We start from the raw sequence: 72,089 nt of genomic DNA, 5'->3' as shown, positions 1-72,089 counted from the left end.
TTTTTTTGTTTAGACTTTAATCCCTCAAGAAAACTGTCTAGGAGATCAATCGTCGGGAAAAGTCCAATTTTTCTACTTTTTTCGTTTTTTTTCACAAAAGCTACTACACTTAAGAATGAGTACTACAACTAAGCTAAAATAGCACAGAAACTCATCCAAACGATCTCCTCACCCCACATTTAAAATTTTGCAATGTCCTCAATGCACACTATAAATAATAAGAGGGTAAACGAGACTCCCTGGTAGGCCAAAGGCCGAAGCAATAGCGGCTCGCGAGGTACTCAGACTTCCCCCAGGTATCGTCCTTTGTGTGGGAACTCCACACTTAGTCCTCACCATCTAGCTCGCTTTTGCACTCTTCTAATGGCTTTGCTTCCTATGCTCATAATCCTACAAAACAAAAATAAATACTACAAAATAATAAAAATAAAATAAAATAAAAAGTAAACAAAAATAAAAGAAAGCAGTAAAGCTGGGTTGCCTCCCAACAAGCATCTGATTTAACGTAGCGGCACGACGTGAACCACTTTTTGCCTCCACCTCGAACTTATGAATTGAGCCCCTAACATGGCATCCAGTTTGCGGCTATGCTCCAGTGGTGGGGCTACAAAGATAACCAGGCCAAGTAATAAATTTTTCACTCTACACTTCTCGGCCTTTAGATGAGGAATGTATTTTTTGCTTTTTGGCATGACAAATTCAAAAATATAGGCATCATGTTCCTCTTCCATTGACTCCTCCAAAGGCTTAGATGACTCGATTTCCATGTCATCATCCAAATACAATGTCGAAAAATGTTTAGAATGAGGACCAACACGCCCCAACTTTAGAATTGTATTACTATTTATATCCTCATATGTGCACACATTAGAGTCTTCAAATATAACATTATCTGCTACCTCGCATGGCTCTAGTGTACTTTTCTCAACATGGGCATCATCAACAGAAATATGCTCGAATGATTGGCTCTCCACTTTTAGCTCCTCAATTTGGCGTATAAGCTCCTTTTCAGCTTCTGACAACTCATTACTATTTTGTTGGGCGATAGACGCAACAACCTTTGCATTTAATTTATCTTGCAAGTCGTGAATAGTAGTGACAAATTTATAGATCCCTTGTCCCAGTTTAGATCTTCCCTTCTATAAAGTATCTCATCTCATTTGTAATTTTCTCACGTTGAGCCTCATATATTTCTAATCTTTCGGATTGTTCCACCAGCGACATATGGCTCAAAATCTCCATTTTTTCAAAATTATCTTCTTGCTGATACTCGCTCTCTTCATTCAATTCTTCCATATTGGCCTTCATTCTTGTGATTGCTGCCTTCATTCTTTTCATATCTTTTTTGAGTTCATCCTGTTGCTCTGCTACTTGCCTCAGAATATCTCTAATATATGCATCAGGTTCCATATCCTACACGTCATTGCCCCTATCAAACTCAAAAATATCATTAGAAAGATCGTAATAAGGGCTCAGAGAAGGATGAACAGGATTAGGACAACCATCCCAATGGCCATCTTGACCACCACACATATTACAAATATTTCACTCAAAGGATTGAGATTGTGCGCACAAATCGGTCCCGGGAATATTCTGACAATTTTTCCACCAGTGGGGTCCTCCACAATATGGACAAGGATCATCAAAATAAGAATAACCATCATTCGAATAATTTTCATTCCAAGATGCCATGTTAAAATAAATAACAAATACTAACTAAACTAAAAAAAATGAATAGATAAAAAAAATGTCTAATCTAGAAAAATAGCTAATTTCTAAGTCCCCGGTAACGGCGCCAAAAACTTGTTGCGACCAAACACACTCACGCAAGTATACGCGGTCGTCAAGTAATAAAGTGACTAAAAGTCGGATGTCGAACCCACGAGGACTTATGATTAACTATTAACTAAATTAGACTATCCTAATTATCTAAACAAGAATTAAACCTAAAAATATTTTATTCTAAACTAATTAAATAAAAAAATATAAATAATAAACTTTGAACAGAGAAAGAGCAGATTTTTATGATATCAATGTAATGAAAACGATCTAGGGTTATGGGCTATCTAACAATCCTATTGTATTCTTCAATTGAATTGACCGACTAATTTATCTAGCTTATTGGTTGACAGGGTTAATATTGCTCATAAGAATCTGTCGAGTTCTTACTCGCCTATTCAAGCTAACCTAACGCCTATATATCTATGGAGTTAGAATCAACAAGAACGCATGTATAATTTCTGTAAATCAACCAAGCAAGGCAATTAGGTATATGTCTATCCTAACCACGAATCCGTTCCCCGATGCCCGAGTTCAAGAACTTGCCCTACTCAATCCTATATGCAATATAGAATTTCCACTTTCGAGTTCAATTCTAGATTCGTAGATAATATTCAATTGGTGATCAAGCAATTAAATAATTAAGTGCAAGATTGAATAAATAAACTAATATGATAAATCAAGAAGTCAAAATCAATATCCGAATAACAATAGTCATGAAAGAACCACAACCCTAGAATGTGAAGTTTAGCTCCATATAGACATGGTAGCCAAACAACAAATCATACAAAGAAACATAAAAATTACTAAGTTTGGTGGGAGAAAGATGGAACTTGATGAATTCCGGCCTCCACAGCTTTGTCGTGGCTTTTTCCCCCTTCCCAATATGTTAGATGACCTAAAAGAGGCATTTTTGGCTTATATATTGCGTACAAAAGTCGTGGGCCAAAGTTCTCCTATTTCTAATCCAAATCAGCTTCAGGGATTGATGCTAGGGTGGATGCGTCGCATCCACCTCGTCCTCCACTTCTCAGCTTCGCATGCTAGGGTGGATGCTTCGCATCCACCCTTTGTTCCTCCATCTCAGCTTTGCCCATGTGCGGATGCTATGGGCCGACTTCACTGCTAAGGGTGCACAAAATCTAATTTTTTTCTAGATTGGATGCGACACATCCAACCCCTCTTCCTCTAGCTAGAGCACCTTTTCTTCATATATTTGCACTCCAAACACCCTAAATCATCACACACAACTCAATTAGTCATAAAACCAATAATTAAACCATGTTGGGCATTTTAAAGATCAAATAGCATCAAAAAGCGGTTAAAATATGGGTAAAGTAACATCAACACATATCGAAATATGCCCAACATCAAAGGGCTCTGCCAGTTACTTGGGAGAGCAAAATTACTGCCATTCAGGAATCAAAGAACATTGCCACTCTTAGGTTGGATGAGCTAATTGGAAATCTCACTGCTTATGAACTTAGAAGGCAAACCATGAAGATGGATGCACCCAAGAAGGAAAGGAGCCTGGCACTCAGAATCACTGAAGGTTCTGATCTAGAAGATGATTAAATGGCTATGATCACAAAGGACTTCAAGAAATACCTAATGAGAGGAAAGGGTTCTTTAAGAATTGGAGGCTACAGCAAACCAAGGGTTCCTGAAAAATAGACCAATGAGGGCTGCTACAAGTGTGGGAAGACTGATCACCACATTACAAACTGTCGTCAATGGGAAATTGAATGGAAGAAGGAAAGAGCTGAACGAAGAAACAGAAAGAAGGAACAAGTTCATCCCAAGAAGTACAAAGGATCAATAAAGGCTATGGTTGCTGCTTGGGGAGAAAGCTCAGATGAGGACTCAAATGATGAAGATGAAGATGAACAAGCACTTATGGCAATTGGAGAATCCGATGAGGAATCTGAAGTAAGTATAATCCATCTAAAAGACAAGATTAAATTTTTTTCTTAAGAAAGGCTATCTGAGTTACTTCTAAATTTCATTGATGAATCCGAGGATATAAACAATGAAAAGAATCAGATGTCTAAGAAGTGTGTGATTTTAAAAGCAAAGTGTAAGAACCTGGAACTAAGAGTTAGTAAGATTGTAAGTGAAAATACTGCACTAAAGAACCAGGTTCATGTATTTGAATCAAATGTCCTAGAACTTAGATCTGAAAACCTAAAACTGAAATTAGGAACAAGTAAGAAGACAGCTTATTGCACACAACTCACTCTAGAAGAAAATGCAGGTAAACTAAAAGATGTGTTGTATAAGAAAGATGATCGGGTAAGTATTTTGACAAAGGATCTAGGCAAGGTCAAGCATGAACTAGACAGAACTTGCAAAATGGAACAGGTCCTCCGATGCACTGTCATGGCTACAGGAACATCACAATAGCAATAGAAGAGGAATTGGCTTTGGTAATTTTCCACCTAAATGGGATCCCAAAAGCAAGTATCTCACACTTCCTGAGAACAAAATCTGCATACACCGTGGTAAGACTGGTCACTATAAAAGTAAATGCACTGCAAAAGAAAAGGCTAGTCAAAAGAATAAAAAGTTTGTTCAAGGAAAACATAGGCTGCCAGGTTGGGCTAAAAAGAATTTGATTCATCCATTTGCCTATAGAAAGGGACCCAAACTAGTTTGGGTTCCTAAGACTAACCCTTGATTTCCTTTTGCAGGTCCAAGTGAAGGGGAGCAGCCAAATATGGTACATGGATAGTGGCCGCTCAAAGCACATAACAGGAAGCAAGAACCAATTCCTTTCATTTGAGGACTTCAAAGGAGGTAATGTCTCCTTTGAAAATGGGAAGAAAGGTAAGATCATTGGGGTTGGTAATGTAGGTAAGGATGACTCTCATTCCATTGAGAATGTCTACATGATAGATGGATTGAAGTATAGCCTAATCAGTATGTCACAATTGTGTGATAGAGGTAACTTGGTAGCATTCACCTTTACTAAATATTTTGTGATAAATCTTATCACTGACAAGACTGTTTTGCAGGGTAAAAGAGTGAATAATATATATATTATAGATCTGTCCACACTCTCAGAGAATGAACTAACTTACTTAAGTGTGTTGGATAGTGATCCCCTCCTTTGGCACAAGAGACTTGGACATGCAAGTTTGAGTCAACTCAATAAATTAATCTCCAAGGACCTGGTGATAGGGATGCCTAACATCAAGTTCAAGAAATACAAAGTTTGTGAGGCTTGTGCAAGGGGGAAGCAGGTAAGATCCTCTTTTAAGTGCAAGAAAGTGGTAAGCACTACCAGGACGATGGAACTGGTTCATATGGATCTCTATGATCCAATGAGAACATTAAGCAAAGGTGGTAAGAGATATGTGATTGTGCTTGTTGATGATTATTCTAGGTTTACCTGGACACTGTTTTAAACATCTAAAGATAAAGAATTTGACATGTTCACTTCCTTTGTTAGAAAAACTCATAAATAATTAGGAAATCAACTTGCATCAATTAGGTCTGATCATGGTACTGAATTTGAAAATGCTAAATTTGTTGAATTTTGCGATGTTCATGGCATAGATCATAATTTTTCTGCCCCTAGAACTCCACAACAAAATGGAGTAGTTGAAAGAAAGAATAGGACTCTTGAAGATATGGCTAGGACTTCGCTTCTTTCTAGTAAGTTGCCCCATAGCTTCCAGGCAGAAGCTGTAAATACTGCATGCTATATCATAAATAGGTGCATGACAAGATCTCTAGTAGAGAAGACTCCCTATGAGTTACTTAAAGGGAGAAAACTAAACATATCCCATCTTAGGGCATTTGGATGCAAGTGCTTTGTGCACAATAATGGTAAGGACTCCTTAGGTAAGTTTGATCCCAGAAGTGATGAGGGAGTATTCTTGGAATATTCTTCACATAGTAAAGCTTATAAAGTTTATAACAAAAGAACTATGTGTGTTGAAGAAAGTGTACATGTGGTTTTTAATGAAACTAACATTCTTTCTGAGAGACAGGAACATGATGATGAAGAAATTGGGCTGGTTAAACACTTAAATGAAACCATAGCCCAAACTGAAGTTGCACTGGAAGAAGGAATAGGTGATGGAATAGGTTCTTTCACCCAGAGCAACATGACAAAGGGAACAGAATAAAGAGGAAATGATCCTAAAATCTCAATGGAACCTGTCCATGAACTTGTTCCACAGCAACAAAACACTGAAGGAACATCAAGGGGAAACCAGTTGGTTGTGAAACCTTACAAGTATCAAAGTTCTCATCCCAATGAGAACATAATTACTGATCCAACCTCTGGAATCAAAACCAGATCTTCATTAAATAATCTTTGTGCTTTTTATGCTTTCTTATCTCTTATTGAACCTAAAAATGTTGCTGAAGCTTTGCAGAATGCAGACTGGGTAAATGCAATGCAAGATGAACTCAACCAATTTGAAAGGAGTCAAGTTTGGCATCTGGTACCAAGACCCTTGGACAGATCAGTAATTGGCACAAAATGGGTCTTCAGAAATAAACTTGATGAAGATGGAACTGTTACAAGGAACAAGACAAGATTGGTTGTTCAAGGATATAGCCAGGAGGAGGGCATAGACTATGATAAAACCTTTGCTCCAGTTGCAAGGTTGGAAGCAATAAGACTCCTTATAGCCTTTGCTGCTTATATGGAATTTACCCTCCACTAGATGGATGTCAAGGGTGCCTTCCTCAATGGCTATATAAAGGAAGAAGTGTTTGTCAAGCAACTTCCGGGGTTTGAAATCAAGGAGAGTCCTCATCATGTGTACAAACTTGACAAAGCACTTTATAGGCTAAAGCAGGCGCCAAGAGCATGGTATGAAAGATTATCAAAGTTTTTGCTTGAGCATGATTACAAGAGAGGTAAAATTGATAATACTTTATTCTTGAAAGAAAAAGGATAAGATCTCTTGGTAATTCAGATATATGTTGATGATATAATCTTTGGAGCAAGTACTGATAAGTTTAGTAAAGAGTTTGCTAAACTAATGGGGAGTGAATTTGAAATGAGCATGATGGGTGAGCTTAATTTCTTTTTAGGCTTACAAATTAAATAAAATTCAAATGGAACTATGATTCATCAGCAGAAGTATGTAAAAGAGTTGCTTAAAAGGTTTAAAATGGAAGATTCCAAAGAAATTGACACTCATATTGCAACAGCTACAAAGTTGGATATAGATGAACCTGGTTCATCTGTCGATCAGAAGTTGTATAGGGAAATGATTGGCTAATTGTTGTATCTCACTGCTAGTAGACCTGACATTGTTTTCAGTGTAGGCCTTTATGCAAGATTTCATGCAAATCCAAAGGAGTCTCACTTGACTGTTGTCAAGAGAATTTTGAGATATCTAAAAGGCACCACTGATCTTTGTCTTTGGTATCCAAAAGGTAGTAATTTTAATTTTGTGGGATATGCTGATGCTGATTATGCAGGTTTCTTGTGGATAGAAAGAGCACCTCAGGTATGAGACACTTTCTTGGCTCATGTCTTGTGTCTTGGGCCACCAAAAAGTAAAATTCAGTGGCCTTATCTACTGCTGAAGCTGAGTTTTCTTGGCTCATGTCTTGTGTCTTGGGCCACCAAAAAGTAAAATTCAGTGGCCTTATCTACTGCTGAAGCTGAGTATGTTGCTGCTGCTTCATGTTGTGCTCAATTATTATGGATCAAATAGCAATTAATGGACTTTAGAATTGATGTTGGTTGTATCCCTATTTTTTGTGATAATACTAGTGCAAATAGTATGACCAAGAACCCAGTTCATCACAAGAGAACTAAGCACATAGATGTTAGACATCACCTTTTGAGGGATAACTATGAAAAAGGGTTGATCACTGTGGAATTTTGTGCTACTGACAAGCAAATAGCTGTCATCTTCACAAAAGCCCTAAGTAGAGATCACTTTGAAAGGAACATGTTAGAATTAGGGATGATTAAGATCGCCTAAAAGGATCAGTTCAGAATTCACAACGAAAATAAATTGTTGTGTTTGGTTAGAAAATCTGAAAATATGTATATAATTAGATTAATTTTTGCTCATACTCATACTTTCAATAGTATACTCTTGTGCCATGTGTTAAAATGATTCATTAATCTCTAATGATATTTTCTCTATTTTGGCAAATTCAGTCTTACACAAGAGAATTATCAGTGAAGAACCTGGTTCATCAAGATTACACGGTATATTTTCTACACCCTGCATAATTTGAAATAATCATGTTTGGATCATGAGCAGAGTCCTACTTAATTCCAAACTCCTTTTGGACTTATCCGTTACAAGTGAACCAGATCTGTTCAAAAGAGTCACAATCGAATTGAAGTACCTAGATTCTAGGGATACACTCTAAAGTATTTTCAAAACTGAAATTCAGTTTGATTAGACTTTCACACCCACTATCATCCCTTCCACCACCCCAACCTCTAAGAAAAGAGTAAAGATGTTTGCTCGCTAGATTGTTGTGGGGAGAGAACAAATTTGGAGAATAGGTTTGTACTAGTAGGGTCTAAAGCAGGTGTTAAAACTACAGAGTCTGGAAGAATTGGTGGTAAAAATAAAATAAAAAAAGAAAAAAAGAGCAAGGGTGTTCGAAATATTGTGAGGGGAAAGGGTAAAAGAGTGGTTGATTCTTCACCCACTCCTGTGAGTTTAACTAAAGACACAGGTGCAATGGTTGTTTAGGGAGAAAAATCTGCTGGAGTAGAGGAGATTGTAAAGAAAATAGGGGAAAGTGGGTCTGGCGAAGCCGCTGAAGGGCTAGTTCAACTTGGGAAAAATATAGATGAACCTATTTCATTTGAACAGGAAATCCTCGCAGACCTACTGAAGAGAGTAACTGAAAGTTATAATCCAAAGAAGAAAGGGAGGTTGGTACAAGCAAGGATCATTTTGGGGCAAATACGCTGCCTGCTTGTGACTATGAAGTCCATGTCACTCCTAAAGAACCAGGTTCATCTAAGAAGGTATCGGTGAATAGCAAGGTGCGAGCCTTGGTGTAAGAAAGTGGGGCTAAGAATGTTGATATTGAGAGGCTGAAGAAAAGGTTGGCTGAGGTGGAGACTAAGAGAGATGCTCTCAGAACTGAGCTGGCAAGTGAAAAGGAGAAGAATGATGGCATTCTTCGGGATATGCTGAAACTCCTCCAAACCAAAAACCAAGCACCCAGTTCTTCCCAGCCTTAAGCATTCTAGCCTAGTGTAGATCAACCAGTGACCCAGTTCGGATTTTTCTTGTTGGTTTTGCTCATGTTTTCAGTATGTTTATTTCTTTTTATGCTTTGTGGAAGAATCGCATTAATCATCATTGAAATTCACTGTCTTTTTCTCTAACTGTTTGTTTATATTTTTTTGATGGTTAAAATTCTTACCTTGATCTATGATGATTAATCTATAATTGCATTTGAAGTAGCCTTAGTGGCCATGAGTAAGTTTTAAAATCTAGTTATCTCACATTTTTTATGCAACATTTCGATGATGCCAAAAGGGGAAAAAATATTGTGCTTTGTATTCTGAACAGTGATATTTATAACCTGATGAACCTGGTCCTTGATGATAAGTGATAAAAAGGAAAACTATTTCTAACATTGTGTTGATGTTGAGCTAAGTTGAAAAAGTGCCTAAGCTTATGGAAGCACAGAGTTTGTCATCATCAAAAAGGGGGAATTTGTTGGCCTAAGTGAAGGTTAGTTTTGAAGATTGACAAAGGAAGCTCGGGCATGAACCAGGTCCATCCCTCAGGTCCATCCCTTGTGTGCATAGACACGGGCAGAATCGAGTATGTGTGATGCACGTGAAGGAGATAAGCTTAACTTGGTCGAATTAATATCTTCTGATCGAAAAGGGTTGCATAATTGATAAGGAGAAGGACTCCTTAATCAAAGAGAACACTATCCAAGATAAGGGAGGAGTTAGAGGTCGAGATCAACTAGAACTTTTCTACCAAGGAAGAGTAGCATTAGAACTCTAGTTGCTTTCTACTCTACTAACTCTATAAATCGCAGGAAGTTCTCATTCTACAGGTAACGCACAAAAGCAGAAGTTAAACGTGAATTGAGAGCAAAATAGCAAGGTATTTTGCAAGCAGTTCGTGTGTGATTCAAGTGTGCAAACCTGAAGCTACATGAACCAGATAGAAGAACCAGCTCCAAGTGTCTGTCTTTTATTCTAGTTCAATTGTAGTAGTGTTTTCTTATTGTACCTTTCAGCTTTATCTAGAGGCAATTGTAATAGGTACTCAGAGTATTCAAGTTAGAGTTAACTTGAAGTTGTCGCAGCAGTTAGAGGCTAGTTGCCACAACGGGATTAGAGTTAATCCTAGATTTACAAAGGTGTTTTGTAAATGCAGTTTTTGGCTCAGTGATTTAGTGAAGAGTTTTGGAAAAATCCTATTGGGAAGTAGGTCGTGGTTTTTTCACCTTTTGAGCCAGGTGATTTCCACGTAAAAATCCTTATGTTCTTTAATTTCTGCATTTATTATTCCGCAACAGTAGGATAAGGAACACATAGAAGAACCAAATCCTTCTATAATATGTGCACGTGAAAAATTGGACACCACACAAATCACCCCTGTTGTGTGGTATTGAAGTTAAAACATCACAAGAAAGCTAGAATAATTGAAACAAACAATGAAATCTAGGTGTTGTCCAGCTGGTGAAACTAGCTAGTATTTCAAATAAAGCTACTTCTTTGAAATTATGAATGGAAGAAAACTCACAAAAAGAGAGGAGATGGATCCAAAGGCGACAGCCCTGAAACGACCCAAGTAAGAATCAGAAACAATGGCCCCTACAATAGCCAAACCACTTGAAAGTTAATAACTATGATTAAGTATTAGTAATCATAGCCAAACCACAAAGATTACAGTATTAAAATTAATAATTATGATTAAGTATTAGTAGGAACAATAATATGAAGTTAAGAGTTGAGATAGTTGTGGAGGAAAATAACGTCTATCCAAAAATATGGAAGTTATTATTGCTCCAACTAATATTTAAACCATTATTTTGGGGTAAATTAACAAAAATATAGAGGCCTAAACATATAAAGATAGTTAATTGGCTAACTTAGTAGTTCATTATTCAGCAGTACTGTACAACATAAAATCAAGATTCCGTTAAAAGCCTGTAATCACATTGTTGCTCCTCTGACTCATGAGGTAACCTACAGCTCCTATCATTGCCAGGTTCATAATACCGGCAGACGACCAGAAAATAGAGGAAGTTGAGCAAACTTAAAAAAGCAAGTAGCCAGAAATAGTAATCCAGGTGACCCCTGTTAATGTTGCTCGAAAGCCAGCTCGTTTTACCTCGGGTTGATGTTAGCCAATCCACCCCACTCACCAGAAGACTTCCAACCAAACTCGACATAGCAGTCCCGATTGTGTACATAGCTGATGCAATGCTGGACATGCTTTTGGGTAACAAAGAGTAGAAGAACTCAATTTGTCCAACTGCATGGGCAGCCTCAGCCACTCCGAGTAGTGCATACTGTGGCACGAACCACATAGCTGACATGTTCACTAAAGCACTTGGGTCGTCGTCATGCCCTTCCTCTATTGCCCTTTGTCGTCTTATACTTTCTGTTATTGCTGACAATGCCATAGACACACAGGAGACAATTAAGCCAATCCCCATTCGTATGATAGGACTTAGCCCTCTTGCCAATCCAATATATTTTGATAGTAAAGGCACCAAAACACGATCATAGAAGGTAATCCAGATTGTTAGTGCGATAATCATGAACATGCTGAATGATGCCGCTGGTATTTCAAATTGAGGGAACATATGTCTATCCATGGTCTTCGTTTGGAGTACGGAAAATGAGAATTGGCTCGTGGTCACAAAAATCATAATACCACTGGTCCACATGGGAAGTACTCTGAGAAGAGCTTTCAATGACTCCACTTGTTCCACACTGCAGAGACTCCACGGATTTGAAGCTGATCCATCAGGATTTAAGTCTCTTTGAGGATCTTGAATCATACAAGCTCTATTTAAACACCTATAACATGCAATGAAATCTTACGTCAAGGAATATCATTTAGCACTGAAAAAATTGTGACAAAATTATAGCTGCAGTTTTGTGATTAATAGACCATAAGGTCTTCGAATCACATTTGATTGTTTACACAGAGTGATGGAAAATTCGAGGAATATTGACAATGGAGCTACTGAGGAAAAGATGGAGGCACTGACCTGAAGTCATTTAGTGGTTCCAAGACCGCTGATTCAAGTGGCCGATGATAGCAGTCATCACAATCAGTCAACGGAAGACTGGTATGTCTTTTCTTAGAAGCTGCCACAGCTGCTTGAAGCAATCCTATGAGCAAGCTTTCTTTAGCTTTCACTTTGATATAAAGAGGATAACCGATTAGGAACATCGATACAGAAAAAAACATGAGGATAACAGGGATACCAAATCCAACTTGCCATCCATAACGATCTTGAATGTAAACAATAATGGTGACGGCAAAAATTGTTGAAATCCCTATGCTAGCATAGTACCAGTTGAAGTAGCTATCAACAAGCCTCTGGTTCTCGGTGTTCTCCTTTTTTTCAAATTGATCGGCTCCAAATATTATAGAACAAGGCCTAACAAAACCAGCTCCAACGGACATAAACCCAAAAGATGAAAATAGGATCACAAGTTGGACTGCTGTTGCTCCATTACAAATGTGTTGAAACTGAGGGCAGGGTAAAGGTTTGAGTTGTGGAATCATTGCAGTTAGCCAAAGAATAATCATACCCTGTTGAAGAGGAACATTAAACTCTCTAGCCATGTAAGTCTAGTACGAGAAGGAGACCAAAGGTATGCTATTAGTCAAACACCAAAATAGTTGACTTTTATGAGAATTCAAGCAGCTGTTACTCGCAGCAGAAAGAGAAGGATACAATGCACAAGAAATGCCAAAGAGATGAACTCAGAAACAAATTACATTATTTTGAATGCTGACTGAAAGATTACATCAATGCACATTGAGGTTAACGAAGAGAAGAAACAGGAATGAAAATTTTCACAAAGGAATCTTCACTTGTCAGCTAAGGGGAACAAGAGTCCTATTTATTATTTAACAACAGCTAATGATACTGGACGATTCTTTTTATTCTAATCAGTATAAGCAGGAAATGACAGAACGATTAAAAAAATCAGATGTTTTTTAACCAAGAGGTCAACTCCTGAAATGAAAATAGTCCCTGGAGTTTAAAATGAACATGGTCAAGTAAACGTTAGCTAAACTGACATAATTTAGAAACCGACAGTTAAAAGAACTTCAAAAGAAACTAGAAACAGTTGCAGCTCGATTGATACTTGGAAAACTAAGCTGCTCATGCATCTGTCGCATTTCTTGCATTAATGTTAGTAAGATCTTTTGCTCAAGGCAACCAGTATAAGGATTAAGTAAGACCTTCAGTTTTGTTAATAATCCTTCTACAACAAATAGCTCATCCTATTGTTAAGAGATCGAAGTCATCTCCGCTTCAGTCTAATCCTTTTGGCCGAGGCTCTCTTGGACTAACTTTGTAGTTTTAATGATCTGCTAAAACGATACTCCTTCGCAATAGCACAATAGTACCAATTGCAGTATATGGTAAAGGTAAAAGCTTTTTATTCTGATGAGCAATCTGCAAGGTCTCCTTCAATGGTATGATGGAATTACTAGCAGAACAAAGCCGGCACACCCAACCATGCTACCGAGGTATATAATCTTTAATTCTCATAAATTGGTTCTATATAACGGAGAAATCCTCGATGGGCAATGGCCCACGGTTCGGTTCGAAACTCGTTGGATAATGGGCCCGTCCATGTACCCTTTTCCACCTAAATGCTAGACTTTTTTGTTTCCAGCAAGGTTTGGACCCATGATGTGCGCCTACCAACAAACTTCACCATTTCTCTTAGAGTCAAATCATGAGAGTGCACCAAATATAACATAAACGAAGTGGTGAGAGCTGTGGATGTAGGGTGGAGACTACAACTAGAAGAGATGAACTCATACTAGACAAATGGGAAATTCCCAACGCTTGAGAGCACGGAATACTGAGTGCTACTCAAGTACAACTTTTTTGAACTTTGGTTGGTTGTTGACCAACGGAAAGCGTTTGAATATTCGCTCAGTACTTGAACCTTCGATCACTCGGATTCGTCGTTCACCTTCTCAAACCGACGAAGCCTACTCGACCTTCGTATTCCCTGCCCCAACCGTCAACATTTGACATTGACAAAGAGTTCGATTAGAGACGCTAATTCATTTACCCTGCGACTTTAGATTGTGAAGTTTGTTCTAAGTCATAAATCCATCTCTTTCACCTATTAGATGCTAATTCATTTACCCTGCGACTTTAGATGGATACCAAGGATGTTGCCTAAATGGACTTAGTTTTGGTGGGAGAGTTACATATTATGTGTTCTAGTTAGAGGTAGCAGGTACCGGTGAAATAGTCGAAGTGAACATAACTTGGTCCAAACATCACCGTTGGTAACATGCATTGACATGACAATAAAGCAACCAAAACCTATAAGAATTTATTCCCCGTTTGAGAAACTCAAACCAACTAGAATAACTAAAGCAAACAATGAAATCCAGATTGACTCCAACTGATGAAACAATTAGCATTGCAAAAAGAGTATCTCCCTGAAATTATGAAATGGCACAACTCACAACAAGAGTGAAGATGGATCCAATAGCAACAGCCCTGAACCGACCCAAGTAAGAATCAGAAATAATGGCCCCTACAATGGCCAAACCATTTGAAAGTGCAGTCCATATTCCAAGAATGCTAGCTCCAGTGGCAGCACTCATTTGATAAAATGTCATTAAGTAGATTATCATGTTTGTTTGTAAACCATAACTTGCCACCCTCTCAAATGATTCATTCACTGGAAAAAATCATTAATTGAGCATTATTAACAATTTAAAAGAAAATAAAGAAGAAGAAAATGAAAGACAAGTACCAATGATAAAAGGCATGGTTCTAAGACCACCCTTTCTTGGGTTCTCCTCAAGTTCTATGTCTCTCCCCATTTTCATTATCAGTCCTTGTTTTCCTCTTCAGTTCACTCTTGGCTTTAATATGAGCAAGAGAGAGAGAGAGAGAAAGAGTAGAAACATTAAACCACAGAACTTTTGCATAGTATTTGTGTTAAATAATTACATTCAATATGTAAAAAAAATTATATTTCGAACCCAGTTAATTGTCGTGTCTTGAAAATTAGAACTCATAACCTTACAATACATTACCTACTATTACCTCGCCTTAAATTCGATGCTTCCAAAAGACTTCTCGTATGCAGTAAAATTAGCACGCACTGATTTTCATATTTAAGCATCTCTCTCGTTTCAAATAAATGTTTCCTGCTGTAATAATAACCATTGTCAGAAAAGGAAATCTGTCAAGCAGATAGTACAGTATAAGATATCCTATTAATTGCTCAGAGCCTCAGACATTTCTTAAATTACTACTCGCTCCGCTCCGTTTCAAATTACTGTGCATGTAGTTTAAGAAAAGAGAATACTTTTGAACCTGTGGGGTAAAATGAACTAAATATATTTTGTTTGGATATGAATCATTTCATAAAAGTAAATTATTTTCAAATAAAAAAAAATTATTCTTTTTGACACGGATTAAAAAAAAATAATTCACATAAATTGAAATGGAGGGAGTACAAAAATTCATAATTAGAAAGGACAATCAAACTATTAACAAGATGGAGTAGTATTTTACTTTTGCTCTGCTCTGGAAAGTTGTACTAGTTCATATATGTACACTACTACTATTTAATTGAAAGAGCCTCGTTTGGACATAATAATTTTTTACTTTTTCTCAAAAAAAATTCACTTTGTTTTGAAATCAGTGTTTGTTCTTAAAATTTTTAATTTTCACTTGAAAATATATTTTGGAAATTTTCAAAAATTTAAAAAATTCCAAAAAGTTATTTTTCAAAATTTTCACTCAAATTACTCACAAAACTTCAAAAACAACCCAAAATTATATTCATGTCCAAACACAAACTCTAAATTTCAAATAATATTTTTACTTAAAAAACACTTTTCCCCCTATTTTGAAATTTTACAATTCTTATATCCAAACGCCCACTTAAAGTGATTAAACATTCATGAGTAGAAGGTGGAGATAGTTTGTGTTAGACCGGGCTGAGGCTCTACTTAGAGAGGATAGTTATAGCAGCTGGATGAAGAAATATAAGCTCAGGCACATGTAAATCTCAATCGATTACAAGTAAATTCGTGTTAACTAGGGCGGATCTCATTAAAAAGGTTTCAATTAAATCCCTTGCTTTGAAAATTTATAATGTACAAATAGAGTAAATATAAATTATTTTGTGTATATTAATTGGGGAATCATCTTTACCTAACCAAGACTTTATGATAATTTTTACAATTTTTTAAATTTCCTTGTTAAAAGTTATAGCTCCACCACTAACGTCAGCTCAATACCCGGGAAAACGGGCTCATTTTACTCGTCCTCTTAAATTTGACATAGACACCACATGTCCAACAGACACAGGAATTAGGGTGGTTGAAAACTGAATCGAAATCGAAAATCGAATTGCAAAAGTGATTTAATGGCTTATTAGTATCGGATTATTGGTTTAACGGATGTGGAACGGATTAAAAATTTTTCATTAACGACTTATCGGTTTGGGGGCGAATTATTCAGTTTTCTTAACGGATAATCCGTATATATATATATATATATATATATATATATTAAGCAATGTCGATTTATAAAAATAACCTTATAATATTAAGCAAAATAACTCATAATAAAAGGACATAACCGAAATTCTAGATATTAGCCGTATAATCCTATTAGTTTTAGGACATAATACTATACGTTTGGAATAATACATCATTACCTTTAGCAATTCTATTAGTATAATTACTTTCCAACTGTCTAATTCGTATAAAATTGAACAAGTAAATATCTTTAGTCATGTAATCATATTACAAGTAAATATCTTTAGTCATGTAATCCTATTACTTTTAAGAGATACTTCTTATAAATCCCTATTACTAATTTAGAGACTTGCAATTCCGGAGTGGAAGTGTGAGCGTATTACCATGGACTTCGTAGTTGGACTCCCATGGACTTTGAGAAAGTTTGATGTTGTTTGGGTGATAGTAGATCGATTGACCAAATCCACGCATTTTATTCCAGTTGGTACTAATTATTCTTCGGAGCGGTTGACTGGGATTTATATTTGTGAGATTGTTCGCCTACACGGTGTACCAGTGTCCATCATATCAGATCGGGGCACACAGTTTACATCACATTTTTGGAGAGCAGTGTAGCGAGAATTGAGCACACATGTTCAATTGAGTACATCATTTCACCCTCAGACGGACGGACAGTCTGAGCGCACTATTCAGATATTGGAGGACATGTTACGCGCTTGTGTCATCGATTTTGGGGGTTCTTGGGATCAATTTCTGCCACTCATGGAGTTTGTTTATAATAACAGCTATCAGTTGAGTATTCAGATGGCTCCGTATGAGGCTTTGTATGGGAGACAGTGCCGGTCTCCGGTGGGTTAGTTTCAGCCAGATGAGGCTAGGCTATTGGGTAAGGACTTGGTTCAGGATGCTTTGGAGAAGATCAAAGTGATTCAATAACGGCTTTGCACGGCACAGTCTAGAAAGAAGAGTTATGTCGACAGGAAGGTTCGCGAAGTTGTTTACATGTGCCATGCACTTATGACACTTCCTACGGACGCAGAGAGAGTGCAGAGGTTTATTGCGGGGCTGCACTCTGGTATTAGGGCCAATATGGCCCGAGAGGTTGAGATGGGGACTTCTTATCAGCTGGTAGTGGAGATTGCTCGGAGGATTGAGGGTTACCGTCAGAGAGGGATAGAGCAGACGCAACAGGACAAGAGGGCCCATTTCTATGGAGAGTTTAGAGGTGCCCCGGTGTCACGACCCAAAATTTTCCACCGATGGGACCGTGATGGCGCCTAACATTTTACTTGCCAGGCAAGCAAACGTTAGAAAATTATTAAACCAATTCCTTATTTCCATTCAGTAACTAAAATGAAATATAATAAGTGCAGAATATCATAAAACTATATTAATTACTACCACCCGGATCTGGAGTCACAATTCACGAGCATTCTAAAATTTACTACAAGTAAGAGTCTGAAAGAAATACAACTGTCTGAATGAAAGAAAATAGTAGGACATAAAAAGATAGACGGGGACTTCAAGGTCTGTAAACGCCGACAGATCTACCTTGAGTCTCCGGACAGTGGACCAATAGCAAATCTCGATCAACCTGAGCGGGTATCAAAATCTGCATAGAAAGTGCAGAGTGCAGCATCAGTACAACCGACTCTATGTACTGGTAAGTGTCGAGCCTAACCTCGACGAAGTAGTGACGAGGCTAAGACAAGGCACCTACAATCAACCTGTACAATTTAACAGTGTATACACAAATAATAGGAATGAAGAACTAAATAGGAAATGTCGGGAGGGGAGACATACTGAGGGAAATACAAGATAAAGAACTACAACAGAATGATCACCGGAGCAGTCAATATACCATGAATCAACAGGAATAGTGAATACAGTAAAGAAAAATGCACGGCATCACCCTTCGTGCTTTTACACTCAATCTCACCATAAAATTAATAGAAACGACATAACATCACCCTTCGTGCTTTTACTCTCATATCATGGCACGTCATCACCCTTCGTGCATTAACACTCACAATATGGCATAACATCACCCTTCGTGAATTAACACTCATAATATGGCACGGCATCAACCTTCGTGCATTAATACTCACAATATGGAACGGCATCACCCTTCGTGCATTAATACTCACAATATGGCACGGCATCACCCTTCGTACATTAACACTCTCCCTTACCATAATGTAATGCATAAATAACAACAGGGAGATAGAATAACAAGTACAAACCTTACTTCAACATTTGGTTCCATAATATCAATCTCAACTTGAAATAAAAACTCAATTATCACCAGAAAATTCCGTAAACATGATAAGAACGACAATTTGAACAACACTAGTATAACACGTAGCAATTTGGCATAGGAATGAGACAATATCAGAAAAATAGAAAAACATGGAAAAACAGGTAAATTGGCGGCACATAGGTACTCGTCACCTCACATATACGCCGCTCATATGAATTTCACTTAGCAAATAATCTAAGGTTCCTAATTCCCTCAAGTCAGGGTTAGACACAATACTTACCTCGCACCGAATGCCACTTAATTCTCAATCACAACTTTTCCTTTGGAATTCACCTCCAAACCACTCGTATCTATTCAAAAATGACTCAATAATATCAAATATTGCTAAAGGAATCAATTATATTGCATAAATTAAATTTTCCAAATTTTTCTCCAAACAGTCGAAAAATCGACCCCGGGCCCGCTTGGTCAAAACCCGAGGTTTGGACCAAAATCCTTTTACCCATTCACCCTCGATCTCGAAAATGTAATTAGTTTTGGAATCTGACCTCAAATTGAGGTATAAATCCCCAAATTTTCGAAATCCCTATTTTCTACCCTAACCCCTAATTCTATAATGAAAACTCTAGATTTTAGGTTGAAAATTCAAGAAATTTAATGGGTAATTGAAAGAAGATGGTTTAGAATCACTTACCAACAATTTGGGGAAGGAATGACTCTTGAAAAATTGCCCCTCACCGTTTGGTTTTTGAGAAAAATGAGTTTTTTGGCAAAAATCCCGTTTTGGGTTCTGTTAAGTGTTGGGCTACAGTGTTCATCGCGTTCGCGAGAGCACTGTCGCGTTCGCGAAGGGTACTGGCTGCCAAGCCTTCGCGTTCGCGAGACCCTGCTCGTGTTCGCGATGATCACTCCCCTCTGGTCTTCGCGTTCGCGAGGAATGGCTCGCGTTCACGCTGAAGGAACGACCCCCCCCCCCTCCAGGTCCCCACATGCTTCGCGTTCGCGTTGAGCCGGTCACGTTCGCGAAGGGTAAATCCCCCATCACTTTGCATTCGCGAAGAAGAAGTCTCAGCCTCATCAGATTACTCTTCGCGTTCGTGAGAGGACCTTCACGAATGCGAAGAAGGATATGACAGACACCAGAATCTGCAGAAACTAGATTTTTCCCAAGTCCAAAACATCCCGTAGTCTATCCGAAACTCACCCGAGCTCTCGGGGCTCCAAACCAAACATGCACACAAGTCCAAAAATATCATACGAACTTGCTCGCACGATCAAATCGCCAAAATAATACCTAGAACTCTAAATTTAGCACCAAATCAAATAAAATTCTCAAGAACACTTTAAAACTTCTAATTTCTCAACTGGACGTCCGAATCACGTCAAATCAACTCTATTTCTCACCAAATTTTACAGACATGTCTTAAATATCATAATGAACCTGTACCGGGCTCCGGAACTAAAATACGGACCCGATACTAATAATGCCAAATATTAATCAATTCTTAAAAATAAATAATTTTCAAACTTTTATTTTTTATCAAAAATTCATAACTCAAGCTAGGGACCACCAAACTCGATTCTGGGCATACGCCCAGGTCCCATAATTTGGTACGGACCTATTGGGACAGTCAAAGCACGGATCCGGGCCCGTTTACTAACAATGTTGATCGAAGTCAACTAAAATTAACTTTTAAGGTAAAAATTCTTATTTCCATTAGTTTTCAACATAAAAGCTTTTCGGAAATCTACCCGGACTACGCATGCAAATCGAGGAGGGTAAAAATCAGACTTTTAAGGCTTAAGAGCGCAGATTTGAGTTCTAAAATATAAGATGACCTTTTGGATCATCACACCCGGCTAGAGGCAGAGAACAGTTTGGGAGGGGTCAGCCTAGCAGGCCCCCATATTTATCACCACCACCTCCTCGAGGTGCTCCAGCGCGCCCCTATTTCCGTGCCACACCTGAGAGTTCTTACCGCCCACCAGCCCTCCAGGGTTTTTCCAGTGGGTACTCAGGTCGCCAGGGTTCTTCCAGCTCCTATCTTAGTGCCATGTCGGAGAGTTCATACCGCCCACCAGCTATTCAGGCTTCTTCCTGTGGGTCTACAGGCCATCAGGATCAGACATCAGGGCAGCAGATCACCGCACCGAGGGGCTATTTTGAGTGTGGAGATCTCGGTCATCAGCCGATGATTACAACACCGGCTGTCCGGCTGCCCAGAGGCGGAGGGCAGACAGGTAGGGGCCGTCTTAGAGGTGGAGGCCAGGCAGGGGGAGGTCAGCCAGCTAATTTTCAGCCAGGCGGAGGCCAGCCGGCCGACACTCCAACTAGATTCTATGCTTTTTCGGCCAGACCAGATGCAGTGGCCTTAGATGCCGTGATCACAGGTATTATTTCTGTATACGGTAGGGATGCTTCAGTGTTATTTGATCCAAGGTCTACCTATTCATATGTGTCATCTCTATTTGCTCATTTCCTGGTTATTCCTCGTGAGTCCTTGGGTACTCCTGTTTATGTGTCCACTCCTGTGGGCGATTTTATGGTTGTGGATCGGATCTACCGGTCCTGTGTGGTTACATTCTGTGGTTACGAGACTAGAGCGAACCTTCTGTTACTTGATATGATCGACTTTGAGGTCATCGTGAGCATGGGCTGGTTATTCCCATATCACGCCATCCTTGATTGTCATGCCAAGACTGTTACTTTAGCGATGCCAGAGTTGCCGAGATTCGAGTGGAAGGGTTCCTCCGTTAGTACAGCTAGTCGGGTCATCTCTTTTCTGAAGGCTCGATATATGGTCGAGAAGGGTTGTTTAGCTTATCTAGCTTATGTTCGGGACACCACCGCAGAGTCTCTGACGATTGATTCAATGCCAGTAGTCCGGGAGTTCGCCGATGTGTTTCCTTCTGACCTTCCAGGCATGACTCCAGATCATGATATTGATTTCCATATTGATTTGGCTCCAGGCACCCAGCCTATATCTATCCCACTGTACCGTATGGCTCCGAAAGAATTGAAGGAGTTGAAGGAGCAGCTTGAGGAGTTGTTAGCAAAGGGGTTTGTGAGACCAAGTGTATCACCTTGGGGTGCACCAGTGTTATTTGTGAAGAATAAAGATGAGACTATGCGGATGTGCATTGATTACCACCATTTGAACAAGGTTACCATCAAGAACAGTTGATTACCGCGTATCGATGATTTGTTTGACCAGTTGCAGGGTGCTAGGGTGTTTTCTAAGATCGACTTGAGATCAGGGTACCATCAGTTGAAGATTCGGGACTCAGATTTTCCGAAGACTGCCTTCCGTACCAGATATGGTCATTATGAGTTTCTAGTGATGTCCTTCGGCTTGACTAATGCCCCAGCGACATTTATGGATTTGATGAACCGGGTGTTCAGGCCTTATATTGATTCCTTCGTTATTGTCTTCATTGATGATATCTTGATTTACTCACGTAGCCTGGGGGAGCACGAGCAACACTTGAGAGTGGGACTTCAGACATTGCGAGAACATGAGCTATATGCTAAGTTCTCCAAATGTGAGTTTTGGCTAGAGTCTGTGGCATTCTTGGGACATGTTGTATCAGGAGAGGGTACCCAAGAAGATTGAGGCAGTTTAGAGTTGGTCTCGTCCCACTTCGGCGATTGAGATCAGGAGTTTCTTAGGGTTAGTAGGCTATTATCGCCGGTTTGTGGAGGGCTTTTCATCCATTGCAGCACCTTTGACTAGATTGACCCAGAACGGTGCTCCGTTCCGTTGGTCCGAGGATTGTGAGGCGAGCTTCCAGAAGCTCAAGACAGCTTTGACTACAACACCGATTCTAGTGTTGCCTTCCGGCTCGGGGATGTATACGGTATATTGCGATGCTTTATGCGTTGTCTTGGGTTATGTATTGATGCAGAAGGGGCGAGTTATTGCATATGCTTCGTGTCAGATGAAGATTCATGGGAAGAATTATCTTGTGCATGATTTAGAGTTAGCCGCGATTGTTCATGCTCTTAAGATATGGAGGCATTATCTGTATGGGTTGTCATGTGAGGTTTATACTGATCATCGCAGCTTACAGCATTTGTTCAAGCAAAAGGATCTCAATTTGAGGCAGCATAGATGGCTCAAGTTACTGAAGGACTATGACATCACCATTCTTTATCATCCGGGCAAGGCAAATGTAGTCGCGGATGACTTAAGCAGGAAGGTAGAGAGTATGGGTAGCTTGAAATTTATTTCAGCGGAGGAGAGGCCACTAGCTTTGGACATTCAATCCTTGGCTAACCATCTTGTGAGGTTGGATATTTCAGAGCCCAGCCGAGTTTTTGCATGTGCTATTGCTCAGTCTTCATTATTGGGGCAGATTAAGGCATGACAGTTTGATGATCCGCATTTGGCAGTTCTTAGAGAGACAGTACTACAGGGTGGTGCCAAGGAGGTTTCTATTGGCGAGGATATGTTCTGTGACTCCAGGATCGCCTATGTGTTCCTAATGTTGATGGCTTGAGGGAGAGGATTCTAGAGGAAGCACACAGTTCTCGGTATTTCATTCATCCAGGTGCTACGAAGATGTATCGTGACCTGAGACAGCATTATTGGTGGCGGTAGATGAAGAAAGACATAGTTGAGTATGTGGCTAGGTGCTTAAGTTACCAGCAGGTTAAGTATGAGCACCAGAGGTTAGGTGGCCTACTTCGGCAGATGACTATACCTGAGTGGAAATGGGAGCGCATTACTATGGACTTTGTAGTTGGATTACCGCGGACCTTGCAGAAGTTTGATGCAGTTTGGGTCATTGTCGACAGGTTGACCAAGTTGGCACACTTTATTCTGGTTGCGACTACCTATACTTCAGACATGTTGGCCCAGATTTATATTCGGGAGATAGTTCGGTTGTACGGTGTGCCTATTTCCATCATATCAGATAGAGGCCCTCAGTTCACTTTGCATTTCTAGAGAGCCGTACAGAGCGAGTTGGGGACCCGTGTAGAGCTCAACACAGCGTTTCATCCACAGACTGACGGGCAGTCAGAGCGGACAGTTCAGATATTGGAGGACATGCTGAGAGCATGTATGATTGACTTTGGAGGATAGTGGGACCAGTTCTTGCCTTTGGCCGAGTTTCCTTACAACAATAGTTATCAGTCCAGCATCAAGATGGCTCCATTTGAGGCTTTATATGGTCGGCGATGTCGTTCTCCCATCGGGTGGTTTGAGCCCAGCGAGGCTAAGCTATTTGGTATTGATTTTGGTAAAGGATGCCTTGGAAAAGGTAACGTTGATCCAGGAGCGACTTCGCACAGCACAGTCCAGACAGAAGTGCTACGCGGATCAGAAGGCACGTGATGTATCATTTATGGTCGGCGAGAAGGTTCTCTTGAAAGTCTCACCGATGAAGGGTATTATGAGATTCGGAAAGAAGGGCAAGTTGAGCCCAAGGTTTATAGGCCCATTTGAGGTGTTGAGGCGATTTGGGAAGGTTGCTTATGAGCTTGCTTTACCTCCCAACCTATCAGGGGTTCATCTAGTCTTTCACGTGTCTATGCTCCGGAGCTATCATTTTCCATCTGCAAATAATTAATGAAATAAGTTGAAACCGAGGCATTATATAATTATCATGAATTTGGATTAATGAAGGCGTTGCCCTATACTGAGTATTTTCCATCTCTGTTGTTGTTTTGATGTTTTATACACATTGTGTGGTGTCTTGGCTATTTGTTGTGAAATTAATTGATTTTGTTATATCTTTGGAATTGGTTGTGGCCATTGGGCATGTAACGACCCGACTGGTCATTTTACTTGCTAGAACCCTGTTCCCCTAAATAAGGCTTCCCGTACTTGCTTTTACTGATTTATGACTTGCGGGGAAGGTTGGTTCGGGATTTAGAAGAGTTTGGGGTGGAATCAGAACACTTAGTTCCTTAAGCGTTGGCTTGATAAGGCCAAGTTTGACTTTGATCAACTTTTTTAGTAAACGACCTCAAAATCGAGATTTGACGAATCCACTAGTTTCGTATGATGATTTCGGACTTGGGCGTATATTCGAATCGGGTTTTGGGTGACCCGGGTGCGTTTCGGCGCCTAATGGTGAAAGTTGGTTCTTGAAGGTTTTTGAAATTCTTTAAATTTGTTTTGGAGCTGATTTTGATGATATCGAGGTCCAAACGGAATTCCGAGACCGAGAATAGTTCCGTAATATCATTTAAGACTTGCACGCAAAATTTGGTGTCATTCCGAGTAGTATAAGTACGTTTCGGCGCATTGGAAGTAAATTGAAGAACTTGAAGTTCTTAAGTTTGATTCAATTGGTTTTAGGGTGTGATTCTTAGTTTTAATGTCATTTCGGGTGTTCCGAGAGTTCGAGTGAGTCCGCTTTATGATTCTAAACTTGTTGGTATGTTCGGGCGGGGTCCCCGGGGGCCCCGAGTGTCAATCGGACGAGGCTTGGACTAAGTTGGGAGCTTGGAGCAACAGCTGAAGCTCCCAGATCTGTCATAATTGCACCTGTGCTTGGTCAGCCACAGGTGCGAGCCACGAGCCGCAGAAGCGAGAAATGGAGGGCAGCTCAGAATCCGCAGATACGGAAGATTGGGCGCACCTGCGTGAGCGCAGGTGCGAAAGACATGGTCGCAGGTGCGGCTAGGCTCGCAGAAGCGGCCCTTCTTGTCCGCAGATACGGAGCCTGACCAGATGAAGGAAAAGCGCACCTGCGAGGCATTTGCCGCAGGTGTGGGACCGCAGGTGCGGCCCAAAGCACCATAGGTGCGAAAGTCGCTGGGCAGTGAGGACTCATTTAACACGGACTTAGGCCATTTCTATCACATTTTCTCTCATTCTTAGGCGATTTGAGAGCTTTGAAGGAGGGGATTTCGACCTAGCTTTGTGAGGTAAGTAATTTCTACTTAATGAGACTTAAATACATAGTTTATGGGTAGATTATAACATGTAAATTAGGGAAAATCATGGGTTTAGGTGAAAACCTAGGTTTTTGATAAAAATGAGATTTAACCACGAAATTTGTTATCGAATTCAGTAAAAATCATATATTCATGTTCCTAAGGTTATGGGTAACAGTCTTCTTTAAAAATTTCCGGAATCCGTGCATGTGGGCCCGGGGTGAATTTTAGGAATCTTGCAATTTAGGTTGGGTAATCACTTAAATGGTGGGATTATGAACTTTTGAGCATAGATTGATTTATTTATGTAATGTTTGACTAGTTTCGAGTCGTTTGGCGTCAAATTTGGAGGTTTGAGCGCGTTCTTGAATTGGGAAGTAGGTTTTGAGATGAGATAAGTCTCCTTTCTAACCTTGAAAGAGGGAATTAACCCCATATGTGAATTAAATAAATGTTTGTACCTAATTGTGGGGGCTACGTACGTACGAGGTGACGAGAGTCTGTACGTAGCTACTATTATGCTATTGTCCGGGTAGTTTAGGACCCGTATCATGCTATACTTGGAATGTTTGTGCCTTACTTGCTAATATAATCACTTAGTCATGATGGAAATTCATAATAGAACTTAATAAGGTTGAATTCACTTACTTGAAGGTTTGTATGAAATACTTGACTGTAAATGAGAAACTTGTGTTTTCTTGAAAATAATTATTATTTGTGGATCGGGCCGAGCACCTCGGTAATAAATAGATGCATCTATGGTTCGCGCCGTTCGACCCTCTGGCAGTGCACAGCTTAAATATTTTGTTAGATCGGGTCGTACGACCTCGGCATAATTGCACATGCTAATATTTGGAAATTCTCCATGATTTATTCTGCTTAAATGCCTTGAAATGAAAGCTGCGAAATAGTATTACTGAAATTTATGTTATAATTATGAAAGAAGGACTTATCTCTTCTTGTTGTTGAACTGACAGTATCATTCATGATATCCATGCTCAGCATAGTACTTTAATTATATTATTATTGGCCTAGTAAATGTCAAGTCTACCCCTCGTCACTACTTCTTCGAGGTTAGGCAGGATACTTACTGGGTACATATTATTTATGTACTCATACTATATTTCTGTACTTAATTGTACAGGATCTGAGGCTAGTGCATCTAGTTACCCGCTCGACGCGCATACCTGATCTTGGATCGAGACTTCACAGTGAGCTGCCCCTTCTAAGCCGTTCAGCAGCATGCCAGAGTTTCTCTTTTATTTTTATCTGTCTATTCTATTTCAGACAGTAGGATAGTCATCTTTTGTATATTCTACTAGTTGCCCACACACTTGTAACACCAGATCTTGGCACGTATTAGTAGACTTTAATTTTTGGGTTGTAATTCAATAGTTATAACTGCTTTTAAATGTTTTCATTTTTTTGCCTTAAAAATCCTTTATTTATCAAATGTTTTAAATGTAAGTAAAGCTAAATGTTGGAATTTCTTAATAAACAAAAAAAAAGGGAAATCACTAAGATGTTTACTGTTGGCTTGTCCAGCAACGGTGCTGGACGCCATCACGGCCTGACATGGAGTTGGGTCGTGATAGGGCAAATTGTGATATAAATTGATTTTGTTATATTTTCGTGATAATATTCGTGTAAATTATTTTGTTATTTGAGTTATTATTTTGAGGATATAAGGGTGGCATTTCACTGTTGATATTATGTGGGTATAAGGGTGTCATTTCTCTGTTGTTATGTGTGTTGGAATATTATTTGGGCAGAGTGATAAGGGTGGCTATAGGAGAGATAAGGGTGGCTATAGGAGCGATAAGGGTGGCTATTGATATTGTCATGGCGGAGGGATAAGGGAGGCTATTATAGGAGTGATAAGGGTGGCTATAGGAGAGATAAGGGTGGCTATTATCAGGGATGATATGTGATGATGTGAGGTTATTGCGTTGGTAATTTTCATGTGATGTTGTGATTTTCCTTATGTTTATTTTTATACTTTGTGCAATTTGTCTTGTTGTTGGTAAATTGATAATAGTCTGATCTATGTTGAAATTGGGAGCATGTGATTATTACCAGGCGGATTATGAAATAAAATGTGGGCACGAGGTGTCATGAGTAAATAATGATGATATTGGCACGTGAACTGTCCGTGCAGTTGTGATATGAAATGTGGGTACGTAGTGCCATGAGTAAATAATGATGATATTGGAACATGAATTATCCGTGCAGTTGTGATATGAAATGTGGGCACGAGGTGCCGTGAAAATATGAAAGTGGGTTGAGACCCATATTTTATGATTTTGAAATATTGTGTCATAGGGTGACTTTTATTCAAAAGAGATTTATTTGAAAGAATTTTATTTGAAAGATATTTATTTGAAGGAAAGAAATTCGAAAGAGATTTATTTGAAAGTATTATATCCTGAAGATTTCTATTTGAAAAACATATAGGCGAAAGATTTATATTGGAAGGACTTGATTAATTGGTTGTACTTGTATTCATTATTTGTTGCGCAATATTTATGATGTTCTTGTCGCCCTGCTGTGTATATCACTGGTTGATTATTATTGCCATCATTGTTATTTGTTTCCTATTATTTTTGCATACTATATTGCATAGGTTATTAGACTAGTGAGTGTCTCGATTGTACCTCGTCACTACTCCACTGAGGTTAGTCTTGATACTTAATGGGTAACGACCGTGGTGTACTCATACTACACTTCTGCACATTTTTGTGCAGAGCCAAGTGTTGGAGATATCAGACTTGGACAGAGTTAAAGTGTGATCGCAAGGATTCAAGGTACAGCTGTTTGGTCGACGCAGTCCCTTGGAGTCTTTCCATTTTATTGTATTGTTAATTATTAATCAAACAATATTGAGTATTCGATCCTTGAGATCATTCCATGTATTCAGTTAGAGTTCGTGACTCAGTATTACCCGTCTTGGGAGGTTGTTATATTTGTAATTATTTCCGCTATTGGTTTATATAAAAAAAATGGCTTGAATTGTTATTATAATCGGCTTACCTAGTCTTAGAGACTAAGTGTCATCACGACGCCTGTGGTGTAATTTTGGCTCGTGACACCTCTGGCAAAATCGAAATAATATTTCTATGTCACGCATTACTGACAAATATTATATCAAGATGTATGACACTATTGGCAATAATAATAAGTGGTATACCAATAATGATTTTATTGTGAGGCCACCCACTTTAAATTTGATATACTTCTTCAAACAATTTAAATAACCATCACAAATATATCAAAGCAGAGCAATGATGCTAAATTTATAAGGAAAGCAAAATTGATAATATGGGATGAAGCACTTATGGATAAGTATCAAACGGAGTTCTAGAAATATATTGGATATTAATGAACCGTTTGGTTAAAAATTAATAGTTTGAGAGGTTATTTATGTCAAGTACTACCAGTAGTTCCAAAATCGACAAAAGCAGAGACTGTAAAAGCTAGCTTGTCAAAGTTATACTTTTGGCCTCAAATGAAAAAGATTCAACTGACAAAAAATATAAAGTAAGAACAGATCCAGTATTCAGTGTCTTCTTACTTCGTGTCGCAAATGAATAAGAGCATCCAATAAAAGATGATTTGATTTTTCCTGAACACTTGGTTATCAATCCCAATGGTAATAGTAGTGCATTTAATAAAAGAAATATTTCTATCATTAGATTAAAATACAATTTGTGCGAGTCATATGATATAATTAAGAAGATATCTTAGTTTGCAGAAATGAATATGTTGATCAACTAAATAAAAGGTTGATTGTAAAATATTATAGTAAAAACAAAATATTTTTCTGTTTTTGGCTCAACAGAAAATGATATAAACAATTACTACCAAGAAGAATACTTAAATATTTTAATACCAAATAGTCTTCTACCATGCATGTTTGTTGTCAAATTTATTATTTCTTACGTATGTTAGTGTCACCGTATATATAATATACTAAGTTAATATTCCATTGTATATAGAGTGATTTTGAAGAAAACTATACCTGTCATGCTACCGAAAAATTTAAATACACCGAATAGCTTATGTAATAGCATACATATGGTATATAGAAGTTTTGACAATAACGTCACACATGCAAAAATTATGATATTGGTCAATGTGCTTCTAAGTATATTTTTATCCCTGAATTCAACTTTCGTCTTTCGAACTAAGGAATATACTTTTAAATTTGTGTGAAAATAATTTTTAGTATGTTTATGTTTTGCAGATATAATAAATAAAGAACAAGGACAAACATCCTAAATATTGGACTATATTTATCGCAATGTGTTTTCTTGCACGAACAACAATATGTTGCACTTTCAAGAGGGATATGAAGATTGACAACAAGAGTTCTGGTTAAGGCAGATCAACCAAAGGATTAGGAGGAAACATACACAAAATAATATTGTCCACAAAGAAGTATTCTTTAAGATACCATCACATTAAATACTTTTAAATAATAATACATAATTATCTTATTACCATGACAGAGTTAATCATTTGTGTAAGTTTTGACATTGTCCTTTTATTTTAAATATATATATTATGCTAATGTAATAATATTTTTCGGCATTTAGATGATTGTTGTATTATTATACATAAAATTTCTCTTATTAATTAAATTTTATTGTTCCTTCATATAAATAAATGTTTAAATTATCATGTGCTATTATTAACGTGCAACACATGTTCATAGATATATATATATTCTTAATGGCACATGAAACCCTTCCGGTACTGGACCAGTATTACTCTATTAGACTTTAGAAACCCTAACATCTAAAATTCTTAATTTCCCTCAGAAGTCAGATCTCATAAGCAACAACAAGTCATAACCCAACGGCCAACCCTCTCGAGTCTTGCCACTCCCTCTCGCCGACTCGCCGTCTCGCCTCTCCCTCGCGCCATAGCCAGAGCAACAGATGGTAAGTTTTTTTTTCTTATTGATGTCTTCAGAATATTCGGATGTAAATAACATCTGCCTAGTATTCAAGGAAAATAACATTGGCAGGAGCTTTAGTATTCTAGATCTGTTTCCAATGATTGTTTGCTGAATGGTTCACCTCATTCATAGACATATTGTGGCATGCCTTTACAGTAAAGATACCATCTATTTGCCCTTTCCAAAAAATCTGGTCCTCACTGTTGTTTACACCTTTAAAATCAGAGAGCATCTCAAAGTATTCAGCCATTTCACGGATCTCCAATCACTGAGATTTCTTCTGAAATTGACATTCTAACTAAACCAATAACCGCTCGATAATAGCTAAACTGATACTAATCCGCCCGATATCTTATCGGGTGGTTAGCAGATTAATATATTTAAAAGTCGATAACCGATAAGACGAATCATTAAGAGTAAATAACTGCCTGATCTTCCCGATAAGCAGCCCTAATAGGAATTACCAATGGGACAGGGACACAGGCAGAGTGGGCCAGAGCTAGAATGCAATAGAGGATTTAACGTGTTAGACATTAAGAATTTAAAATTCTTAGAGGTCGTTTGGTAGGATGTATCAGGAAAAATAATACGTATTAAGTCTTTATTTGGTAGTAGTATTTTTCAACCTAAGATTCAATACTATTTTCGGAAAAAGAGTTATTTATGTCCCTGTACTATTGTATATTAGTTATTTGTACCCTGTTATACTATTCAACCTTTTCTATCCCTGTCGTTAGGGTTATTGATAAATCTACCCCCTCATTAACGGACCTAGTCGGCTCGGACACGTGGCACAATTTTAAGACACTCGGTCCTTTTTCTTTTTTTTTAAAAAAAAATTATTGTTTGGATACCCATCCCAGCACCCGATTTGAAACCCATCAATGACCCGATCCATAACCCTTTAACGAGTTCATTTAAATAGCTTCTCCTCAGCCATAGAATCACATTACGACCAAAAAACAGACCGCTGAAATTAACGACACTCCATCCGTCTGCCGATTCTTGAATCTCCTATGGTGTAAAGGTAATAAAATTCCACCAAAATGATAGATTTCTTGTTAGCCTATAATTTTTGTAGTAATGTGTCTTAAGTTAGTATTTATTTTATAGGTTTAATCTCGTCGATTTTAGGGTTTAGGGTTCCTGATTTTATCATTTTAGTTAGGGATTCATGTATGGGTTAATTTGTATATGGTTTTTACTGTAATTTCTGATTATTCTAATGCAACTTTTGGCTTTTTCTTTATGGGCCAAATTTTGGCTTTACTGTATGTGAGTAAACTAGTGGTTCTGAATGTGGGGTAATCTGATTATTTTAGTAATTTTATATTTCTTTTACACATTGAGTGTTTTGGTTGATGTGCTGGTCCCATTTTGCTTTTTTGTTTCTTTGGGTGGTTTAGGGTTTTGGAGATGGTTTTATGGCTATGGTGGTTTAGGTTATGTGAACTTTATTGTCTTTATGTGTTTTTCTTTGTTTTATTATTCTTATATGGTATTGTTTAATGCATGGATTAGTAATGAGTTAATTTAGTTTAGTTTGTGGTCGGTCTCTGTGATGACACAATATGTCATCTTTAATTTTAAATATTTATTTCTGTATTATGAGACCTCAAAAAGCACTATTCAGTATTCCTCGACTTGCGTGTGCAGTCCGTAAATTTTTTCGAAAAGTTTTTATATGCAAAATTGATTAAAATATGAAATAGAGCTTTAAAACTCAACTAAGTTGACTTCGGTCAACGTTTTGAGCCAACTGACCCGAATCAGTCTTTTGACAGTTTCGATAGGCCCGTATCGTGATTTGGGATTTGGGCGTATGCCCGGAATCAAATTCGAAGGTCCCAAGCTCAAATTATCGGCATTTAACGAAAACTAAAAATTTAGAGGTTTAGGAATTCCTAAATTTGGTCATAATTGGGTTTTTGTTTATACCGGGTCCCGATTTAGATTCCGATAGTTCGATCAGCTTTGTAACAATATTTCTGACTTATGTACAAAATTTGAAGTTATTCTGAGGTACGTAGGCACGTTTTCCGTTAGTTTTTGAAAAAATGTAAAAGATTTGATTTTATAAAGCTTGAATTTTTAAAGTTTTACCGGAGATTTGACCTTTGAGCAAACAACCTCGGAATAGATTTTTGATGATTTCAATAGCTTCGTATGGTGATTTCGGGCTTAGACGCATATTCGGATTTGGATTTGGAAGTTTGTAGTAAACTTCGGCGCATTTTAGCGAAAGTTGGAAAATAGAAAGTTTTTGGAAAGTTTAATCGGGAGTTGACTTTATTGATATCGGGTTCGGAATTAGATTATGTAAATTGGAGCAGCTCCATTATGTCATTTATGAGTTGCATACAAAATTTGAGTTCATTCCGAATTGATGTGGCATGTTTCAGTGCGAGTTATAAAATTAAAAATTTCATAAACTCACAAGTCCGAATCGACGCGCGATATGTAGTTTTGCCGTTATTATGTGTGATTTGAGACCTCGAGTAGGTCCATAATATATTTTGAGACTTGTTGTTGTGTTCGGACCGGGTCCCGAGGGGATCGAGTGAGTTTCGGAGTGGTTTCGGACCATTCTTAGGTCATTTTAACTGCTGGTTTTTGACAGCAGTGTGCGGAATTTCTGATGTGCAGAGCTTACTTTGGAAGCTTATATCTTACAATCTATAAGGAATCTGGAAATTATCAAAACATAAAAGTTGTAGCTCTTTAATTTTAGTTTCCAGAAAGATAAACTATTTATCATTTGGACATTTCTAAAGAAAATTACGATCGATTGACTGAAGGCTAATAATGCAGTTTTTGTTTGCTTGGCAGTGTGCATCGCCAGAAATTTCTGATGCACAAGGCTGACTTTGGAAGGTTATATCTTGCAATCTATAAGGAATATAAAAATTATCAAAATATAAAAGTTATAGCCCTTTAATTCTAGTTTCCAGAAAGATAAACCATTCATCATTTGGATATTTGTATAGAAAGTTATGATTGATTGACTGAAGGCTGGTACAACAATTTTTGGCTTGAAAATTTTGAGACAAGTCGCATCTCACAGATGCGACTTTCGTGGACAGAATATATAAGTCCGGAGTCCGACATTTTTGTTCATTTTTAGAGTTTTAGACCTTGGTTTTGGGAGATTTCAGAGGCATTTTTCACGAGTTTTAGTTGGGTAAATATTCTTTATCCGAAATTAGTTATAATTCATGATTCCATACTCATTTACATCATGAATTCGTGAATTTATGGAAGAAATATCAGATTTTTATAAAATCTTTCAAAAACGAAAATTTAAGATTTGAAAGCCAATTCGATGTCGGAATTCGATAATTTTTGTACGGTTGAACTCGTACCAGAACGGGTGTTTGGATTTCGTGAGTTTTTTCGGGATTCAAGACATGGGTCCCACTGTCGGTTTTTGAAAGGAATTTTGGATTTTAATCCGGAAAATTAGTTATTTCATATGGAATTAATTCCTACGATTCGTGTTGAGAATATTAAATTGTTTGTGACTAGATTTGAAGCTTTCGGACATCAATTCGCGAGGCAAAGGTTTATTGGAATCTTGAATTTGGTTGCCAAGCAAGGTAAGTGTCGTGGTTAACCTTGACTTGAGGGAATAGAACCCTTGAATTATTGTTACGTGAATTTCATATATAACGACGTATAGGCGAGGTAACGAGTGCCTATACGTCGTCAAATTGATTGTTTGCACATTTATCTGGAAATCATAAATTATTTTAAATCATAAATTAATTATTATATTAGTTATTTCTCTCATATTCCTTGCTCAATATTATGCCTTGAATCCATGCTATATTTGCTACATGCTTATTTGATTTATGTGACCTAATTGTTACTTGACGTTTAGCATACTAAATATTAAAATGCTTATTTCTTCCTTAATTTTCACAATTAATTGCTACTTGTCATCACTTGTTTCTAAATAAAACATAATTATTATATGCTTGTTGTCTTACAATTTCATATTAATTGTTGTATTTATTGAAATAAATTATTTTATAAGAATTGGTAAATTATAATATTGAGGAGTGGGTTGCACGCCGCAATAGAAATAAAAATGAATATATTGGAGGAGCGGGTTGCACACCGCAATAGAATTGATTGAAAGTAAATATATTGGAGGAGCGGGTTGCATACCGCAACAGAATTGATTGAAAAGATATATTGAGGATCGGGTTGCACACCGCAACAGAATTAAATAAAAATGAATATATTGTGGGATCGGAATGCATGCAACAACGAAATTGAATATGAATATATTGTGGGATCGGGTTGCACGCCGCAATGGAAAGTGATTTAAGTAATAATTGGTTATGACTTCCGAGTTGGCTTGATTGTTGATATGATTTACCGGTTTAATTTCTATTCCTGTTCTCCTATATTGTTGTTATTATTATTATTGCGTACAGGTTAATGTAAGTGACCTGCCTTAGCCTCGTCACTACTTCATCGAGGTTAGGCTCGGCACGTACTGGGTACATAGGGTCGGTTGTACTCATACTACACTCTGCACTTCTTGTGCAGATACCAGAGTTGGTCCCAGCGGCGTACAGTAGATTTGCTCAGATTCAGCTATTCACAGGAGACTTGAGGTATAGCTGCACGTCGTTCGCAGCTCTAAAGTCCCTATCTACTTTATTTTAGCTGTGTATTTCTTGCCAGACAACTTTATTTTCATTCAAACCCTTATTTGTATTATTCTAGTAGCTCGTGCACTTGTGACACCAATTCTGGGATGATATTTAGACATCGCCATTATTATGGTTTACTCACTTTATTTCAGATTTTATTCCAGTTATTAGTTTCTTTATTATTAATTAAATTAAATTGTTAAAAAATGGCTAAAATTATTCTAACATTGGCTTGTCTAGCAAGTGAAATGTTAGGCGCCATCACTGTCCCGAAGGTGGGAATTTTGGGTCGTGACAGTCTCCTTAGCTAAACTTTCTTAGAATTTGTTATCATTCATGATCTAATCTTTCTTTATGTTATTTAATTTCAGATCAACAATATGGTTAATCTGGACATAATATTCAACTATGGGGGGAATGGAGTAGAGAGCCACAAGTGAAGTATGCTAAGAACTTGTTGCACACTTGGATAGGTTGTGACTCTAACCATCTTTCCGATAAAGATATTGTAGATGAGTTTTGCAATGAATTTGGGTTTATTGGTATTCAACAACTTATAGTTTCTACCCCTTCTGGTAGCTACCATGAAGTTGAAGGGGATAATGGTATTAGGTGCCTGTTAGGAATAGTTGGTACTGATTATAATGTTATTAGTTGGTTTGATGTTGAGGAATGTGAGATGTCAGTCCAAGTACCTAATATTACTCAATATGATGAGGTTGTAATACCTGATTATGAGGCTCCTACTAACTGTAGTTCAACTGATGGTAAGGATAGTGATGAGTATGATTCTGAGTCTTTAGAATATGATTCTGAAGAATTAGATACTATTGCAACTCAAAGAATCATGAGCATTACTGATTAACTCCTTGATTATAAGGAACTAGACAAGAGTATGACCTTCAAGGATATCTCTGAAGTTAGGAAGTGTCTGAAATTCTATTCTATGGCAAATAAGAAAGTGATAGTTCTTAAAAAAATTGATACAACAAGACTTAGGTATGAGTGTCAAACTGGCTGCCTATTTGTTTGTTTAATCTCTAAAGATGGGGACTATCCAAGGGTAAGAATCAAGACCTTAAACCCATATCATGAATGCTATATTGTAACGAGCCGGCCGGTCATTTTAAGCAGTTGCACTTCGCTCAGTAGTTTAGGGGCATGAGTAGCTCCGTATGATATATTATGACTTGTGTGAATCGTCGGTTTTGGTTTTCAGGTTATTCGGAATCGATTTGAAAGAATGAATTTCATCGTTGAAGCTTTAAGTTGGAAGAGTTGACCAAGTTTTATTTTTGTGAATTTGACCCCGGAACAGAGTTTTGATGGTTCAGCTAGGTCCGTATAGTGATTTTGGATATGCTCGGATTTGCATTTGGATATTCCTAGAAGGATTCGGCACTAATTGGCGAAAGTTGAAAATTTGAAGGTTTGAAAAGTTCCTAAGTTTGACCAGAAGTTGACTTTGTGGATATCAGATTCGGATTGTGATTCCAGGAATTGGAATAGCTTCGTTATGTCATTTGAGACTTGTTTTCTAAAATTTGGGTTTATTCCGGGTTGATTTGATATGTTTCGGCGCGAGTTTTAGAAGTTGAAAGTTCAAAGTTCATCCAAGTTTGATTGAGGTGCAATTCATTGTTTCGATATTGTTATGTGTGATTTGAGGCCTCGAGTAGGTCAGTGTTATATTTTGGGACTTGTTGGTATATTCGGACGGGGTCACGAGGGGCCCGGGGTGAGTTTCGAATGCGGTTCAAATCATTTTGTCTCATGTTGCATTGCTGAGGAAGTGCTGGTTCTGGTGTTGCGCACCTGCGGTTAGTTTTGCGCAGGTGCAGTGGTCGTAGAAGTGGAGATGTGATCACACCTGCGGAAAGGGTATGAGTTTTGAGTCATCGCATATGCGGAGTTTCGAGCGCATCTGCAGCGCCGCAGAAGCGATGGACAGTGGCCCAGAAGTGGTATTTAGCGCGGGAGCGGAACAAAACTCGCACATGCGATGTCGCAGAGGCGGAATTGCAGGTGCGAGGGGTCTGTGCTTAGTGTATTTCCGCAGAAGCGGATGTCTTATCGTAGAAGCGACGCTGCAGAAGCGGCTCATTTATCGCTGATGCGTAAAGGTGTGGGTAGAACATTATTAAATCGAGGATTTTGGTTCTCTTATCATATTTTGAGATTTGGGACTCGGATTGAGGCGATATTTGAAGTGGTTTTAACCACGTGGATTGGGGTAAGTATTCTACACTCGATTTTGATTATATTTTGCGAATCTATCTTCATTTTTGGCAATTGGTGGATGAATTTAAAGAGAAAATTGGGGGATTTTGTCTAAAATTTTATAAAGCGAATTTTTGAGTTTTAAACATCGATTCGGAGTCGGATTTAAATAAAACTAGTATGGTTGAACTCGTAATTGACTGGGTTGTCGGATTTTTGTAAGTTTTTGTCAGGTTCCGACATGTAGGCCCGGGTTTGACTTTTGAGTTGATTTTGGGCTTTTGATTAATGATTCAACCTTTATCATTTAGAATTGTTTCCTTATGCATTATTTGATATATTTGAGTTGTTTTGGCTAGTTTTGAGCCGTTCGGAGGTCGGTACATGAGGGATGGTATTTTTGGAGCATCGCTTGGCTTACTCGGTATTGGATTTGGCTTGTTCGAGATAAGTAATACTTCTAAACTTGGTGTTGAGGGTATGAAACCCCGAATTACGTGCTATGTGATAGATGTTGAGGTGACGCGCATGCTAGGTGACAGGCGTGTGGGCGTGCACTGTAGTAACTGTGATTTAGTCAATACCATAGAATTGTGTAGCTACCTTGTCCTAGCGTTTTTACTATACTCTATGTGTTAGAGCACTTGACCTGTAATTTATGCTAGAAATCATGTTTAGGCTATATGCTGGCTCTATTAGGACCCACAGTGGTCGTTCCTTACTGTTGAGTTATTTGTTTAATTGTAGTTATGTAATCAGTCGTATTCATCATTATATATCATATCTCAGTCTCTGTTATTGTATATTGTCGCATCTCATATCATTGACTTGGGCTTCTTAGCATGAGTGTTGTGAGCCCGAAATATTGGAGAGATTGATGACTGAGTGAGGCCGAGAGCCTGATTGTAAAGATATTGATACTATAGCATGTGAGTTGTCCGTGCAGCACGTGAGTTGTCCGTATGGATCCAGATATTGATACTATAGCACGTGAGTTATCCGTACAGCACATGAATTGTCCGTGCGGATTATAGCGCTTGGACTGAAGGAGCCCCTCCAGAGTCTGCACATCCCTAGTGAGCGCAGTTGCTAGCAGTTATTATGTTTGGGCTGGATCTGCCCTGTACAGTACTGAGTGTGCTGAGTATTGAGCATGATGAGTGAGAATACGAGACATAGGGATTGAGTACTCTGAGAGTGTGAGTACATGAATTCATCATTGAGATGCATTGCATTTGACATGCGTACTTGAGATATATGCATAGAGATGCATTTCCTTATGCTACCCTATTTTGGTGACATTCATGATTTCACATGTATATTGACATGTAGGCATAAAGATGTATTTTCCTCATGCTATCTGAAAATGAAATATCTTGTTTATTGTTGAAAGTTTTTTTTTGGAAAAATCACAATTTTCAAACTTATTCATATATTTTGAGGTTTTCGGTGAAAGATATGGGATCAACTGTTATACTTGAAAATCATGCCTATTTTCCGTAACTGTGAACCAACTGAATTATTTCTCGTACCATCTTTATCATATTGTTATGAACTGTTGCTGGTTATTAGAGTTGGACCCTGACTATTGTCCCAGCTCATCACTACTTTCAACCTAAGGTTAGCTTTGTTAGTTATTGAGTACATGTAGTCGATTGTACTCATACTACACTTCTGCACCTTGGGTGCATGGCCAACCGTGTAAATAGCTGCTGCAAAGCTGGACATGCTTTTAGGAAATAGTGTGTATATGAACTCAATCTGTCCAACCACATTCAAAGCCTCAGCCACTCCCATTAGTGCAAACTGTGGCACAAACCACATAGCGGACATGTTTATCACAGCGTTTTGATCATCCTTGAACCCTTCATCGATTACCTTATTGCGTCGTATAGTTTCTGTTATCGCTGATATTGCCATAGACACACAGGAGATAATCAAGCTAATCCCCATTCTAAAAACTGGACTTAGCCCTGTGGGCTGTCCAGTATATCTTGATAGTAAAGGCACCAAAGCACGATCATATAAAGCAACCCAGATTGTCAAAGTAATAACAGTAAACACGCCGAAAGATCTTGCTGGGATTTCAAACTGAGGGAACATGTGTCTATCCATGGTCATCAGTTGAAATATTGAAAATGATCTGAGTTAACGACACAAGAAGCATAATACAGGTAGACCACATGGGAAGAACTCTAAGAAAAGACTTCATTGTTTCCACTTGTTCCACACAGCAGAGACTCCACGGATCTGAAGCTTTTCCATCAGGTTTGAACTCCCGTTGAAGATCTTGAATTATGCAAGCTCTATTCAAACACCTGTAAATTACAATGAATGGAGCGAGTGTATGCCCATTAGTAGCATAATGAAACTGAAAACAAATTTCCAGCTAAAGGCTGGTTAGATTATTTTCATGAACTCTCCATTTCCTTTAACATACGTCAAACGAGTAAGAGATGGATAGAGGCAGACCCTTCAACACACAAATTTTGCTAAGTTAACAAGTCGGTAAGACAAATATCATATTACAGTAAGTGCATGAAGGGACATTTAAGAAGCTATACCATTGAGGAAAAGATAGAGGCAGTAATACCTGAAGTCAGTTGACGGTTCCAAGAGCTTTGATTCAGGTGCCCTATAATATTGGACGTCATTATAATTCAACTGAACATTCATTTGTCTTTTTCGAAAGGCTGCCGTTGCTACTTGAAACAATCCAGTGAACAAACTCCCTTTAGATTTAACTTTGATATAAAGAGGAGATCCCATTAAGAATATGGAAACAGATAATACCATGAGAATAGCAGGGACACCGAATCCAACTTGCCAACCAAAACAATAACAGTAATTGCAAGAAAGATTGAAGCTCCTACACTGGCATGGAACCAGTTGAAGTAGCTATCTATTACCCTCTCGTTATCTGGATTTTCTTTGTTGTCCAATTGGTCAGCACCAATGCTATAGAACAAGGTCTAACAAAACCAGCATCAAGAGAAATGAGCCCAAAAGAACACAAAAGTACAGCAAGTTGGCCTGCTGTCGTTCCATTACAACCATGTTGATACGGACTGCAGGGTAGAGGCCTGAGTTGTGGAAATATAGTGGTAAGCCAAAGAACAAAGATTCCCTGTTGAGAGGAAAAATAAAAGAATAAACATCTACAATAAAATAGAAGCATTGATTTCTTCTTAAACACAAAGCCCTATAAATAGTAAAGGAAAAGAGGTTATGAACGACGTCCCTGGAACAAATCATATGATTTTTTTTATGAAGTAACAAATCATATGATATTGTATTCTGAGAGAAAATATTTACCATCTCCAAACAAGAATGAAGTGAAGTGACGAGTATTGAGCGCTAAAAAGTTACTAAGAATATCATAGCTGCATCATTAAAATTTGCAATTGAATGGATGGAGCAAGTAATATAGGAGTAGTACAACAAACAAAGAACTGAGGAATAAAAGTGGCAATTGTGCTACTTTCATATTTTGTTTGTATCCCCCCAACATTTTTTGCAATATCAGTAACCAATTTGTGATCTTGGAGAGAGCTCCAAGTATGCAGAGTTTCAGCATTCTTCATTAAACAGATCTTGAGTCTGGATCTCTCTGATTGAAGAATCACTATATCATATGTTCACCCTCTCATCACATTAAGATGAAGTTTGTCTGTAAATAATGAAATACTCCATACATTCCATTTTATGCGACACTTTTGCCTTTTAGTTTGTTCGAAAAAGGACACATTTTTACATTTTTTGAGAGACTATAAATTATGAACTTCCAATGTTACCCTTAATTACAAAAATGATTTCAAACAATTTTATAATCACACACAAATGTTTAATACCACAACTATCCAAAATCTTTCTTCTTTCTTTCTTAAGCAGTCATCCCTAGTCCAACATGAAAATTGACAGTGCTGGAGATGGTACCAATTAGGAGGGACCACAAAATGACTTACCATTAAGCTGGAGATGGTACCAATAGCAACAACCCGAAACCTTCCCAAGTAAGAATCAGAAACAAAGGCCCCTAAAATGGCCATCCCATTTGAAAGTGCTGACCATATTCCAAGCAAGACTGATGCAGGTGGCAGCTTCCATGTGATAAAATGTTGTGATGTAGATTATCATATTTATCCAAAGCTTGCCACTCTCTCAAATGATTCATTCACTACAAAATTCAAAAGAAAAAGCAACATGCAACACAAGGGGAAAAAATTAAACAAGAAAGAAAAAAGAGCAAGAAAATGTAAAAGAAAGAAAGACACATAAACATACATGCCTATGATGAAAGGCAAGGTTTTGAGACCACCCTTTTTTAGAATTGTGGGAGTGGTTCAGTAAATTTTCTTGTTCTGCTTCATTGTCCATTTCTTTCCTTCTTCAAACTCTTGCTTGCTCAAAGCAAAGTGTGTGAGAGAGAGAGCGCGCAGAAAAGGCCAACAGTTTTTGAGTTTGAAGAGAGCTTTACTTCTGTAGTTCAAATGACCGTACATGGGAGATACTAATGTCCACTTTTTACTGGTCCCGCGTTTCGGAGCTTTTAATTTCTTTATACATTTACACATTAATTTTAAAGAAAAATTTACTGTTTTTACGTAGATTTGATTGAAAATTGAAAAAAGAATTTTTAAAATTATATTGAATAATAATTTTTAATAATTGAAATTGTATTTAGACATATATTTTATTTAAAAAAATACTTAAATTTTTGTGAGTGGAAGAAAAAATTTCTTCCAAATAGTACGAATGAAATATTTCATGAACATACAATATTTATAAATAAAAATTTTAAAAAATATATTAAAATTTAATATTGGCTATAGTATTCGATATTCAAAAATAAAATATTGAATTATATACTAAGCTACACAGTACAAAAATATTATTGACTATAACATAAATATTAAAGTTCTAAATTTTACTTTCCATTATTTTTATACTTCCAACCAAGAGGTTGTGAGTTCGAGTCACCCCAAGAGTAAGGTGGGGAGTTCTTGGAGGGAGGGAGCCGAGGGTCTATCGGAAACAGCCTCTCTACCCCAGGGTAGGAGTAAGGTCTGCGTACACACTACCCTCCCCAGACCCCACTAGTAAGATTATACTGGATTGTTGTTGTTGTACTTAGCGTTCCTTTTTTTCTTTGGTTGCCTACTTGCGTTTCAACCTTTATCTTACGTTTCAACCTTTATCTCAAGTTTAGTTTTAGCATTTTTGGTTTCTATCTTTTTCTTCACTATATTATATAATGATATTTTTATTTTCGTATTTGTAAGTACCTTACTTAAGAATATTATAGTTTATGACTTTATGCACTAGTTAATATTTGAGTTCGAATAAACCAAAGTTACCTGATCGAATAAATCGAAATCGAAAGGAGAAAAATCGAATCATACCGAATTTAATTAGGTATAATATTGGTATAGCATTTTACAAAACCGAATACCAAAAATACATAACCAAAATATCTAAATATCGTACCGTACTGACCGACGATCATCCTAAAGGAGATGGCTTAAATGGCTAACTGCGCATTTTCAGTTCAGATGATGAGTTCAAGTACACAATTAGCTCTCAAAGTGGATTGTGTTGAATTTTTATCTCTATTTTCCATATGGGCAAAATTCAAATTTAACAAATGTTGCCCGACGCTTATTACAGTAGCAATACTTTTAATTTTGGACCTTAAAATTCAACCCATTGTACAAGCCCAAAGCTTAAATACTACCCAGAAAAGTGTCATATTTATGTAATTTTTTGGATTCCACGTGCCTATTTCAAAGCTGGGTCCGAGATGTTTATTAGGAGAGAGGTATCTATGATCCAAAGTGTAACAGCAAATATAAACAATTTCTCAAAGTACTGGGATAAATATGACTCTCTTTCTTTTTTAAAATTTGCTTAAAGAAGAATAACATCTTCTATAATTTAATTTTAGACTTCTCCTTTTATCGTTCTAAAATGCATTTATGATTATAGAAATGTTGCACATGTTTAAAACCATAAATTTTGCGGGTATTTTAACATGTGCCAAAAGTTTTTTTTATATGATGGGAGTAATATTATATATCTTAATTTTAGTTGTTAAAATATTTAAAAATATTTGAAAAATTAAAGCTTAAAAAACAAAAAAAGAATTGTCACATAGGAAAATGAAATACTCCATGCAAAACATGTGCTCTCTCACTTAATATAGAAGGAAGCTTCAGTTATATATGTGCTGGATTTTTTTCCCTTCAGTCGTGCTTGCTGCACGTTCTTGGTCAGTAAGCTTGTTTAAAGGTTCATTTTATCTTTATGGAAAACTGAACGTTGTTTCTGCTATACCTAAACTTATTTTTTAGATTTTGTAAGTTTAACTTGTTTCAAGTTCTATTACTTGAGGGGTTTTAAATTTTTGTTTGCACAAACTGTTGAAATCTTAGATTCTTAACAGTATAATGTTCAGGCAAAAAACTAATTTGGTTTTATTATAGCCATGGAATCTGTTTTACCCCCAAAATCGGATAACAATTGAATTTATATGCGGTTTAAGGATTAGTGATCCAATTTGATACAAAGCGGGAAATCAGGTTTAATATGGAAGAATAAATAGAAAAATAAATACAAACTACACAGATTGAATAACTTAAGCCTCGTAAGATTAACCTCCTTCGAATTTAGGAGAGATATTGACGGAATATTATTGAAACCAAAATAATATGAACAAAGATGAAAAAGATAGTATTATGTTCTTTCAAGTATGTTACCATCTCCCCCTTGAATTATTAAGTCCCCCTTATATATATTGGGGAAAATCTTACTTTTAAGACATTCTTTAATAAAAAACATAAGTCCTTGATTTTGTAGACTGTTGGCCCATTTTTTTGATTTAATCCCGTGATTTCTGCCATAATGATTGGTTAATGGCGAAAATCACGGATCCTTGTCGGATGAGTTAGCAAAACATTTCCCTGAGGCCGTTGGAAGCAGGATCGGTGGTGCCTTCGGTAAATTCGAGGGCGAATATGATGGACTTGTCGAACTTCGAACCTCGATATTGAGGTGGTTTCACGGTGCCTTCGATCTCTAATAGATGATTCGAGCCTGGTCTATTGTTCCAGATGCTCGATCAAGCATCGAGCTCGATTTTACCATATACAGATAGTCCCTTCATTTTTTGGAGAGTAAATGGTAAAAAATGATATGAACCCTCGGTCTTCCCTTCGATAAATCATGACGACGAATTCATGACGCAGGTGGTAAGAATAGTGGAAATATTCCGTCAGTCCAATCTCCAAGGCATTAAATGTGTGTCAGTCAATGGTCGACCACCTCGGGATATGCACCGCTGTGATTTGAATCGCCGTTTTGGGAATACTATAAATACCTTTCAATCCCTTCGTAAGAACCTTTTCCATTATCGCTCTTGCTTCTGCGTTTTAAGAGAAAACTCATCATTTTCATCTTCTAGTTTTCTGGTTTAAGCTTAAAAACTCCCTTCCTTGTGAACCCTTTGAAATTTCATAAGTTACCTGCTAGTTACAACCCTTCTTTTACCATCGTCTTCTTCTCTTCTCAATTTAGGAAAAAATGGCAAAGACTTAAAAAATTATTCCTCAAAAAGAAAACTCATCTTCCTCAAAGTCGTCGGAAGATGTCACACCTGCTGCTACTGAAAAACCAACACCAGAACCTCCTCCACAGTCGTTCGTACCTTTGGGGTACCCAACCGGGGCCGACTTTAAGATTGAGAATACCCCCTTGGTACCGGGTCGGTGTGAGCCGGTCTCGAGGTACATATGTTCCATTACCGCCAGTGTTCTTGATAAGGTCAAAGAGGATTGCCACTGGGAAAATAAGCTTGTTGTGATCCCTACCCCCGAGGAATCGATCACCACCTATGTGGAGGGATTTCTAAGTGTTTACACTTACCCTTTCACGCTGGGTCCTTTAGACCCAGTCATCATAGCCTTTTGCAAAAGATACAAGGTGACTCTCGTGCAGATTCACCCCTCATTTTGGAGGATTGTAATTCTTCTACGTTTCTTCGTGAGAAAACTCGAGGGATGTCCATTTACTATCGACCATCTCATGCGACTGTATAGCCCTCGACTTTACCGAGAGGGATTAATCAAGCTCGCACGTCGAGCCACTAAGGCCATATTCTCGAGCATCGACGAGGATCGGGAAGTGTATTCGGCATTGCCCGAACTTAACGGCTAAGGCCATTCCGAGTTAATAAAACTTGAGGGCACAAAGATTATTTGGCATTTCCCGAACTTAACGGCTAAGGCCATTCTGAGTTAATAAAACTCGAGGGCACAAAGCTTATTTGGCATTGCCCGAACTTAACGGCTAAGGCCATTCCGAGTTAATAAAACTAGAGGGCACAAAGCTTATTTGGCATTGCCCGAACTTAATGGCTAAGGCCATTCCGAGTTAATAACACTTGACCTTTGTGAATACAAATATAGCGAGGGAAAGATTCAAAAAACTACGTAAAGCCTTATATATATATATTTCAAAAATTTCTTTACAAGGGCTGAATAGCCCCGATGAACATTTTTACAAAAGGACGAACGGCCTCAACAAAAGATAGTACAAAAGATATAAAGACCCTAAATGGCCTAATCTTCATCGGGGGCTACATCATCACCTGCAGGGTCTTCGATACCATCGAACTTACCCAACTTTTCAGACCCCTCAGAATCCTCCTCGGGATAAGCCAACTTCCGGGCCTCGGCTTTGCATATCTTGGCATTCTTGATTTCAGCCAATACGTCAAAACTCTGAGCATGGACTCCCTCGAGGGTCTCCCTTCAGGATTGCCACCTCACATGCTTCACCATGTTTCTCGCTTGTTCCTGAATGGCCTCGACATCGGCTTTGAACTAAGCCACTTTATCATCGACCTCGGTTTTGGACACAACGACCTCTAACTTGGTCGCCTCAAGCTCTTTGGCCAGGGCCTCTTGACCAGAAACAGCCGAAGCCAACTAAGAATGATGTCCCGAAGCTGAACCTCAGCCGAAGTTAATTGCGCCTGGGCAGTCTCTTTTTCCAAGTCCAGGCGGTCCATATTCTTCTTCCATTCATCGGCCTCAGCCTTCACCGTATCTACCTCCACCTGGAGTTGCACGATCTGGTCAAGTCTCTTTTGAGCCTGTAGTGTTGGGTCATTAGCAAGTGTGCTGAATCGTCATCACTAAGATTAAATATTTGTATTACATGCTCGACCAAACCGGCATGCTCCTTCCGAGTCACTTCTAACTCGGCCTGAAGCTTCTCACTAAGAAGCTTGTAAATATCCTTCTTCTCAGCAAACTCCCGAGTCTCGGTCTCGTGATTCTTGAACTCCTTCCAGTATCGGAGAAAGGCCTCGTGATGAAAACCGAGGCCTGCAAACACAAAGGAAGATGTTAGGAATATTCATTATTGAATCTAAGTATATAATAAAAGGACATTCGAAGTTACCCGATTTAGCGCATGTTGAGCCTCATTGAATAGGCAATGCGCTCCCACCTCGTTCATTTTTGCTTGATCCTCTTCTGTCACCAAACACCGAAGGTAACTAGCTATCCCTACCGAGGCAGAGAGAACCCGGGCATCCTACGGAACGGACATGAAGATTGTACGTCTCCGAGTAGGATCAACACTTGGAGCGGGGAACTGGTTCATTAAATTTGGACTCGAAGAAGTCCCGCCAGCTCCCGGGGACGGTATCTTTCTTGGTACCGGTAAATCACCCAAACCGGTAACATCCTCAGAAGCAGCAGAATCCAAGTCGTCGAAGAAATTATTGAAAGAATTGGCTGCTCCTTGAGCCCCTTCGTAGAGGTTACCTTTTAACGCCTGGGCCTCGTTTATCATAGAATTTGTAAACGAACGCGACCAGAAAAGGTCAATCACCCCAAGCACCTCCTTGGGGACATTATATTCTGACCGATATATATCGGTCATATTTTCTTTTTCGGCCTCGCTGGCTCGGGGAAAATCGGTCTCGACCATCCTAGAGACTTCAGCCACTGCTTCTTCTACGGCCTCCATAGCTTGAGGCATTTCGAAGTCGCTTCTTATGCGGGCCACCAGCTCAGAATATTCTTCTTCTTCGGACTCATCCCTCAACCGAAGGAGTGAGTCTAATGAGAGTTCTCGGGCGCTGGCTTTCTTAGGTTTATGCGCCAACCGCTTCCTCGATCTTTTCTTTTAAGGGATCGAGGAACTTGGAGTTTTTCTTCTTTTCTTTTCTTTATCCTTCTTCGGAGCAGGGGATCGATGAATATGTCGTCATCGGCTGATGGAGGCCTCATCTTGACGTCTTTTGGTAGACCTACAAAGAGAAAATTGAACAATTCATAGATCGATGATTCAGAGATCGATGATGCAAAAAGAAGATCGAATATAACTTAGAGAAGGAATTCTCACCATGATTACGGGCCTCCCACCGGCCCTTCGAGAGCTCACGCCATAAGCACTCAGAATAAGGTCTCTGTGTCACAATGTCCTCGACCCACTCTTTGAGTCGAGGAACGGGATCCGGCACCTGGGCGATAGCTGCATTATCAAATAACATCGATGAGAAGGGGGGGAAAAGGAAAAGCAATAAGAGAAATCTTAAAGACGAAGTTATACTTACGTTTCATATTCCATTTCTCAGGAAATGGCATATCCACAGTCGGGATCAAATCCGAGGTCTTCACTCTAACAAACCGGCCCAACCAGCCCTCGAGTTTTATTAACTCGGAATGGCCTTACCCATTAAGTTCGGGCAATTCCAAATAAGCTTCATGCCCTCAAGACTGTGCTCGGTGTAAATTTTCTTAATACTAAGTCCCCAGTATTGAAATATCAAAGGTTGGCCCTTCGATTATAATATATCTCGATTCGCTATTTTTGGGCGGCCAAACAGACAAGGGCGTCTTCGCGCCTCTCATCTAATAGTTCCAGGCTCGTACTCATAGCCTTGTCATTTGATTCCCTTGTTGCATGTCAGAATCTAATGCTTGACTCCCCGACCTCGACCGGTATTAAAGCTTCGGTTCCATAAACTAAAGAGAATGGGGTGGCCCCGGTACTGGATTTCGAGGTTGTGCAGTATGCCCATAGGACCTTAGGTAGCATTTCCTTCCATTTTCCTTTTGCATCGGTTAACCTAGCATTTCCTTCCATTTTCCTTTTGCATCGGTTAACCTCTTTTTTAGGCTTTGGAGTATGGTTTTGTTGGTATACTCAGCTTGTCCATTCCCACTTGGGTGCTAGGGAGTGTATAATATCCTTTTGATCCTATGGTCTTCGAGAATTTACTTACTTTGCTGCCAATAAATTATTTCCGGTTGTCGCACACAATTTTGGCCGGTATCCCGAATCGGCATACGATGTGGTCCCAGATAAAATCAACGACTTCTTTTTCCCTAATCTTTTCATATGCCTGTGCTTCCACCCATTTAGAGAAATAATCAGTCATTAAAAAAAAAACTGAGCCTTACCGGGTGCCCGAGGGAGGGGGCCGACGATGTCCATCCCCCATTTCATGAATGGCCATGGTGACAAAACTGAATATAACGGCTCTCCTGCCCTATGAATCATCGGGGCATGCCTTTGGCATCCATCACATTTTTGAACGAACTCTTTTGCGTATTTTTCCTTGTCGATCCAGTAGTAACCGTCTCTGATTATTTTTCGAACCAATGATTCGGTGCCCGAGTGATTTCCACAGGTACCTTCGTGGATTTCCCTCAAAATATATTCGGTATCCCCTGGTCCTAAACATATTTCCGTCGGTCCATTGAACGTTCTTTTGACTAAGGTTCCATCCTCGGATAAACTAAACCGGGGTGCCTTGGTACGTAGGGCCCTTGATTTTTTTGGGTCCGAGGGTAGTTTTTCGGTCCTGATATATTCCACGTATTTATTCCTCTAGTCACAATTTAGGCTCGTCGAGGTTATTTCGGCGTGTCCTTCTTCCACCACCGATCTCATAAGTTGTACGACCTATCCTGATTTAATCTCGTCATCTTCGACCGACGATCCCAAATTAGCGAGGGCATCGGCTTCGCTGGTTTGATCCCGAGGTACATGTTGCAAAGTCCATTCTTTGAACCGATCTAACGTCACTTGTAACTTGTCTAAGTATCTCTGCATTCGCTCTTCTCTGACCTCAAACGTTCCATTAACTTGGTTTACCACAAGGAGGGAGTCGCACTTGGCTTCGATCATCTCTGCTCCTAAGCTTTTGGTTAATTCAAGGCCTGCAATAATGACCTCATATTCAGCCTCGTTGTTAGTCAATTTCATAGTCTTAATAGATTGTCGAATTATAATACATGTTGATGGCTTTAGTACGATACCAAGTCCGGACCCTTTGGTCTTCGAGACCCCATTTGTAAAGAGGGTCCAGATTCCCGAAGATGTCCCTGAGTTAATCAATAACTCCCTTTTGACTTCGGGTATCATGGACGGTGTAAAGTCGGCCACGAAGTCTTCCAATATTTGGGACTTAATGGCGGTCCGAGGTCAATATTCAATATCGTACCCACTTACTTCCACGGCCCATTTGGCCAATCGGCCTGAGAGTTCGGGTTTATGCATAACATTCCTTAACGGGTAAGTAGTTGCAACACATATGGGGTGATATTGGAAGTATGGTTTTAGCTTTCTCAAGGCACTTAGCAAAGTGAGCGCCAATTTTTCCAGGTGGGGGCATCTAGTTTCGGCCTCACCCAAGGTCCGGCTAACATAATAAATCTGAAATTGCATACCTTGTTCTTCACGGCCTAGGAGTTCACTTATCGCTATATCCGATACTGCCAAATACAAGTATAGTTGTTCATCTATCTTTGGTGTGTGAAGCAGCGCTGGGCTCGATAAGTATCTTTTGAGCTCCTCTAGAGCTCGTTGACATTCCGGGGTCCATGAGAAGTTATTTTTCTTCTTCAACAATGAGAAAAATTGATGACTCTTATCGGAGGACCTCGAGATGAATCGCCCAGGGCGGCAGTGCGCCCGGTTAGATTTTGCACGGCCTTCACGTTGTCCACTACTGTGATATCCTCAATAGATTTGATATTATCGGGGTTGATCTTGAATCCTCGGTTGGATACCATGAATCCGAGAAAGTTACCTGATCCGACTCCGAACGCGTATTTTTTCGGATTCAGCTTCATGTTGTACTTCTTCAATATACTGAAGGTTTCCTGCAAATGCTTTAAATGGTCCTCTGCTCATAGGGATTTAACTAACATATCGTCAATTTAAACTTCCATTGATTTTCCTATTTGTTCTTCGAACATTCGATTTACTAGGCGTTAGTATGTCGCACTGGCATTTTTTTAATCCAAACGGCATTACATTATAACAGTATGTGCCATTTTTAGTAATGAAGGAGGTTTTTTCCTGATCACCCGAGTCCATCCGTATTTGGTTGTACCCCAAATAGGCATCGAGAAAACTGAGAATCTCATGGCCGGCCGTGGCATCGATCATACGATCGATTTTGGGCAAAGGAAAAGAGCATTTGGTGCACGCTTTATTCAAATCTTTGTAATCTACACACATTCTTAGTTTATTCCCTTTTTAGGGACTACCACTACATTTGCTAACTAATCTGGGTATTTAAACTCTCGAATGAACCCTATTCTTAGGAGTTTAGATACCTCGTCCTTGATGAAAGCATGTTTGACCTCGGACTGGGGCCTCCTCTTCTGCTTGACCGGATTAATTTTTGGGTCCATTCTTAGTTTGTGAGTGGTTACTTATGGTGGGATCCCTATCATATCAAGATGGGACCAAGCAAAACAATCTATGTTGACTATAAGAAATTGAATAAGTTTTTTTCTAATCTCAAGAGTTAGTCCCGTACTCAGGTGTACCTTTCATTCGGGCAAATGCTCGATTAATACAACCTATTCCAGCTCTTCGACCGTCGATTTGGTCGCTTCGAAGTCATCGGGGATTATAAAAGATCGGAGAACCCCGTAATCATCTTTGTAGGTCTTTTGCTTATCTGATTGGATCATTACCAGAATCGGTAATTGCTATTTGGCCTCGGCGTTAGAATTTGGTTCCTTCGGTGTTGTGAGCGTTGTTATCGGAACCACTTCTTCGACGGCAAACATCTCTTTTGCGGCCAGTTGTTCCCCGTAGATTGTCTTGATCCCCCATGGGACTGGGAATTTTAACACTTGGTAAAGAGTTGAGGGTACTGCCCTTGTGTGGTGGATCCATGACCTTCTGAGAAGGGAATTGTACCTCATGTCCCCCTCGATTACATATAACTTGGCTTCTTGTATGATTCCGGCAGTGTTGACCGGTAATGTTATCTCTCCTTTGTTGGTTTCACATGCCATGTTGAGCCCGTTTAGGACCCGGACTGCTGGCACGAATCTGTTTTGTAGACCGAGCTATTCTACGGACTTTGATCGAATAATGTTGGCCGAACTACCTGGATAAATTAATAAACGTTTGATTCTAGTTTTATTTACGAGTACAGATATTACCAGTGCATCATTGTGAGGTTGTATGATCCCTTTCACATCTTCATCGCTAAAGGATAAGGCTCCTTCAGGTATGTACTCTCGAGTCCATTTCTCCCTGGTGACGGAGATTCTGGTGCGTTTCAACATTGGCCCATATGGGATGTCGACTCCACCGATGATCATATTTATGACATGTTGGGGTTCAGTATATTCGTGTCCTGTTTGTTTGTTAGAATCCTTGTTTCTAAAGTGGCTCTTGGCTCGGTCGCTCAAGAATTCTCGAAGGTGCCCATTGTTGAATAAACGAGGTACTTCTTCTCTCAGCTGTCGACAATCTTCCGTTCTATGACCGTGAGTGCCATGATATTTGCACATCTGGTTAGGGTCCCTTTGACCTGGATCGGATTGTAATGGTTGAGGCTATTTGGTATCACTGATGTGCCCGATAGCAGATATGATGGCGACAACATCGATACTAAAGTTGTATTCTGATAGCCTCGGTGCTTCTTAAGGCCTTACGTACCTGTCGAAGCTACTTTTGGTCATGAGTCCCCGGTTGCTTCGACTTTGATCACTTCTCCTGTCGTTTCTTATGGGTTATGCCCCAACCCACTATTTCTTCGATCTCCATTATAGGGCTGATATCGATCCCCGTTTGGTTTCGATTCACGATCGATGTCCCTCTTGGTTCTATCGAGAGTTTTGACAGGATATATAGACTTTGAAGGTGATCCGAGTTGATCATCTCCGACTTTGAGCTTTGACTAATACCGGTTGTGTACATCGGTCCAGGTAATGACATGGTATTCTATCAAGCTTTGCTTTAATTGTTGTGAAGCCACCGAGCTTAGAATATTGAGTCCCTGAGTGAAAGCTTGAACAACCCAATCATCAGTGATATTGAGGTGGTTTCATGGTGCCTTCGATCTCTAATAGATGATTTGAGCCTGGTCTATTGCTCCAGATGCTCTATCAAGCATCGAGCTTGGTTTTACCGTATACAAAATCCTTCAGTGCGCAGATCACAAAAGAGAGATTGTGACATAGGGTGTGTTTGGTATGAAGGAAAGTGTTTTCCATGGAAAGAATTTTTCTTAAAAAATGAGTGATTTTATTACTTATTTTTCCTTGTTTGGTTGGTGAGTGAAGACCTTTTTCCGAAAAATATTTTTTAGTGTTTGATTAGAGAGTATAAAATATTTTTTTATGCTACTCTCCTCAACTCACCATCCCCAAAATCCCTATGTTTTTTGTACTTCTCCCCCTACCCAGAAGCTATTTTTTTTGTAATGACCCGGCCGGTTATTTTGAGTATTGTAGCCCCGTTTCCCTAATTACTGCTCCTTTTGTGCTTTACAGTTGTTATATGACTTATCGGGTTAGTTGGTTCGGGTTCGGAGAGAGTTCAGAGTGAATTGAGACACTTAGTCTCACAATGGAAAGCTTAAATTGAAAAAGTTGACCGGATGTTGACTTATGTGTAAACGACCCCGAATTTGAGTTTTGATGGTTCCGTTAGCTCCATTGAGTGATTTTGGACTTAGGAGCGTGTCCGGATTGTGATTTGGAGGTCCGTAGTAGAATTAGGCTTGAAATGGCGAAAGTTAGAATTTTGGAAAGTTTGACCGGTGTGGACTTTTTGATATCGGGGTCAGATTGGATTTCCGGAAGTTAGAGTAGGTTTGTGGTGTCATTTGTGACTTGTGTGCAAAATTTGAGGTCAATCGGACGTGATATGATAGGTTTCGGCGTCGTTTGTGTAATTTGGAAATTTCAAAGTTCATTAGGCTTGAATTGGGGTGCGATTCATATTTTTGATGTTGTTTGAGGTGATTTAAAGGCTCGACTAAGTTCGTATCGTGTGTTAGGACTTGTTGGTATGTTTGGTTGAGGTCCCAGGGGCCTCGGGTTGATTTCGGGGTATTAACGGACTTGGAATTCATTTGAGAAGCTGTTGAAGTTTTGAGGATTTCTGGTGTAATCGCACCTGCGGAGGGGGGACCACAGGTGCGAGCTCGCAGATGCGGGGATGGCAGTGCAGATGTGGAGTTCTAGGAGAGGAGGCATATGGTCGCAGGTGCGAAGGTTTTCCCGCACCTGCGTGACCGCAGATGCGGTAGGAGGGCTGCAGAAGTGGAGATGTTTTTCGTAGAAGTGAGTCCGCAGGAGCGGAATTTTTGACGCAGGTGCGGAGTTAGCCGTAGAAGCGAGCTTAGAGTCGCTCCTGCGAGGCCGCAGAAGCGGCTAAGTGAGCTGCAGAAGCGATATCGCTGGGCAGAACCTATATAAGCGAGGGTTCCGAAATTTTCACCATTTATAACATTTTGAGCTCGGATTTTGGAGATTTTTGAGAGGATGTTCGAGGTGATTCTTGAGGTAAGTTCGTTGTGTTCATTTTTATTCAATAATCTTGTTTTCCATTGATTTTTCTACCTAGTTGGTGTGTTTTTTAGCTGAAATTTGGGGGGTTGAGGCTAGGGATTTGGAGAGTTGATTTTGGGGATTTGAGTGGGATTTTGTTATCGTATTTGAGTAAATTTGGTATGGTTAGACTCGTGGGTTAATGGGCTTTCGAATTTTGTGATTTTTGTCAAATTTCGAGACGTGGGCTCGGGGGCCGATTTGGAGCCAATTTCAGATTTTTGAATTATAGCTTAGTAATGTCTTATATAATTGGTTCCTTTAGCCATACTGATTGTATTATACTGCTTGTGGCTAGATTCGGGTCATTTGGAAGCCAATTTTCGAGGCAACGGCGTGTTGGAGTAGAGTTTTGCCCGGATTGAGGTTCTAAACTTAGTTCTGAGGGTTCGAAACCAAATTTTTGTGTTATGTGATTGGTATTGAGGTGGCGCACATGCCTAGTGACGGGCGTGCGGGCATGCACCGTGAGAATTGTGACATGGTCGTTTCCATGGCACTGTCTAGTGGTCTTATCTTGTTGATATCCGTGTTTTCATCATGTGATAAAATAATTGAGCTGTCACTCATGCTAGATATCATGTTTAGGCTTTATGCCGGTACTGTTGGGGCACATAGTGGTCATTTTTTGCTGTTGTCTTACTGATTTCATTGATATTTCGTACTCAGTCATATTCATTCATTTCATATCAATCTCAGTCTCTGTTTTTATTTATTGATATATCATACCATTATTTTCGGGCTAGTATCATGACATTGTGAGCCCGTGAGAGAGAGACTGGAGAGATTGATGACTGAGTGAGGGCGAGGGCCTTATTATGAGTGACATTTTATGTAATCGGGCTGCACGTCGCAGCGGTTGTACTGATTTATGATAGCGTTTGGGCTGAAGGAGCCCCTCCGGAGTCTGTACACTCCGCCAGTGAGAGCGGTTGATTATTTTGAGGGATGGATTTTCCCTAGACATGGATCTTATCCAAACAATTATATACCTGGATATGGTTCATCTCCACGGGCTGGATTGGCCCTACTCAGTACTGGGTGACTGATGGTCAGTGATATATATCTTCTGGGATGGAACTTCCCTGGGCCGTATGGGCCATATACAATACTGAGTGATTGAGCATTTGAGAGTGTGGGCACATGGGGCTGTCAGCATAGTGTGTCACATACAACATGTGCATTGGCATGTAGAAGTAGAGGAGTTATATTCTTCATATCATTCAAATTTGATCCATTTTACTGTTTTGAGATATCTATCGAACTTGAAAGCATGTCTACGTTTCTGCACTGTTATTTTTATATTGAACTGTGCCGGTTGCATTTGTCACTACTTTCCGTCCAAAGTTTGGATTTGTTATTTATTGAGTTGGTTGTACTCACGCTACTGCACCTCATGTGCAGATCAAGGTGCTTCCGGTTACGGCTGCTGCTTCCGGTTATGGCATTCGCAAGCCTTGACTCGCCTTCATTATCTTTATTTGTATTTCAGTCCTTATTCCTTAGACATTGTAGTAGGCTGTATCCTGGTATAGATGCTCATGTACTCGGTGACACCCCAGTTTTGGGAGAGATTTGTATTACGTTGTGGTTTTATTTCGATTATTAAAGGGTTTTCTTAAATATTAACTGCTTCCGTTTAATTTTCAAAGCTTTTATTTGGCTGAACAGGTTGAGTAGTTGGCTTGCCTAGTTCTACGATAGGCGCCATCACGACGGTTGGTTTTGGGTCGTGAAAAGTTTGTATTATAGCCTAGGTTACATAGGTCTCACGAGTCATGAGCAGGTTTAGTAGAGTTTTGCGGATAGGTACAGAGACTCTGTACTTATCTTCTAGAGGCTACCGAACCCTTAGGAAATTATATATTCTTGTATTGTTGTCGTGTGGATTTGTTGATTCCGGTAACTAAACTTTTGTTATTCTATTCTCTCACAGATGGTGATGACACGTACTACTGGGCAAGATGGACAACCACTAGTACCACTAGTTAGGGCTGCGAGAGGTTGAGGTCGCGGTAGAGGCCACGGTAGGGGCAGGGGTGCAGCTCGTACAACAGCCAGGGCAGCACCTGCAGACCCATCAATCATTCCAGCTCAGGAGAAGGTACCAGATACAATTGAGCCAGTGGAACCAACTTAGGCACCAGTTGTGCCCATCGTGATTCCAGGTCTTCAGGAGGCCTTAGCTCAGATTCTGACTGTGTGTACCAGTCTTGCTCAGGCGATCTCTGTTCCAGCCACAACAGCCACTGCTCAGGCCAAGGGAGGTACCTAGACTCCCGCTGCCCGTATACCAGAGCAGGTGATGCAGGGACTTCAGACACCGGGGATACTTCCAGCCCAGCCGGCTGCAGCTACTCAGGCCCCGGTGGTCCACGTTATGGCTGATGATGAGCAGAGGAGACTTGAGAGATTTGAGAGACTTCGACCTCTATCATTTAGCGGTGCTGAGTCAGAGGATGCTCAGTGTTTTCTGGATAAGTGCGAGCGGATGCTTCGGACAACGGGTATTCTGGAGACCAGTGGGGTCTCGTTCACTACTTTTCAGTTTTCTGGGGCTGCCTTCAGATGGTGGGAGGCTTATGAGAGGCGCATGCTGGTAAGTGTAGCACCACCTATATGGCAGGAGTTCTCCATTCTATTCTTGGAGAAGTTCATGCCGCAGTCTCACAAAGAGGAGCTGTGCAGACAGTTTGAGCAGCTTCATCAGGATGGTATGTCTGTGACGCAATACAAATTAGTTGATCTCTTGTTGCTTAGTGTGGTTGATTTTGACGTGATCTTAGGTATGGATTGGTTGTCTCCATCTCATGATGTTCTATATTGTCACGCTAAGACTGTGACATTGGCAATGCCGGGGTTGCTGAGGATTGAGTGGAGAGGTTCTCTAGACTATATTCCCAGTAAAGTGAATTCATACTTGAAGGCCCAACATTTGAGGATTGTGTTGCAGCGGTTGAGGGAGGAGAAACATTATGCTAAGTTCTCCAAGTGTGATTTTTGGCTCAGTTTAGTGGCATTCTTGGGGCACGTGGTGTCCAGTGAGGGTATTCAGGTGGATCCGAAGAAAATAAAGCTTGTTTAGAGTTGGCCCAGACCGTCCTCAGCTATAGAGATTCAGAGCTTTCTCGGCTTGGCCGGTTATTATCGTAGCTTTGTGGAGGGTTTCTCGTCTATTGCATCGCCCTTGACCAAATTGACCCAAAAGGATTCCCCTTTCAAGTGGTCAGATGAGTGTGAGGAGAGCTTTCAGAAGCTCAAGACTGCCTTGACCACAGCTCCAGTTCTAGTTCTACCATTAGCTTTTGATTCTTATACAGTGCATTGTAATGCTTCTCGGATCAGTATCGGGTGTGTTTTGATGCAGGAGGGTAGAGTGATTGCTTATGCTTTGCGCCAGTTGAAGCCTCATGAGAAGAACTACCTTGTTCATGATTTGGAGTTAGCTGCCATCGTTCATGCATTGAAGGTTTGGAGGCATTATCTCTACAGTGTGTCTTGTGAGGTCTTTACGGATCATCGGAGCCTCCAGCACTTGTTCAAGCAGAAGGATATAAATTTGAGGCAACGGTGAGTAGAAAGGCGGTGAGTATGGGTAGTTTTGTATTCATTCCCGTTGATGAGAAAGCTCTTGCAGTTTATGTTCAGGCCTTGGCCAAGTGGTTCGTGAAATTGGATATTTCGGAACCCAGTAGGGTTCTAGCTTTTGTGGTTTCTCGATCTTCCTTATTTGATCACATCAGAGAGCACTAGTATGATGATCCTCATTTTCTTGTCCTCAAGGACATGGTTTAGCACGATCATGCCATAGATGTGACTATTGGGGATGATGGGGTATTGAGGATGCAGGGTCAGATTTGTGTGCCCAATGTGGATGGGCTATGTGAGTTGATTCTTGAGGAGGCCCATAGTTTGCGGTATTCCATTTATCCGGGTGCCAAGAAGATGTACCATGACTTGAGGCAGCACTACTGGTGGAGGAGAATGAAGAAGGATATATTGGGGTTTGTAGCTCGGTGCCTTAACTGTCATCAGGTGAAGTATGAGCATCATAGACCGGGTGGATTGCTACAGAGGATGGAGATTCCAGAGTGGAAGTGGGAGTGGATCACTATGTATTTCATAGTTGGGCTCGGAAGTTCGATGCTATTTGGGTGATTGTGGATCAACTGACTAAGTCTGTGCACTTCATTCAGTTTGGTACTACCTATTCTTCGGAGAGGTTGGCTGAGATTTACATTCGAGAGATTATCCGTCTTCACGGTGTGCCAGTGTCCATCATTTCAGATTGAGGCACGTAGTTTACATCACAGTTCTTGAGAGCAGTGCAATGAGAGTTGGGCACTCAGGTTGAGTTTAGCACAACATTTCACCCTCAGATGGATGGACAGTCCGAGCGCGCTATTCAGATATTGAAAGACATGCTGCGCGCTTGTGTCATTGATTTTGGGGGTTCATGGGATCAGTTTCTGCCGCTCGCGGAGTTTGTCTACAATAACAGTTATCAGTCGAGCATTGAGATGGTTCCGTATGAGGCTTTGTATAGGAGGCAGAGTATATCTCTGGTGGGTTGGTTTGAGCCGGGCGAGGCTAGGCTAATGGGTACTGACTTGGTTCAGGATGCATTGGACAAGGTTAAATTGATCTAGGAACGGCTTCGCACGGCGCAGTTTAGACAGAAAAGCTATGCCGACAGGAAGGTCCGTGATGTGTCTTACATTGTTGGGGAGAAGGTTCTGCTGAAGGTTTCACCCATGATGCAAGTTGAGCCCTTGGTTCATTGGGCCTTTTGAGGTACTTCGGAGGATTGGAGAGGTGGCTTACAAGCTTGCTTTGCCACCTAGCTTGTCGAGTGTGCATCCAGTATTTCATGTTTCTATGCTCCAGAAGTATGTTGGCGATCCGTCTCATGTTTTGGATTTCAGCACAGTTCAGTTGGATGGTGATATGACTTATGATGTGGAGCCGGTGGCCATTTTGGATCGGCAGGTTTGAAAGTTGAGGTCAAAGGATATAGCTTCAGTGAAGTTGTAGTGGAGAGGTCAACCCATTGAGGAGGCTACTTGGGAGACCGAGCGGGAGATGCAGATATTATATCCACACCTATTTGGGACTATAGGTATGTTTCTAGACCCGTTCGAGCACGAACATTTGTTTAAGAGGGGGAGGATGTAACGACCTGGACAGACGTTTTGAGTGTTGTAGCCCCGTTCTCCTAATTACTGCTCCTTTTGTGCTTTACAGTTGTTATATGACTTACCGGGTTAGTTGGTTTGGGTCGGGAGAGATTTCGGAGTGAATTGAGACACATAGTCTCATAATGGAATGTTTAAGTTGAAAAAGTTGACCGGATTTTGACTTATGCATAAACGACCCCAGATTTGAGTTTTGATGGTTCCGTTAGCTTCGTTGAGTGATTTTAGACTTAGGAGCGTGTCTGGATTGTGATTTAGAGGTCCGTATTAGAATTAGGCTTGAAATAACGAAAGTTGGAATTTTGAAAAGTTTGACCGGGAGTGGACTTTTTGATATCGGGGTTGGATTGGATTTCCGGAAGTTGGAGTAGGTTCGTGGTGTCATTTTTCACTTGTGTGAAAAATTTGAGGTCAATCGGACGTGATTTGATAGGTTTCGACGTCGTTTGTAGAATTTGGAAATTTCAAAGTTCATTAGGCTTGAATTGGGGTGCGTTTCGTGTTTTTGATGCTGTTTGAGGTGATTCAAAGGCTCGACAAAGTTCGTATCGTGTGTTAGGACTTGTTGGTATGTTTGGTTGAGGTCCCGGGGGCCTCGGGTTGATTTCGGGTGGTTAACGGACTTGGAATTAAATTTGAGAACCTACTGAAGTTTTGAGGATTTCTGGTGTAATCGCACCTGCAGGGGGGGACCGCAGGTGCGAGCTCGCAGATGCATAGTTTGAGGAGAGGGGACAGATATTTGCAGGTGCGAAGGTTTTCTCGCACCTGTGTGACCGCATATGCGGCAAGAGGGCCGCAGAAGCGGAATTGGCTTGTGTAGCTGGGCTCCACAGAAGCGGAGATTTTTCTCACAGAAGCGAGTCTGCAGGAGAGGAATTTTGGATAAAGGTATGGAGTTAGCTGCAGAAGCGGGATTGGATTTGCTCCTGTGAGGCCGTAGAAGCGGCTATGTGATCCGCATAAGCGATATCGCTGGGGAGAACATATATAAGGTTCTAAGATTTTCACTATTTCTAACATTTTAAGCTCGGATTTTAGAGTTGTTTGAGAGGAGTTTCGAGGTGATTCTTGAGGTAAGCTCCTTGTGTTTATTTTTATTCAATAATCTTGTTTTCCCATTGATTTTTTCACCTAGTTGGTGTGTTTTTGAGGTAAAATTTGGGGGTTTGAGGCTAGGGATTTGGAGATTTGATTTTGGGGATTTTGTTATTGCATTTGAGTAAATTTGGTATGGTTAGACTCGTGGGTGAATGGCCTTTCGGATTTTGTAATTTTTGTCAGATTTCGAGACGTGGGCCTGGTGCGGGTTTGGAGCCAATTTCAGATTTTTGTGTTATAGCTTCGTAATTTCTTATAGAATTGATTCCTTTAGCCATATTGATTGTATTGTACTGCTTGTGGCTAGATTCAGGTCTTTTGGAGGTCAATTTTCAAGGCAAAGGCGTGTTGGAGTAGAGTTTTTCCCGGATTGAGGTAAGTAACACTTCTAAACTTGGTTCTAAGGGTTCGAAACCCCGAATTTATGTGTTATGTGTTTGGTATTGAGGTGACGCCCATGCCAAGTGACGGGCGTGCGGGCATGCGCCATGAGAATTGTGACCTGGTCGATTCCATGGCACTGTCTAATGGTTCTATCTTGTTGATATCCATGTTTTCATCACGTGATAAAGAAATTGAGGTGTCACTCATGCTAGACATCATGTTTAGGCTTTATGCCGGTTTTGTTGGGGCCCATAGTGGCCGTTTCTTGCTGTTGTCTTACTGATTTTATTGATATTTCGTACTCAGTCATATTCATTAATTTCATATCATATCTCAGTCTCTGTTGTTATTTATTGATACATCATATCATTATTTTCGGGCTAGTACCATGACATTGTGAGCCCGTGAGAGAGAGACTGGAGACATTCATGACTGAGTGAGGCTGAGGGCCTGATTATGAGTGACATTTATGTAATCGGGCTGCACGCCGCAGCGGTTGTACTGATTTATGATAGCGCTTGGGCTGAAGGAGCCCCTCTGGAGTCTGCACACCCGCCCAGTGAGCGCGGTTGATTATATTGAGGGATGGATCTTCCCTGGACATGGATTTTGTCCGAAGCATTATATTCCTGGAGATGGATCATCTTCACGGGTTGGATTGGCCCTACTCAGTACTGGGTGACTGATGGTCAGTGATGTATATCTTCCGGGATAGATCTTCCCTGGGCCGTATGGGCCATATACAGTACTGAGTGATTGAGCATTTGAGAGTGTGAACACATAAGGCTGTCAGCATTGTGTGTCACATACAGCATGTGCATTGGCATGTTGAAGTAGAGGATTTATATTCTTCATATCATTCAGATTTGATCCATTTTACTGTTTTGAGATATCTATCGAACTTGAAAGCATGTCTACGTTTCTGCACTGTTATTTCTATATTGCACTGTGCTGGTTGAGTTTGTCACTGCTTTCAGTCCAAAGTTTGGATTTGTTACTTATTGAGTTGGTTGTACTCACGCTACACCCTGCACCTCGCATGCAGATCCAGGTGCTTCTGGTTACGGCGGCTGCTGAGTGAGGAGTTGAGATCTCGAAGACTATCGAGGTAGCTGCATGGCGTTCGCAGGCCTTGACTCTCCTCTTTATTTGTATTTCAGTTCTTATTAATTAGACATTGTAGTAGGTTGTATCCTGGTATAGATGCTCATGTACTCGGTGACACCTCGATTTTGGGAGAGATTTGTATTGCGTTGTGGTTTTATTTTGATTTTTAAAAAGTTTCTTAAATATTAACTGCTTCCGTTTAATTTTTAAAGCTTTTATTTGGTTGAACTGGTTGAATTGGCTTGCCTAGTTCCACGATAGGCGCCATCACGACGGTTGATTTTGGGTCGTGATATTTTTCCAAGAATTTATTATTTTTTTTGCCAAATTCACATAGACCAAAAGGAATTAATGTGCTACTTTACTTTTTCACACAAGAACAATATTGAAATTTAAGCTCGATAACTAAAAAGAAAATACTTTATTTTGTTGAAAAAGAATGTATCATTTCTACAACATGAAAAGAAATTACTCATTTTGTTGAATGAAACAAAATACATTTTCTATATCATGAAAAGAAAATACTCTTTTTTTTTAAATGAAAGAAAATACTTTTTTTACATCATAAAAAGAAAGTACTCGTTTTGTTGGAAAAAATACTTTTTTTTTTCAAAAAAAGAAAATACTTAGTTTGTTGAAATAAAAAACCTTTTCTAAATCATGAAAAGAAAGTACTCGTTTTGTTGAAATGAAAGAAAATACTTTTTTATACTACTCTCTTCAACCAACCTTCCCCAAAATCCCTATGTTTTTTGTACTTCTTCCCAGACGCTATTTTTTCAAGAATTTAATTTTTTTTTTTCAAAATTCACACAAACCCAAAGGAATTAATGTGCTACTTTACTTTTTCACACAAGAACAGTGTTGAAATTTGAGCTCGATAACTATAAAGAAAATACTTTATTTTGTTGAAAAAGATACTTTTTTTTTTCAGAAAAAGAAAATACTTAGTTTGTTGAAATAAAAGAAATTTTTTTTTCTATATCATGAAAAAAAAGTACTTGTTTTGTTGAAATGAAAAAAAATACTTTTATTACATCATGAAAAGAAAGTAATCGTTTTGTTGAAATGAAAGAAAACACTTTTTCTACATCATAAAAAAAAGTACTCGTTTTGTTGAAATGAAAAAAAATACTTTTACTACATCATGAAAAGAATATACTCATTTTGTTGAAATAAAAAAAAGTATTCTATCTACAACATAAAAAGAAAGTACTCTTAATAATAGTTCTATTTAGGGTGGGGATGGGTAGGGGGTTGGAATGGGTTGGTTGGTGGGGATGGGGAATAGGGCGGAGACGGTTGAAAAAGAGTTTTGAAAAATATTTTCCCTTATTTTGATAGGAAAAATATTTTTCTCCAATTGAAGAAAAATGAATCCATGAGAAAGACTTTTTCTAAAATATTTAAGCCAACCAAATATATAAAAATTAAAAAATATCTTCCGAAAAATATTTTCCTTCGTACCAGTGACACCCATAGCTGTTACAGCATTTTTTTTGTCCAAGAAAATAAAACCTGATACATGTGAGACTTGGCAATATATCTAATTTCTGCAAAAAAAAAAAAAGAAAAAAAAAAGATTTTTTTTCAGTGGTAGTGAGATATTTGGTACAGGTTTCATTGCAGAAATTCAGAGCATACTTAATGCTCTAACACGTAGTATGCCTCTTAGTTTTTCTTGTTTCTTGTCTTAAAACGAATGAAAATGGTAGATATATGTAAACATCATAGTAGTATTTAAGATTCTTAAATACTAGGTAAATTTTATAAATGATCATATAACTATTACTTTTTTTCATTAAAATCATATAACTATATTTTCTCAAACAAAAATTAAAAATTTATAGTTACCGGAAATTATTCTACATTTTTTTTTATTTTTCTAAATTCGGTCTAATACTTATAACTCAATCAAAATATAAATGACCAAATCTGACCCGATCCGATATCCAAATCCAATAATTAAAACACTCCCCTAAAATATGATACTTCTCATACTAGCATATACAAAGACCATGAAAGGTTTGAAACTATTTTATTTCTTTAGTTGATTGATTTGTTAAGAGGAGGTCCACATCTATCTTTTCTACATTTTCAAGTTGCTGAATGAAACCTTGAGTACCCCACATTCCTGAATAATATATATTTGAGTAGCCCCAAATATCACCTTCAGGTTCTTCTTGATTTTGGTTTGGAACATGGTCTTGGTTTTGGGTTGGAGCAGGGTCTTGATTTGGATTTGGAGAAGGTGGTGGTTGGTTTGGAAAGCTAGAGGAAGCTATTTTTGCATATTTACTGTGGCCTCTAGCATTATGCCCAACCACTTTGCAAATTGAGCAGCTAATTTGTACGGTGCCCTTTTTAGATATTCGTTGAGGTTTTTTCTTCTCATCCCTCTTGTTCTTTGCACTCTGAGCCGCAACTTCTCTTTATTTTTCTAGTTCTTCAGCCTTCTTTCTCCTAGCCTTCGGCTTCCTCCCTCTTTTTCTCTTTACTACCTTAGGTGAGAGAACGTCACCACCTTCTGCAACCTCAGGCCAGTGATCTTCAAGGCCAATTGGTTTTATACAATAAGAGTATACTTTTTTGTAGTTTTCATTTTATATCAGTCCATGACATAATTGTGACGATCCAAAATCTTAACCTGTTGCGATAACACCTATCTCAATACTAGGCAAGCCGACAATCTCCATAAAACTCAATTTCTTTCACGTTTGAAAACATAATATTTAAATTCCATAGAAAAACCTCACGATTTCAGATACAAAACATTCTCAAAACCCGGTGTCACTGGGTATACGAGCATCTAAATGATAACAAAGTCTAACTGATAAAAATACTGTCTGAAAATATAGAATAGTACAATAACTGAAAGGAAGAGAGAGTCAAGGTCAGCGGACGCCAGGCAGCTACCTTGATAGTCTCCAACTGATAACACCCCGAGATCTAACAGTCGCCGTGTCCGGAAGCACCTGCATCTGCACACGAGGTGCAGAGTGTAGTATGAGTACAACCAACTCAATAAGTAACAAGACTAACCTCTTGGCTGAAATTAGTGACGAGCTCCGTTCACTGCAGGCGGGCAGCCCGCTCCATATAATAATAATATATATAAAGTCAATATGGCCTACTGCATGCGGGCGGCCCCGTTTCATATAATAATAATATATATAAAGCCAATATGGCCTACTGCAGGCGGGCAGCCCCGATCCCATAAATATCCTCAAAATGGATGAACATGACTGAGTATGAAATATATATATATATATATTTAAAATAATTAAAGTCAACAACAACACAACCCTAGGGGTCCCAAAAATATCGGCACGTAGCTTAAACATGATCTTTAATAAGAGTCTCAGCTCAATTTCCTAACACATGGAGAATATTCGAATAATAACATGAATCTTTAAATTTACAACTTCACAGAATTTACTTAAGTCACAATTTTTGTGGTGCACGCCCACACGCTCGTCACCTAGCATGTGCGTTACCTTCAAACAATTGATATAATACCAAATTCGAGGATTCATACCCTCAGAACCAAGTTTAGAAGTGATACTTACCTCGAACAAGACGAATCCAATGCCGAGCAAGCTAAACAATACTCCGAAAATTTCATTCCGCGCGTATCAACCTCCGAACGCGTTCATATCTCCTCAATTCCACCCCAAATGATTCGAAACTAGTCAAACAATGTACAAATTAATTAAAATATACTCCAATGCTTGCAGTTTAACAATTTATAAAAATTTCTAACTCAGCTCGAAAAATCGACAGTGGGGCCCATATCTCGGAATCTGACGAAACTCACAAAATTCGACAATACATCCAATTACGAGTTTAACCATACTAATTTCGCTCAAATCCGACTCCGAATCGGTATTCAAAACTCGAAAATTCGTTTTATGAAATTATAGAAATTTTCTTCGATTTCTCTTGAAGATTCGATAATCATACACCAAAAATGAAGATTAATTTATGAAATATAATCACAAGGGAGTCAAGAACACTTATTCCAAGTTGTATGGAAAAATTCCTCTCCAAAGTCGCCCAAACCGAGCTCCAAAATGTCCAAAATGAGAAAAACCTCGAAAACTCTTATTTTTAACACCGCCCAGGCATTTCCGCACCTGTGCATCCGCTTTTGCAGAATGAAATACGTTTTTGCGGACATCACTTACCCAACGAACCTCCGCTTCTGCGATCCCTGCCTACATCTGCGCAATCGTAGGTGCGAAAATCCCATCGCACTTGCGACCTTTGCTGACATCCTCTAACTCTGCACCTGCGCTTGAGCTGCCGCACCTACGGCATCGCACCTGCGGCCAAGACCCTCGCAGGTGCGATCACACTAGAGGGGCTACAACTTTAGCAACCTCACAACTCTAATTCTTGATCCGTTAATCATCTGGAACTCACCCGAGGCTCCCGGGACCTCAACAAAATATACGAACAAGTCCTAAAACACCATACGAACTTAGTTGAAACCTCAAATCCCATCAAACAACGCTAAAATCACAAATCATACCCCAATTCAAGCTTAATGATACTAAGAATTTTCAACTTCTACATTTGATATCAAAACCTATCAAATAACGTCCGATTGTCCTCAAATTTTGCACACAAGTTATAAACGACATAACATACCTATTCAAATTTTCAGAATAGGATTCTGACCCCGATATCAAAAGGTCAACACCCCGGTCAAACTTTCAAACTTAAATTTCTATTTTAGCCATTCAAGCCTAATTTATCCGCGGACTTTCAAATAATTTTCCGGACACGCTCCTAAGTCCAAAATTATCATACGGAGCTATTGGAATCATCAAAATTCTATTCTGGGGTCGTTTACATATAAGTCAACATCCGGTCAATCTTTTTAACTTAAGTTTTCATCTTGGAGACTAAGTGTCTCAATTCATTTCAAAACCTCACCGGACCCAAACCAATTTCCCTAGCAAGTCACATAACAATTATAAAGCATAAATTGAGCAGTAAATAGGGGAACGAACTGTAATACTCAAAACGACCGGTCGGGTCGTTACATTCTCCTCACTTAAACATACGCTCGTCCTCGAACGTGCCAAGAGTTATTCCTAAGCCTTTAAATCACTGTTCCACCCTACCATGCACATACCCGGGGGTGATCCCACGTTACTCTATTTTGTATAGGCCTGAAAACACAACATAATTGAAAGTCATTAATTTAACCTTAGCCCATAAACCTTGGAATTCAATTTCCAACATCCAGAATTCTTTTCAAGACACGAATCTCACCTACACAACTCGCATGCTCGCAGCACCATTCCCGATCACTGTAACTACTCCAAACTAACCCGATACTAGTATTAAACCCCATACCAAGCCAAACCTCATTCCAAAACCTTCGTATATTGCTAATAATAAAAGAAACAAGCGGAATCTCATAACCCCTTATCAGATCAAGAAGTCATGGAGCTCTCCCACCCTAACCAGAACCATAATCACTTTCTAAGCCGACTTTCAATGACATCCTCCCAAATTTACCATAATTAAACCTGATAGTACCCATTCTAGTCCCAATGACCATATATTATTAATCACAACTATCCCACAGATATGCCACGCCAATACTCAAGCCACAACTACGCAATCCGTGTACCTAAAAATGGAAAATATCTCAAAGAAGAGAACTGTATTGCAAGTTCAACAAGCACCACCACACTGTAATGCTACAAGCTCATCATATATAGTAGAACCAAGACACACGAATCTAACAACGGTAACCAGCTCTTCTAGAGCTCACATTAACATCAACTGTACGAATAATTCACGTGTTATAGTATTAATATCTGGACCTGTACGGACAACTCACGTGCTAATAACATAAATATCTAGACCCGCACGGAAAACTCATGTGCTAATAATATCAATCTCCCGACATGGTCACAGGCCTCCAGTCCAAGCATATAATGTAGAAGCAATCCAATAAGTACACATGTATATGATAAATAAAATAAAATTCACATGCTCCTGGACTGGTATAAATAACATGCCATAGAGTAGGCATGTGAAAAGTGTGCTCAAGTGTAACCTCAAGTGTAGCCCAGATAGTTCTTGACAAAGGTACGAATACGAGAAACGTTATAACTTTACGCTTAACAGTCAACTCTAGGTATTTCTTTGCCTAAGCATTCTTCCGAGTATGAATATTGCCCTGATGCCCGCACATAGCTCAAACCTCACATATGTACGCACTTGTAGCGCGCAGCTATCACAAATAATTAACGCAATTAGTACCTCCATTGAGTTTAAATAAAATACTCACCTCAAACAGGCCGCAAACCTGAAACAATTTGCTACTGAGAATTCCCAGTCCCCACAATTCATAGAACACATAAACCACCGTAACTGATCACAACTCCAGTACTCGAATGACTATCACATTCTTCATGCACGATCATCCTATTAGGAATACTTCCATAATTCTTCCTTGCCACATAGCAATAATTTGAATATCAGCAGTCTATCAACTAGGTGAGTACCGCAATACCAATGAACATCTGTAAGTCAAAACACAATGCGCCTTCTGAAATGCGCACCCTTCTTAGGAATTACAGAGCAGTTATAACATTCATCTAAATATCTAAAACTGACCATGTTGTCCAAATATTCGGGACCTTCCCTTCAAGACTGAACTACCACCTTGTACATGTAAATTTTTATTCCCGCACAACACATCGCATCTATCATGCAATCATGTGAAAATCACGAGAATCTCACTATCAACTTTGAGTCACTAGCAAATTACATACCCGGTTAGTTAGAAACCTTCCATTTGCTCTCATCCAGGAGGAAATCACAATACACAACATGTCTCCCATACCGGTAGAAAATATCTGGTTCGAACCATGGTAGAAATCATCTAGAACACTTTGAAATCCATTTGCACAAAATCAAGCTATCAGAATTAAATTACTCTAACTCGACCAAGCCACACAGGTCACCAAAATATCTGTAGAGCCTCACCACATCATAATTACCCAAAAGAATCGAGCATACCATTACCATACTGGTCTAGCCTACTACCCAGTTTTCCTATTTTCTCCGATTTCTTTTGAATTACCTTCAAGTTGACACTTCTCCTTGTCAGAACACTACGATCCTTACACAAAATTCACTACAAGACATCCTAACATAAAATCGCATCGCCCTAAGGCCCATAAGTTATTGTATTCTTCTCAAGCACCCCCATAAGTACCACAACCGAAATGCCCACTCTGAAAATACCTTATACGAATTTAAAATTGTTCTTTTACCTTTCTTATACTGGAGTGTAGAATCCATAGTCATACAGAATTACCGCAAGTCTGGCACTTTTAAATGTAAATCTCAGATTCTATCCATACACAAATCCGAAAATTTCTCGATTGCTATATATAAATCTCGAACCCATAAGAACCTTCTCGGGAGTCACCCACTTTACTCAAATCTAAATTGCACCGCCCAAACGGGCTGAAAGACACGTGCCCCATTAGTACAACAACACTCAAGTTTTTAACCTTGCCTTAACACCACCGATCAAATTCATACTCCGTGCGCACTACATCATTCACAAATAACAACTCACTTATCCCATGATTTTCATATACTCATAAAGCGCAATATATCCCGTATTTAGGAATTTCTGTACTCGAGTTATCCTTGATCTCAACCTCTAGAAGTCATAACTAATCCACAAGTATGCCTCAGACCAAAACTAAAATTTAACATATAACCATGAATTGAATTGTCAATAGCAAGCTCCCCCACTTGGCTCAAAGCCATAGATTAAAACACTCGATAACTCACAATACCCATACTCTATTACTCCATAATACCGCAGTCAGTACAACGAAAATTCTTCTCAAGCTCATACAACGACAACCATAAAAATACCTCAATCATCCGCTAAGCTCGCATTCATTCTCTTGACACTTAAGTCAACTTTCTCAACCAGATTCAAATTCAAATCTCAACATATACGCCCCGCTGGTAGAAAAGAAACTCTCCACTCAACATTATAAGGAACACACCTACGTAGATTACTCCGCAGGGGATAACCCACCTACTTAGCCTCAAATTGGCATCTTGTTATACCCTTTCGCAGTCACAATTACTATGCAATCACTTAATCTTTCTGATTCCAAAATCATTAACAAGACATGAGAATTTAATTTGTCCCAAAATTTAACAACATGAAAGATCCTTCAAAACATTTATACTCGAGATTGTACGTCACATCAAAATAAAAATCAAGCACCCAATGGACCTTTCTTTACATTTCAAGGAAACACTTTTTGTCACATTCAAATCATCTTAATACATCTCGCAGTCACATCATACTCATCACAAAGCCATTCCACCGCTCATTGAGCCACAAATTCCACTTATAGGGACATTACTGGACATATGAGTCTAATTGTACAAGTTACAATTGAAGTTACCGAGCTTAAGCTGCGATCTAACCTTGGCCTCAAGTCCTCTAGACTGGCCCATCACCAAAATACAGAATACTCATATTGAACCTCGTTCATGAAATCATAAGCCAGTGATGCACAGCTGATACCAAGCGCTCACATGCGCACACGAATGCGTGGATGGAATTCAAAGAGTTATATTTCAAGTTGAATCAATTCCGTACAATAATGAGAGAAAGATGGGAAGTTTATCCTAAAATGCCTTGTAGCCTCTTGAAGATAAGTATGGACGTCATCATATCGATCCGCAAGACTCTACTAGATACTTGCTCATGACTCGTGAGACCTATGTAACCTAGGCTCTAATACCAACTTGTCATGACCCAAATTCCTAACCTGTCGTGATGGCACCTATCTTAATACTAGGCAAGCTGACAATCTCCATAAAACTCAATTTCTTTCACGTTTGAAAACATAATATTTAAATTCCATAGAAAAACCTCACGATTTCAGATACAAAACACTCCCAAAACCTGGTATCACTGAGTACATGAGTATCTAAATGATAACAAAGTCTGACTGATAAAAACACTATTTGAAAATATAGAACAATACAATAACTGAAAGGAAGAGAGAGTCAAGGTCAGCGGATGCCAGGCAGCTACCTTGATAGTCTCCAACTGATAACACCCTGAGATCTAACAGTCGCCGTGTCCAGAAGCATCTGGATCTGCACACGAGGTGCAGAGTGTAGTATGAGTACAACCAACTCAATAAGAAACAAGACTAACCTCTGAGCTGAAAGTAGTGACGAGCTTCGCAGGTGCAGTCCGGTATATATTTAACGGTATAGAAATGTAGGCATGCTTACAAGTTCAATAGTTAAAATCAGTACAAGTAAGATAGATCAATACTACATGATATGAGGGATATGACCTCTCAGTGGAAAACCTCGTGTACTCCTGATCACTAATCACTCGGTCACTCGGTACTGTTTATGGCCAATCCAGCCCAGGGACATTCCATCCCGTATATATATACCTTGACTGACAGTCAGTCACTCAGTACCATATAAGGCCAATCCAGCCCTGGGGTAATTTATCACCAAATGTAAATGATTTGGACAAGATCCATGTCCAGGGAAATTCATCACAGATATAAATAAGTAAGGCAAGTCCATGCCTTGGGAAGTCTATCCCGTATATAAACCATCTACGCTCACTGTGGGGGTGCAGACTCCGGAGGGGCTCCTTCAGCCCAAGCGTGATATAAGACTATATGGCATGTTGTAGGCAGACAACATCGATCCATATAATAATAAAGCGTATAAGGTCTACTGCAGGCGGGCAACCCCATTCTATATAATAATAATATATAAAGCTAATATGGCCTACTGCCGGCGAGCAGCCCCGATCCCATAAATATCCTCACAATGGATGAACATGACTGAGTATGAAATATATATTTTTTAAACAATTAAATTCAACAGCAACACAACCCT

General features: G+C 39.2%; 2 protein-coding genes and 1 pseudogene across 3 annotated transcripts; 1 reads left to right on the top strand and 2 right to left on the bottom strand.

Moving 5' to 3' along the window:
- Positions 1-5,936: 5,936 nt before the first annotated feature.
- LOC138900146 (uncharacterized mitochondrial protein AtMg00820-like) lies at positions 5,937-6,458 on the top strand. Its single transcript, XM_070186855.1, has 2 exons — positions 5,937-6,001; positions 6,086-6,458. The coding sequence occupies exons 1-2, from the start codon at positions 5,937-5,939 to the stop codon at positions 6,456-6,458; spliced, it is 438 nt and encodes a 145-aa protein (XP_070042956.1).
- A 4,352-nt stretch (positions 6,459-10,810) lies between these two features.
- LOC104118601 (protein NRT1/ PTR FAMILY 1.2-like) lies at positions 10,811-15,248 on the bottom strand. 2 transcript variants are annotated; one of them, XM_009629879.4, is made up of 5 exons: positions 15,024-15,248; positions 14,738-14,849; positions 14,445-14,662; positions 11,980-12,530; positions 10,811-11,785 (listed from the first exon to the last, which is right to left on the bottom strand). In XM_009629879.4, the coding sequence occupies exons 2-5, from the start codon at positions 14,811-14,813 to the stop codon at positions 10,888-10,890; spliced, it is 1,743 nt and encodes a 580-aa protein (XP_009628174.1). In that variant the 5' UTR covers positions 14,814-14,849; positions 15,024-15,248; the 3' UTR covers positions 10,811-10,887. The 2 variants fall into 2 exon arrangements, with proteins under 2 accessions (XP_009628174.1, XP_009628173.1); XM_009629878.4 differs by having other exon boundaries at positions 15,034-15,248.
- A 23,774-nt stretch (positions 15,249-39,022) lies between these two features.
- On the bottom strand, positions 39,023-47,521 carry LOC108947410 (protein NRT1/ PTR FAMILY 1.2-like; annotated as a pseudogene).
- Positions 47,522-72,089: the final 24,568 nt, after the last annotated feature.

The sequence above is a fragment of the Nicotiana tomentosiformis genome, chromosome 10, assembly GCF_000390325.3.
Source record: "Nicotiana tomentosiformis chromosome 10, ASM39032v3, whole genome shotgun sequence".
Taxonomy (NCBI): Eukaryota; Viridiplantae; Streptophyta; class Magnoliopsida; order Solanales; family Solanaceae; genus Nicotiana; species Nicotiana tomentosiformis.
This window is presented reverse-complemented; position numbering and strand designations above follow the sequence as displayed.

Coding starts and splice junctions, on each gene's coding strand:
- LOC104118601 (XM_009629879.4), bottom strand. CDS start 14,813: ATGAAAATGGGGAGAGACATAGAACTTGAGGAGAACCCAAGAAAGGGT. Junction 14,663..14,737: donor AACCATGCCTTTTATCATTG/GTACTTGTCTTT, acceptor GATTTTTTCCAG/TGAATGAATCATTTGAGAGG. Junction 12,531..14,444: donor GATCCATCTTCACTCTTGTT/GTGAGTTGTGCC, acceptor CCTCTTCAACAG/GGTATGATTATTCTTTGGCT.
- LOC138900146 (XM_070186855.1), top strand. CDS start 5,937: ATGGAACCTGTCCATGAACTTGTTCCACAGCAACAAAACACTGAAGGA. Junction 6,002..6,085: donor GGAACATCAAGGGGAAACCA/GTTGGTTGTGAA, acceptor AATCAAAACCAG/ATCTTCATTAAATAATCTTT.